General features: G+C 38.7%; 3 protein-coding genes across 5 annotated transcripts; 2 read left to right on the top strand and 1 right to left on the bottom strand.

The window, feature by feature from the left end:
- The first annotated feature begins 25760 nt into the window (after positions 1–25760).
- dlgap4b (discs, large (Drosophila) homolog-associated protein 4b) lies at positions 25761–47742 on the top strand. 3 transcript variants are annotated; one of them, XM_077726983.1, is made up of 12 exons: positions 25761–25811; positions 32141–33390; positions 33566–33780; positions 35105–35206; positions 35944–36094; positions 36862–37114; positions 41727–42148; positions 42677–42765; positions 43716–44200; positions 45433–45524; positions 46323–46493; positions 47429–47742. In XM_077726983.1, exons 2-12 carry the CDS (start codon positions 32194–32196, stop codon positions 47660–47662), a joined length of 3411 nt encoding a protein of 1136 aa, XP_077583109.1. In that variant the 5' UTR covers positions 25761–25811; positions 32141–32193; the 3' UTR covers positions 47663–47742. The 3 variants fall into 3 exon arrangements, with proteins under 3 accessions (XP_077583109.1, XP_077583111.1, XP_077583110.1); XM_077726985.1 differs by having other exon boundaries at positions 46323–46530; positions 47429–47633; XM_077726984.1 differs by lacking the exon at positions 35105–35206.
- Positions 47743–51812: 4070 nt separating this feature from the next.
- On the top strand, positions 51813–57068 carry tgif2 (TGFB-induced factor homeobox 2). The gene is made up of 3 exons (XM_077727218.1): positions 51813–52133; positions 53630–53871; positions 54092–57068. Exons 1-3 carry the CDS (start codon positions 52115–52117, stop codon positions 55502–55504), a joined length of 1674 nt encoding a protein of 557 aa, XP_077583344.1. The 5' UTR covers positions 51813–52114; the 3' UTR covers positions 55505–57068.
- Positions 57069–57152: 84 nt separating this feature from the next.
- On the bottom strand, positions 57153–61598 carry myl9b (myosin, light chain 9b, regulatory). Its single transcript, XM_077726730.1, has 4 exons — positions 61436–61598; positions 58403–58606; positions 58132–58293; positions 57153–58057 (listed from the first exon to the last, which is right to left on the bottom strand). The coding sequence occupies exons 2-4, from the start codon at positions 58584–58586 to the stop codon at positions 57882–57884; spliced, it is 522 nt and encodes a 173-aa protein (XP_077582856.1). The 5' UTR covers positions 58587–58606; positions 61436–61598; the 3' UTR covers positions 57153–57881.
- Between the last annotated feature and the right edge of the window lie 266 nt (positions 61599–61864).

The raw sequence follows: 61864 nt of genomic DNA, 5'->3' as shown, positions 1-61864 counted from the left end.
AATCAGCTGCTTCCAAAACACATTTTAATTCACCAAAAAATTACATTATGTACTACTACTGAGCATATAATAAATATTGGGAGAATATATTAAATTGTCTTGTGAAAACGGTAAAAGTTTATTACACTACTTCAACAATAGAATCAATTTCAATCAATCATTCAAATCCAAAGACTCTTTTAGACAGAATGAACATTCCGGTTTAAAAAAAAAAGATTATTGTTGCTACAGTGTTCACTATTCTACTCCTAAACTTCTTTATTCATTGTTGTTGCATTGTGCTGTGTAACCTTCATATTTAATGGCACTGACCTATTTTGCTTCTGCTTATAGTATATGTTGGCTTACAGGCATTTGATGAGCATCATGTAAATGTGGCCCACATATAGTATTTTAACAACATTTCAGGGAGGATTCAAATGAAATGTTACTATATATAATATGTATATATATAAAATATACCGCATTTTTTTTACAGGAGCTGGTCGTTAATATGACAACATACATTTATGGCCGTTTTGGTTGTACGAAACCAATCTTCTTTTAAATTATTTTTTTTTTTTACAGCATATCAGCCACAGACTGTAGTGTGTAGGTGGCCGGCAGGTGCTTGCATACGATATAAGAAATAGTGTGAAAACATGGTGAAAAAATGGAACGAGCCTCAGAAAATTAACATAATATAAATCACCCTCTTTCCACCATAGGCCTACTTTTGGTTTGGACTGTTTCTGTTTTTTCCCCAGGGGACTATAATATGAAAAACTGACATTTTAATTGCTTGTACACACATAATGGGGCTCTTGAGCGCCTCAACGACCATAAAGTGTGAAATTACCAAACCAAAAATGTGTGTCTTTGATTCACTGTGAAAATGAAAGGGCAACAATTGCTGCTTATTCTTTCTTCACATGTTTTAAGATCATGTATATTTAATAAAGAGGCTCACTTGATCTTATAAAAAGTACCAAATGAATATTGTCCCTTTAACCTGACCCTTTTCGACCAAGTACTTTATATCCTTTCCTGATTGATGGTTTTTGGAAAGTCACATGCATGTGATTTAGAGCAGTCCTTGACGTTCTAAAGTGACGGAACAAATCTAGGTCCTGAGTTTCTAATGCTTTAAAAAGGAGGCCAAATGACAACCTGCCTGCTTGCTATCGGACCAAATGAGGGTAGGGGGGACATGTTTTCTGGTTTAAAGAAAGTGGAAAAAGATCCAATTAATACAATGTAGGGATTTGATTAGGTGCAGAAAAGATGCAAATACATTATTTCTCAATATTGCCTGACATCACCTTAGTATTTATTACAATGCCTAACAGAAACATGTAATAGAGAATGTATTGAAAGAATCTTTCATGGTTTGGTACAGTTTGGTACTGTAGCAGTGATTCACAAGTGGTAGAGTCCTTTTTGTCCATTTGAAAGCTCGCCTTTGGAGCTTTTTGTCACACTTTGACAAACAGGTTAGCCTTTTAATGGGGATTATTTTAGACCAAATGTTTCCCTTAGAGCAGTCTAACTCTTTCACGGCAATTTTACAATGAAATGCAGCATGCAACAAGTGTTTTACGTTTTAGGCGGAGTTGGAATTTTGGAGATTTGTGGTTTGGAACTTGAATTTGAATTGAATTGAATGCTTTTATTGTCTTTCTACAAGTAAAATTTCATTTTTTTTCTGCAAGCACTTCTCTATGGGCAGGGGGGGGGGGGGTGAAGGGGGCTTTAACATATTTTGACCAAATTGTACCGTTGCATAGATGCTCGGATAGCAATAACTTGTTGAGCTCTATTATTAACCATCTACATTTTTTCAATCATTCTAAAGCTTGTGACCACCATTAAAGAGAAACAAATTGGAGAAAAGCTGATTCCATAACAACAGAAGTTGTTCTTAACTTCCCAGCGGGATATCAGCAACAGGATTAGTAAATTGCTGCGACGGGCTGACATTTGAACCCCAGGCTAGAGAAAGCTAGCAGGGTTAGGCCTCCAATAGTTGATCTTGATGGGACACTGACAGTGCCTTTTGGTGTTATTAGGAATGTCTGTGCTGCACCATCACCATCCCTGCAAGAGCTTGTGTCACTGTTTTTATGAGGAAGGCAGATTTAAGAGGGATTGGCGTTTAATCCTTCGGGGGTTGCCCATGCTGTGAGATAAGAGCTGACTTCAGTTATACAGCAATGATGTCCTACTATTGGAAAAAATCAACATGCTTATAAATACTAATCAAGTTTATACCCTTGAAGGAGTGAATGGGCCCACATGAATGGTTTTTTTTAAATAGATTTCTTCTGAATAACAAATATAGAGAACTATTTCCAGTTCTTGGAACAAGGAGGGAATATACCATTCACATATTTTAAAAGAAATCATCCTAATCTAGCGTGTCCATTAATTTGTAGGATTCTGTTCGAAAATTGAAGTATTAATGCCTGAGGATATTACAAGAGTTTGAGTGCTATACTTTAACCAAGCAAACTCTTGAATGGTTTAAGTGTAGAAGACAATACAAAACTAAATTTTTAATTTTGCAAATATTTTTAATTGAAATGAAGTATTCCTTCAAATTTTGCCTATATTGGCTATTTTGTACCAACCAATCTTTAACTCTTTTTTAATTTTTTTGACATTTTTACAAATTATAAAATGCATTCCGAATGCAAATTAAACTCAATAATCTTTGATTACCGGGTGTGTCCTTTTTTTTGTGACACACAGTCAAGTGAAAGTTGTCACTCACTGTGAAAATCCACCCGAGCTAATGCATATAAACATGGAAAGTGCTTTGCTCCAAGCTAAAACCTTAGTCCTTTAGTTGAGCCATGAGAAAATGATAAAAATGCAAAATGTGACTGTATGATGTTCAGTCCCAAATTCCTGCAGTCACTTTCATTTAAGGCTTAAAACCTGAATTTACATGGAACTCGAAGGCTCAATGCGAAATGATTTAGTTGAAGGTAGTGGCAGACAACTATGGAAAAGAATGGTGTTCTGTAATTACTTGCTTTGGTGAGGAGAACAGTTTTATTTAAACAGAGGTTGAAAGGAGCAAATACGTAACGACCTCTGCAGCCAGTTTGCGATTGTATTACCAGTCTTCAATTTATGTATAATGGAGTTTTGGTCTTACAGTGGTGACGCATTTATACTGAGTCAAAATCCACCCACATAAACATAGACTGGGAATTAATAAGTGATTATTCATGGGAAAATCACATGCATGATTGTTAGGGCATTGAAATGAATGCAAGTGAGATTTTCTGGGTATCCTTGAAAACATTTGGTTTCTCATCTAAGCAGATTTCATAAGTTGTTGCAACATGAAATAGTCAAGTAATTAAGTGATACCAACGGCCAATGTATAGAATATAATGCTTTGGCTTTTTAATCCAGAAAACTGCAATTTAGTCATTTGATTCTTATTTGTACATATTTCTCTTTGTTTCCTTTCCCGGTGGTTTGATCCCCTCAACCATTAAACGAGGGAGACTATGCAATAGATGGATGGATTATAAGTGAGTAATATATAATAAATACATAAAAAAAACTGTAAATACAGACCAATTTATACTTCATAAGTAGCTTATTTGCCCACTGCATTGCGTGATAAAGTTTTCACTTAGGCAGAACAATCAAAGGTTATATCTAAACATCTCATTTCTGGTTTCTTTGGATATTAGAATTGGGACTGGAACATTAGTATGATTTGACACAATGTGTCTCCGGAATTTGCACTTAGCTAGAATTATGCACATTAAAGAAGACAGATGCCTTAAAAACCAAGAGTGTATTTATGTTAGGCACACAATTACCATTTTCTGAAGTAAGCTTGGTGAATATACAGCAGAAAGAAATTGGACAAAGAACACACTGCCATATTTGTATGTCGCATGCAAATGTGTGCCAACCGTGTCATCTGACAAACTTCATGCTGCAACAAAACCACTTGAGTTTAGACTAGACTAGGTCATCATAGCTATTGGTATTTAAAATTCCACACTAGAAAACATACATGAATCAAATCCGTGGAAATAAAAGTATTCATGGCTTTGACTCTGGTTATTAATAATTATACTGATACATATACAACAAATCTGATGGCTGCCCAATGTAATTCGCTGGTATTATGAGTCTGTTCATTTTTTCTGACCTAATGGCGATGGTTTTGGAAAAGATGGTGAAGTTGTGTCCTTGAATGTATTCATGGGAGTTTTTGCATGTCAACCATAAACCTAAAGTTGCTCTTTGAGGTTCATGTAGTTCTCTGGCTTGTTCTGAATGTGTAGGGTGGGCTAATTGAGTGTAAAAGATGCAGCAGTTAATATCCAGATGCACTCTCTGCATGGTGGCATTTCGAGGCGCAAGCAGTGAGGCTCACTTACAAAGCTTTGTTCTTTATGCTGGAATGTTACACATCTACATACATTTTGACTCGACGCCCAGAGAAAGTTGCATGGCCCTAATTTTGACAGGCAGCTGTGATTATCTCCGCCTACGGCTGTGTGAGTGACGCATTGCAGGCCTGATTACATCTTCCCTCTTCAACGGCTCAAAGCCAGAAACATTTGCATGGGAAGAAACATTTCTTTGTCTGCTATTCTGAAAACTTATCTTCACGCCACAATTGCGTACAACATTCCATTGTCTCATTGAGCATCATAAATCCACCTACAAGTATTCATATCTTCTTTTAGTTGGTCTGCTCTTAACAAATATCAAGCAGTAAAAGTATTTTTTTTTAGATTTAAATGAAAATGAATAAATAAAATACAGAAAATCTGATAAATCACAAGCTAAGGACACAAGTCTGGTTATGCCTGGGGTATGTATGCATCATGTAAAACGCGTAGGCATTAGCATTAGCCTTTTTTAAGTCGATTCCCTAAGGGTTTTGGAAGTCTAAATATAACTGGAGTGTAGTTATTTATGTCTAGCACTAGTAGAAAGTACAAAGACAAAAGGAAAGAAACATTGAACCCGCCACTCAATCATTGTGTCCAAAAGCCCACCTTGACTGCAAAAGAGTTGTTTTTTTTATCCTTTGTCTGCCACTATTCTGTTTCTTTATGAAATACTGGTGTTCTGTGTGACACTGAAATGACTTTGCGACAGAAATTGTATTGTTTACATCTTGTGGGTGTAAAACAGCTCTTAATTAGTTTATGAGTTGGTAGATTGAATGGATTTAAACCAACCCTTGATGTGTGAGAGAAGAATAAATTAGAAAAATATTCAGTGAATGATTCTGACTCAGAATAGGTTGCAGCCAATCACAGGACACAAGGAGACGGACAATATTTGTGACTGGGACAGCTTATTGGGCTGAAGGTCCTTGAATGCAAAAATGGGAGTCAGACAACTTTACAAACCACAGAGTGTGAATATCCATTAAATCATTCGCCAGACATTATTTCACAGTTTCCAGGTCAAGGTATGGTATCATTGCAAAATTATTATTATTAAAAATACAAATTTATATATAGTTAAAGGAATATTAATGATAAAAGCTATTAGTGGAACTCAATACAACATTACATTTACATTGATTCCCAAATGTGCAATAATATTAATCAACAAGTTGGTTAAAGATAATTCTTTCAAAGACCAAAAGTATTTAGTTTTGTTTGTCAAGGTCACCTTCACATGAGAGTGCAATAGGTTATCTTCAAAAAAAATCTTACAAGCAATATTAGAACTTTGAGAAAATGAAAATTTTAAGATAGATGGTGGGGGCTGTTTGGAGCTTAGGAAAAGTGATGCCAAAGAGATGAAAGACGAGACTAGAAGGCAGAAGAGGGGCAGTAAGGCGCTAGGGAAAGTTCTCTAATAATCAGCATTGGCTAGATAAAGACGAGCTTAGTACATGTGAAGCTTAGAGGCTGCATCATTTGACTTCCATCTGACAAGCAAACTACATCCATCCGTCTCACTTAGTTCAAACTCTTGCTGGCAGCCGTCCCGTTTGGCCGCCACCCCCGTGGACCCCATGGAGTGTGTTGGCGTCCGTCTTCATCGGGCTACAATCAATATTTTAGCACTCTTACTCCTGTGGGGTACTTGGCTGCTCAGGGGGAGGGGCCTATGAAGAGGAGGATGAAGGAGAGCCACGTACAAACACTCACAAGGGAGAGAAGGATAGTTATTGCCCGTGAGGCGTTGAAATTTGGAAATGGAGGTGATGTTCAAACAGAAAATGGGACTAGAGGAACCATCACAAGGGTAAGTGCAAAATGAGTTAATGGAAAGAGACAATGTGGTGTTTTTGTATTTGGAGACTACTGCTAGGAGATTTATGATAAAGGAATAATAAGCATATTAATTTTGCATTAGTGGCAGAGACATTTTGTCCCTCTTGGTCCTCTCTTGTTCTCATTTTGGAGGAGATACGCTATCAAGCTGTTGCTACGGCTACGGCTGATGACACAGTTGGGGATTATTAGGGGTTGTCAGAGGCGGATCACAGAAAGCACGTGCCCTCTCTAACGATGCTGTTGACATTATCCATGGCTCTACTGATCAAACAAGAGTTGTGTATCAATTAAAACTTAAGGCTTCAAGTCCGAGACTATGAAAAATAGATTGTTTAGTGCTCATTTTGGAAAACTGTCTTCCCAGGGAAGACAAGGGGTGTAATTTTATTTTCATAAAAATGATCATAAAGTCACTTTGCAGAAAGTTTATACTCTAATCATAAAAATGGATATTACATTTCTGGAAATGGAAATTCACACTTAATAACTTGTGTATTTTCCATCTACAAACAAATGTTATGATCATGTAAGCTTCTTTATGTATACTGTATACTTGTTAGTACTTTGTCATTCCCTAGAACATTTGGATTCATGTTGGTCATGTTTAATATTCTTGGAGTTGTGGCCCCTTAAAGAAGGTTAAAACGTTTATTGTGTCAGAATTCAAACTTTTAGGGGTAAATAATTAGAGCATGAAATGAAGTGGCACAGTTTGCAGCTTTCAAATACAAGTGATACAAGTCTCTTCCTGTATTTCTCTGGAGTCAGTTGCCCGGAATAATGACATGGAAGATAATTAAACGTGATATGGATGTGCAATTATGCAATACTAATTCCGTCTTTTCTGTTATGTTCACTAGGTCCCGGACAGTGGATGTTGTTAATAATCATTCTGGAACATTATATATGTGCTGCCTACTAAAGAGATCTTGGTTTCTTTCATTTTTTTTTGTGAGTTTGTTTGTTTTTAATTGAACTGGATTGTTCTGTGGGGATTAGTAAATTAATTTTATGGTACAGTGGCTTTGAAAAGGAGTTTTGTTACAAAAGTGTTTGCATTTTCCATTTGAAAGACTCTTGTACAGTGAGGGCCTTGTTGAGATTGACTATTTTACATAACCTTTATGGTGTTTTGTAGTTCTTATTTGTATACATTCATGAAACCAAAGTAAAAGACCAAACTTTAAGATTGATGGGAGCTTTGTGATGTCTGGGTGCACTATGCGAGAAAACAGACCAAAAAATACCTATAATTTTATTACTTGAGAGAACAGCTCTGTTGGGTTCACTTTTAAGTAGCCCCAGATACATTGGATATTAAGTGAATTGCAGAACTCAGAGTTGTGCCCTTTTGAGGATCAATGTTGTATTGACAGTATTGAACCTCAGCTTTTAAACCACCAAGACATATTTTACAGATCAACTGAGTGCTTTGTTGTATTTAGCTTTTCATTTAAATGTTAAACGCAGTTGCATAATACAAGGTTTTAGTACACCCAGTGGGGTTTGAACTTTTGCATCCCACAAAACACAAGAACTTCTTGAGGCTGTTTCACACCGACAACACTGACCGTTAAAATTAATATGTGCAGCCACAGTTTTGTAATGAAATCCCGACTGCATCCAATAAGATGAATGAATACGTTGTGATTTATCTATTTTCAAACAGCAAGATAACTTGATGGAGTTTTATGGGTACAATAATTAAATGTGGTGTCACGGTCTCCTGAGCAATGATATACAACGTAAAATAAAATACCTTGACAAAGATGTCTTCATGGACACATAGCACATAGGTAGACTTAAACTCTGTCAAATACTGTTGTGCCATCAATTGATTTAGCTGTTGTTTATGTCTTCCTTCTTCCCATTATTATACTGGAAATAAAAAAAACTGAAAAATACACAGTTTTGGCCTATTTTACATTCAAAGCAATGGGAAAAGGCACCTGGCGCCAGTTAATCTTCAAATATGGGCAAGCTTGTGCTGATCTACAATCATCTCTTTGCTATTCTGCACCCATATATACGGTGTGTGCCATGCAAATCAAGTTGATTGAGAGTCACCTTCTTGGAGGGTGAACAAATCGATTAATCTCAATTATCATAGCCTAATTTGTATGGAGCATGGCAAAAGTTGTGAAAAATCCGGGGATTCGCTGCTACTGCACAATTCGTGAATGAACAGCTCAAGTTCATTCACATTCGGACAAATGTAGTGGATCAAATAAATGGATGATAATGAAAACCCAAATTTTTGGAGAGGTCAGGTTTCTCTGATCAAATGGAGGTTAGAGAATGGTAAGTCTGACCCCAAATCAGCTCGATTTACTGCCACATTATCAGGTATCATCACAGTATATCAAAATCCACTGGAATAGTTCAGGTCACCAGGCCATTTGCTGCAAGCTATTTCATTGAGTATTTTACTCCAAGTAAAAATAAGTCCAAGCCTTTTGGACAAACACTCGGTGTGAATGAATGAAGGTGTGACTGTCGATAGTCTGCTGAGATACCTGTAGGCTCTAGCACCTCCTGAAGATAATGCACATAAAATAGTGTTTGTTTGATTATTAAAACTGATTTTTTTTGTGTTGCAGGATTTTCTGTGTTTCAACTCTTCTCTGCCCCAGAGGGAAAAGTCGTAAGGTATACTATGTTTATCTTTTCTTTATACATTGACAATGAAACAATGCAAATGAGTGAGTGGGCCGCTATATGTATGCTGAATAAAGATATAGTAAGAATCGTCAAGGGTGATAAGCTGATTGGCCACATGTAAAGAGAGCGCCCTGACCTTGACATGTGTGGATTACAGTAGAATGATTCCTGAAGGCTTTTCCACTCATCACCAGGCAGAATTTGTATATAGTGCTGTGGCAGGGATAATTTGTCCTTTGTCAATGCCAGTAAAATCATCCGGGTGTATTTGTTTGCAGAGGCAAAAAAAAATGATCAGAAAGGAAATGTCAGCATATCTGATGTTAAATATTTTGAATATGAGACGAGTGTAGTACTTGGTATCGTACATATAAAATGGGCCCTTTTGGTTATGCAGGAGGCTTTGCACAATGTAGCCAGCAGCGGAGTGCGAACTGGCGGAACATGGCCGTAAACCCTTGGCGCCACAATTGTCCTTTATGTGTTCTGTCCTGGGGACCCACAGTAGTCATCATTTCACACCAGATTAATTTCACTCTGTAAGCATTAGTTGTCGGCCTGATCCATTGTGACTAGTTCGTCTCTCAATTTCCTTATTGATAAACATTAGTAGGTTAAATCTGTAAAATGTCTATAAAAGTGCAGATAGCAAGAATGCGCATCATTTAAGCATTGTGTCGCTTGACTTTTATGTCTACACACACAAAAAAAAACTACATCATAGATACATTTCCATCGTTTTTTGTTGAAATCGAACCACCCTCAAACAAATCACACATCCCTACAAGCTTCTTTGCAAAAACAACAAATGGTATGCTATACAATATACTTTTTAAACTTCCTCTAATATTTGAGTGATGTGTAATCTTGAATAGAATTTCTTTTATTTTATTGCAAACCCCAATTGCTGCCCTGAGAAGCTTTTTATCCAACTACACTCTTAATCCTATTGCCCCAACTAACTTTTGATTTTTGCCTCTGCTCTGGACAAATCAGGCATTTGTGAGGACCAATAATGGTTCTTCACATGGCTTATTTCTTTGACTCATTTTTTTTTCTCATCCTCTAACGCCTCTTTGTGTGTTTGTGTGTGAGAGACAGCCACGTCCACTTTGTGTTGGCATTGCATTTACATGCTTTTAATCCTCTGCATGGCTTATTGGACACAAATCCACTCCCAACCAAAAGCTTTTAAAGCTCCTGCTGTTTCATTTTTGTTGCTACCTTCACGTTCCAACTTAAGCCCTGTGTCATGTACATTGAATGTAACCCAATAGTTGTGTCAATTTTGTGTGTGTTGGATATATATATATATATATATGAATGTATATAACAGGTATATTGAATGACAATGCAGAAGAACAAACTTAAATTGCATTGGTTATCAAATACATTGCCAAAACACTTTTTACTATCCACACAAAGCTTAATATTCATTTAAGCAATGCCTGATCGAGCATAAGAATTGATCTTTATTCAAATTTATATCTTTAATCTCTATTAATTCACCACTGGCTGTGTCTGAAGGAGTCTCCCTTGTCAATTACAAAACAAGCCAGTGTTTGTTGTAACCCAATCTCCTTATTTCGTGATGATAAGTGTGAGGAATTGTGTGGAACCTCAGAAGGAAATGCGTGATTTACCAGGCACATTGTGTCTCTTTCTAATAGTTCACCACTAAGACCCACTTCACACAAACATCATCGCCCACGGACCAAACTCCAACGCACAATATCTCTCTCATTTATTTTTTTGAACAGAGTTAGGAATTGTCTCTGAACATGTGTAGAAATATAGTTTTGCACTTCTTACATGGTTATTCTCATTATTATAAATATCTGAACATGTTGAACACATTGCTCTGTTGAAATGATGGCAAATGACTCATTATTGGGTCTCATTATTTTAACAGAAACTAATTAAAACCCTAGCGAGTGATCACATTTCATACAGAGAAGCACTAACTATGTTTACATAAATATTGTTTGGATTTGGCAAGCTGTCCTAACATTTATATGGTACACTGCGGCCTTCACATATTTGAGCAGCCAACCAAACGTCCTGGGTAATAATTAGTTCCAAATGACCAGAGCAGAGCCAGTAATATTCATACCTGTTTTTTTATGCATGAATACATACAAAGATGAAGTACAAAGATGTGTGAAGGTGATTTGTATTCCACCAATTATTTATGAGATCTCTCCTATCTCCTCTTGGTGTCAACTTTTATGGATATTCCTACAATTTGACTACTGCTCTTCTTGTTATTTTTAGCTTCACTGAGCTTCTAATCATGAAAGACAAGTTGTATTTCACACTGAAATTTCGCCCAGACGTGGCCTCGGAAGCCATCTGACAAGTGCATTTCTTGCATGGTTTGACACTGATGCTAACTGGAGCAGTGCGTTATTTTTCCGTTTTTTTTTCTTCGTCATTCTAGTCTCCGTGTGTTGTTGCCATCATTTTCATAGATAGTCTTGATGCATAATTCATCATTGTGCAGCATGTAACGACAGCAGGTTGTGGGGGATGATGCTAAGATGATGTTTCTAGGAGCTGTTGGCTTCGATCACATCTCAGCAGGAAGTCGAACTCTAAATACTTCTCCCTTCAAATTGCGCACGGTCACCTTTTCATCGCCTTGAAAATCGATGAGTCCTTTAGCCCTTTTCTTTAGGCGCAATAGACAGGTCTGTAATTCGGCTCACAACGTATAAAGTAATCTAGCCCTGCTTTCTTAGTCTTGAGCATGCTATTTACACAACGTGTATACTATTTTAACAGAAACAAATGGTACTTTTTCTTCTTCTAATTTGTAGGACTTTCGAATGGGGCGAATCGGGTCACAATATTCTGAATGGGGTGTGTATATGATGCATTTTTATTCCATTCAGCCTGTTAATCTGAATAAATGTGTCCAAGAAAATATAGCTGTAGCGTGAATTCACACACAGAGTTAACACTTACCTCCTTTTATTGGGTGTTTACATGCTTAATTTTACTTAAGGACCCTCCAGACATGTTCTTCGTTCTCGATCACACATCTCACGCACACCCTTTCATCCTCGTCCTGCATTCTGCGCTTTCAGAAAACTAATTTATCATATGTGCTAATTAACGAGGTTGGCCTCAATTATAGCAGTAATAGGACTGGTGTGGAACACCCAAAATGTGACAAATCTCAGTTACTTCCAATGAGGGCATATTACTTAAATAAAGGGTTAGGGTGTGTGAATTTATTGCTGCTGTGTTGTGCTTTTTATTTTGGGCAGCATTAAGGTATTTGTAGATTTAATCAAACAGAGTACAGGAGAAAACATCAAATAAATTGGTGCCTTGACACACATTTTAACTGTATGCTGGATAGACTTTTATTTTAATTTCACTTCTTAATAAATATGTAGTCACTGATGATGTCTTGATACATTTTGGTAGAATTCAGTGCCAGTGTGAATTTGAAGAAGGAATATGTATCTAATTAAAATTATATGTATATGAATTCTAAATGTGATTAATAACCTGAAACCTTCATTTTTGGAGCATAACTATATTATATTACTTCAATAAAGTGCTCAAAATACACATTCATGAAGTATTAAATCCGTGAATAAAACAACCAAACAAATAAAAGATAAAAATTAAATTAAAATGATTAATACAACATTAAAAGATGAACAAATGCCACATCTTGATGCACTAAAGTGAAAATGAATTCCTCTTTTCCGGTGCACCTTTTATATAGTTTGAAAAATACAGTATTCTGGTCATACGTGGGTAATTATGTTGTTGAAAAGAAAATTATACTAGGAAGGATAAAACAACATGGAATGTTCCTGAATATTTGACCATTGGCAGTAAGATGTATTCTTAGAAAGAATATTTCCATCCTATCACGCTTGTATATTTCAGGTACTGTATTGTATATTTCTACGTATTTTCTTCTGAAAAAGGCAAATACTTTGGCATGAAATCTAAAGCATTTTCTTTCTGCCACGGGTTACAAATTTTTATTTGCATGGCATAAAGTACACATGGAAATGTGCATTTCCATGTTTGAAATGTTTTTGTAGCAAAAGATGAGAAATAGATGAATGACAAATACGAATCTATGAATATTTTCGCTCATTTGCTTCTCACAGTGACACACTGACGGGTGTCATTATGCTGAAAATTGTAAAAATCACATGGCCCAGCTACATTTTTAAAGGAATATTTTCCTTTTGAATAGGGTGGGCAGGAAGTAAGCAATTGTTAGACGAAGAGACGTCTTCAGTAAAGGTGCTGTGGAAGAAAGTACGATAAAGAGCGCTCCCTGGAGAAGGGGGAAAAAAACATGTTGAATAAAGTAACAGGAAGGTCCAATGTGCACCGCATACCAATTTCTTAGTACTATTCTAAAGGTGTGTGGTCATTGTTGATTGAACTTGACTTTCACTGTGGTACATACAGTTGAATCTGAAAAGGCCATATAGTGAATTGGTTTATGCCGCTACCTTTTAAGAAGTTATTTCAGTTGGATAGGTTAACATAATTTTTGGAGTATGTAAGTATAATGATGGTGCAGTGGTTCTTCCGCCTGACTTTGGTGCGGACAGTCTGGGTTTGATTCCCACTAGGCGGCAGTGTGAGTGGTTGTCGGTCTCTCTGTGTGTCATACTACTGACTGGCGACCAGTCTAGGGTGTAGTCTACCCTTGGCCTGAAGTCAGTTGGGTTAGGCTCCAGCAACCACCGCCACCCTTTTGGGGATTGGCGTTATGGAAAATGAATGAATAAGTATAATGCATCGTGCATATTCACACACTTAAAAGGCATGTTTTTCCCATTCGCTGTGCTAAAAATGTATTTGAGTATTTGTTCTTTCAAAGAACAACTGTCTTTTTTTCACTTTGTCTGCAGACAACATTTGTTGACATGTTCTTTCCATGAATGCTGCTTCTAATACCGCTCCCGTGATTAGGGACACTGTTAGATAATATGGGCAGGAAGGGTAATATACATTACATATCCTAACTTATTTTTACCTTGTCATCACCACTTGAAAAACTTGCTCATTTTAGCAACTTCCCCAAGTAATTTTGAGTTACTTTGAAATAGTTCTAATTAAATATTTTCTTATCGTGTCCATGTAGAGAATTAGCCACTTGTACAATATAGATTTCCATTACTCCTTAAGAAACTTAAGAGAGGGCTTGATCTATGAAAAATACCTTATCTGAGACACTTTTGTGCACCTTAAATCCTCCTTAAGGAGTAGAGAATTCAAAACGTGGGATGAATGTAATTTTCCTCCAGTTTTGCCATAAATGTTATCATTAGGTGTTCATTCACATCCAGGAAAAAGATAAAACACTCATTAGACATTTGCAGGTATTATATGCACAATATCACATCGTGTGTACTGTGGTACAATGCTATGAATTCCAATCAACCAAAAAGTGGAAACTAAACTTCTCAAACTGCACCTCAGGAGACCTCATTTGCATGAGCATGGAAAGATTTATCCAGCATTTGGCTCTTTTTTTTCTAACACATTGTTGAATTCGAAGACAGAAGTCTACCAGTGCAAAAACACACATTTCATTTATCCCCACACCATCTGATCTTAAACCACACCGCACAGATAAGAGCTTTTGTGTCCCAGAGATTAACATCTAGTGGTCCAAAACGTGTGAAAAAACAAAAACCATGCAAACAAATGTTGCTGGTAAGAAAGTTTCATTATCCAAAAAGCTCCCACATTCCAAAATTATGCATGGCATACTGTGAGCATGAATGGTAGTCCATCTTTTTGTGCTCTGCGATTGGCTGGCTACAAATTCACCTGCCTGAAGTCATCTAGAATAGGCTACAGCACCCCCTGCAATCCTTGTAAGGTTAAACGGTTCCAAAAATGAATTATTGACTGCTTATATAATGACCAACGTTACATTAGTAGAAAAAAAGGGGGAATTATACTGATATGGCAATCGATAGTTACTTCTAGCGTTGAATGCAGACTAAATTAAAGTTGAAGATGCTGCTGCTATTTTTGCTTTGTGTTCTGTAGTTGTGATTTCCAAAGGGCTAACGTGGTGGTCGTGATTTTTAAAGGGCTAACAGTTTTAAATGGTAAATAAACCCACAGGGGCAGATTAAGGCCACGTCATCTGGCCACAAGTACAGTTTTGGCATCATCAACACGTCACCACAGGATGTCAAGCCATGTGCAAAGCTTTTTCAAAGCACTCCAATTTTGGATATCCTTGCCTTAATGTTGCAAAGTTATTCATCCATGTCCTGGCACACCATTCGCACTAGCTCACCTAGGGTCATTGTGTCATATCCCAGTTTTATCCTGGTTCTTTTCTATCCTCCTGCTGTTGTCATCTCATCAAGCTGACCTTGTTCCACTTCCTTTCCTTTCCCAGCACCATTATACGTGTCTCATCCATCTGTGATGGCCTTTTTCTTTTTTTTTTCTCCCCCCCTCTATCGCCTCACATTCCATCCCTACTGTAAGTGCACCAGTTGATATGGAGGACCCATGTTGCACTTTAGCTTTTCTGGAAATGTGCTGGGTGACTGTGTCTGGCTAAGGATTTGAAACCACCTGTCGTCTACTCTTCATGTGGGAGTTTAAAGGCTGGAAATTGTGATGGCGTACTTAAGGATGAGAATGGGTGGTAGCATTTTGTTGCGTGCCTGTGAATGTGCCATTTTGTAAGTGCGGACATAGATTCCAGTGGCCTGTAGCGAGGGAGGGAATGGAGTAGCACATCTGGTGTTTGGGTGTTTGTGTGTTGGCCTGGCGTGATTGTGTGTTAGTTGAGTATCCCATCTGGCCCTTCAAATAGTAATAAATTAGCCAGAGGTACATGCGCATTTCCGAAATTAGATGTGTTTATGTTGGTGGGATTCACAAAAAAATATAGACAAATATTCTTTTTGTTTGATGGAGGATGCAGTTTTGGCTTAATCACAAATATTCTGACGTCAGGCAAGTATAGAATACCGCAGAATTTAATGGATTTGATCAATGTTGCCAATAGATATGGTTTTATATGCCATCGGCGGCTTTGAGAATGTGTCCATTGTTAACAGTGTAATCGTTTTCACTGAAAATCAGAACTCATTGTGACCCAATTTTGTGCTTTAATGCATTTGATGTGGGATTACAACTGCAAACCTGAATTTATTAAATAGATGTGGGAAGCATACAGTGCTGGCATGTTCCCAAAAATATTCTGTTCTTAATTCTCCCAGGTTTTACACAATGACTCAGAAAGACACAATTCTACGTCAACTTCTTTCTGAAGCTTGAAGTAATATCTTTGGCAGAGTTTCTAGAACCAAAGAGAGCCTCCTCATATTTTCTAGACACGTGGGGTTCTGCTCGCAAATAATACGACTGCATTAGTGTTATTTTCTGTGTTTAGCAGGTCATGTATTTTTATATGGTAGGGTGGAGGTGTAGAGCTGCAATAACAGTCGGATGCAGGAAACTGTCTCATCCTTACGCCCACACTGACAAGGTTCATGTACATCATTAGTGATTGCCTATGAATGACTAGTAGTTCAAAAAAGTCCCTCTGAATTACTTTAACGGAACATATTCAAGCAAGATGAGAAATGAGAAACTATAGAAGTAGTTCAAAATGTCTTGGCAACACATCCCAAAGACCTCACTTACCCTAGATGACGGTACAAAGAAGTTATACCATTACGTAGTCTTCGATTGTTATCAAGCTTCTACTTTATGTGGCTGATGACCAAAATAAAATGTCAGTACGGTAAATATTAGTCACCTTCATAAATCTCTTTTCACTGTCGAAGCAATAGTGATTCTTAACAATTATTCATCTCAGTGTACAGCTCAACAACTTATTTGAACTGTTAAGACTATGTACTAGTATAATCGTCGAATAAAATATCTAAACCAAAGTCTTTTCTGCATGAAAATTGCCCCTGACTGATTCCATCCAAGAGTGAACTAACATTTATTGTTTTCATATTGCTGTTATTGACAAAACAGTCTCAAAGTGGTTCACAAGCCCAGAGAAAACAATAACATGCAGGAATCTAAATCCCCCAATTGGGCCAGAAAAACTAAAAAAAAAAACTCGTAAAGAGAATGGAGGGACCAAACTGCAATCTAAGTTTCTTAGGCAATATTTATAACACAGTCGAATGGTGTTGTGTAGTGTTACTCTAACAGCATGAGAGCCAATTTAACTAATGAGTTTCAAGGTACCACTATAAGAATAGTAGTGTATGCAGGTTAGAAGAGAAACACAGTCCTAATCATTTTCTGAGGCTACTGTGACTCTGCCTTTGCCTTCAACATGCATTTGCTTTCCCTGCATTGAATCTCGATCTTTTCAAAACTCAAGCTGACAGTTCAGCTTTACCCAGTGTACTATGGCATATGGGCACTTGTAAGGGCACAACTTTTCATTTTCTGCAATCTAGGTCCACTATTCTTTGAAATTCTGGCTCCAGCATAACGTGTGATGGCACAAATGATTCAGTTAGTGCTTTAAGAGAAAAATGCCCATTACAGTTAAGTAAACACTGTAAAATATTAGTTCATTTTTTAATGATTTCACCCCAGGCCTGAAATAATTATACATTGGGTTGATCTAGATCTCCGAATGTTGAGGTGGATGTACTTACTAACCACTCTTCCAGCCTGCATAATCCCTGCCACCCTTGTGAGGATAAGCAGAATGTAAAATGACTGAATGTTTAAAAAATCTTCAATAACATAAACATATGTCTTAATTAATTCAAATGAGCATGCCATGGGTTGCAGTACCATTTTTGGCAACCAGACTTACTTGATGTTCCTTCAAAGTTTCACACATCAAAAAGACTTAAGAAAGCGTAGATTAAATGAAATACAAATTGCAATTTTTGAATCATAAATGATCATAAGCTGCTGCTTAAGCACTTGAGGAAATAAACTGCACTAATGCTTTACTGGTGCAAATTGACCTGACTGACTGATGTTTGGTCACCTCAATAGGCCAAGGCCTTCTTGCATCTTAGTAAAGCTACCATGGCGAAGATGTAAGCGTCTCAATTGGCTTGGGATTGCTTTGAGTGAGACATGCTTGTGTAATAATGTCAACGTGGTTAAGCCCCTAGGCATCTTTAAAGAGCTTTATGCAGCCGCACAGGCTGGAAGCGAGGATATAGCAAAGAGGCGAGAGTAGAAAGAACATCGCAGAAAGCACAGAGACCTGTTTTGGGTTGTTGTTTTGGCACATCAATGCAAAAAGCAAAGGAAACGCCTCATTAGGGTCAGGGCTTACAGGGGCACTGGCGAGTTAGGAGTGCTCTAAGGGGAGGAAAAGTGGGAGGCAGTGAGTCTTTTTTTCCCAAATGACAAGGATTTACTTTCATGGAGATAATTCTCCAAAGAAACATCCCACTGCTTCTGTGATTTACTTTAAAGAGGACTAATAGCGTTTATGTGGTTATGGTTGACATATTCAGTTCTGCTTAGCAATTTAAATGTGATGTGTTTAGGCTTGGTGAGTGGTGAAAGCGAACAATCCTGTCAAGCTCATGGCTGACGTGCTGCCTGCATTATGCTCGCACAAACCTGCAACACAACAAAACAGTATAGAGAACTGCCATTAAGATCATCTTGGATTTGATTGCCTGGAAATTAATCAAGTGTTTAAAAAAGTGTTATGGTGCTAGTGATACTTGCATGTTCCTCACCTGCATTACTAGCCCGTTGGAAGTGATCTGCTTTACGAAATACTAATCAGCCAGTGAGGTATTTTGTTTCCCTTTCAATCTATGAATTCACATAGAATCATACCTCCAGATTGAGGCTGTTTTTTTCTATGGGAGGGTGCAGCGTAATATTTTTGGTCCTATTTCCTCGTCCTGACTCAGGATGTGAAGTGGAAAATTAAAGGAAAGCCGAGGGCAGTTGCAGTCCTATTTTCTTCTTAAATCGCAGGAACAGAACTCTATTGCAGACATGTAAAAGTATTGCTATGTGAAAATATATTACATGATGTTTCTATATTATACTTTGGATTTCTGCAAGTTGAAAGCGGTTTCCTTTAATAGTTCGGATTGTTTATGCCAATCTTTGGTGTTGATACACAGAATGTGTAAAATTACAGCCTATTTGGGATCTACTTTGACATCAATCATTTCAGGCTTGTCCGTTTGTCTCATTCATATGAGCACAGCTTTTTGCTACCAGAACAGCCAGGAATGGAGGTAGGGCATTTCCATCTGAGTAGGTAAATAAATTATAGAATAGTTTTATCCTGTGACTAGCCATCTTGCATTGACTTCGCTCAACAGGGTTTATCGAAAAATAGATGTCTGTCCCATTAAGCTCACACAGCTGTTAAATTACAACTAAATCTTCACACATCTTCAACAGTAGTCTATCCCTTCTAATAAAATAAAAAAAAAACTGTGATCATTGTTATTTTCCAGCAAGAACTAGGTGTTTGTGTATTTTTGGAGAAATATTAGCACGCAATATTGTTGCCAGTGTGCTTGAGCAGATGTTAGTGCCAGTCGTTGAAGATAGTCCAGATGTGTATTTCATTTCATTTTAAGGCTGCACTAACACAGCAAGCAAAATGCAGGCCATGCGTGCAAAATTTATAGACTGGCTTTGGGTTAAAAGCATACTGAGCTCATTCTACACTATCCTTAGATTCTTATCCATGCCATTCGATCCCAATGTATTCTTTTATAGTGCTTAACTCCTGCAATGCATTTTGTAGATTTTATCTGCAAGAAAATAGGCATACAACTATAATTGGATTGTTGTGTTTATTGAATCATTGCATAGTACTTGCAGTGGAACAACCATGCTCTCTTTCTGAATCAAATGAGCATAAAAAGTCACTTCTGACACCACTTCTCTTTAGGGAATCCAGCCTGTGATGACCTTGAGGCTATTATGCTAATTGCATGGCACCGTAGGACATGTCAGATTATGTCTAAGGTGGTAAATATAGTGTATGCAATTTATGTCAAATGTCCTTGAAATGGCAGCAAATGACCTCTTTGTTAAGGCATTCGCAGAGGACAAAAGGATAATACTGGGTTTTTTCCATTGTGCATGGTTTGACATTTTATTTTTTATGAGAAAGCGTAGTACTAGTCTTTTCTTATTTATTTATATATTTATATTTCGCATTTATATATGTATATATACGTGTTTCAATATTTACCACAACATTTTTCAGCAACATGGCACAACAATGTAACAATGGGGGTCAATGGAAGTGTGAAGAATATATTAATATTCACAAGTTAGCAATATAACATGAGTAAAAAGATATTTTTGTAGTATTGTGGTATGCTAACAGAACAGGGTTAGACGGACTGCAGAAATTGTGTCATCTGAGAGGAACCCATGGGCATTCATAGGAGGCCACCTTGTTCTTGTTCCACTTTCCAATGTGTCCTGCCTTCCCGTCTGTTAAATGTGACAAGGTGGCCTTCATTCCAATCCGATCTCTAACAGAGTTGAGAGCCACACTGATGAGACAGTTAGCTATGCGGCCATTCGTCTTCTTTAGTTTCTGAAAAATCCAATTCCCTCCTCTAATGCAAGGGTCTCCAGCAACATCTATCCATCTTTTGTCACCAGTGCTTTGGGGCCATCTAGTCAGATGCTGGCGGCACACTATTTCTTTCAGTTAGTTTAATCTACCTTGCCCACTTTGCTTTGTATTCTCTTTTTTGGTGTTGTCAGTGCATGCTGGGGTTGTGTGCAAGTCTAACGAAATCACAACGGCAAAGAGGGAATGAAATTTGGGGTTTTGTTGCCGCCAGTGACTGTGTTAACATAATATGCACCATGTTAAATTGAGAATTACTGCCATAGCCAGGTTGTTGACAGTACCGTCGGCCATATTCCAGAGAGTGGTAATTACATCATTGTTAATGCTTTGCCTCTTAATGGGCCATTATTGAATGTAACTTCCTCAAATTTGTGCATGGATCTAATTCTCCCACTGAAGGCCTGCAAAATGTCTCCCGAGAGTCATAAACTGCTCTAAAGACTTCCATTTAGAATATCTTATTGAATGTTAACAGTTGCTCAGAGAATCACAAAGACATCACACATCTATTGCCAATTTCTACTCCATAATTTCAACGAACTTCAATATTGACGCTTTTTTATTAGAAATATATGTGTTCTAACAATAAATGCTCAAGCAGATGACCCAGTTACTGTAGGATACAATGATATAATATAACGGTTTGCCCTTTCACTTGGTGGCAAATCTATTTTCTATGTGATTTGTGTACTTGTATACTGTAGTTAGTCTTCATGATTTAATCAACTTCATGATTTAATGACCATTTTAGCCACATAGAATTTCAAACTAATATTGTCAGGGATCGCCACAGCCAAACAGTCAATTCGCATGATAGATTTGGAACAAATTTTCCTCCAAATGCCATTCTTAACACAACCCACACAAGTAGGAAACAATCATGGGCCACCACAAAACAAGCGAGGGCCCGCAGACCACTATTTCACCACTCGGGAAGTTCAAGTTAATATTGGGTGATTCTCTCATAGTGCTGTCAGGCCAGTTTAGACCCAAGCCATTGGGAAATGTTCAGGTTCCGGACAGTTCAGTACTTTACTCACTGCCCCCATTTTGCTGCAGGGAATGCCATTCTCCTCTGTATTTTTCCAACTGATGTAGTCATGTGAAATAACAGGCCACAGACACAGGCAAGTCCAATAAACCTAAGATGACCTAGTACTATGGAGTGGTAATGCAGTATTATAAATATAAATATGCTGTTTTAATCTAAAGTGATTATCCTTTAGGTTAAAGCGCACACTATTCACATTGATGGTTGTGGACAGGAAGCACGGTGTACTACACCACACTTCTGCAACCTTATAAGGGGGCAGATTGAGCAAATCACTCCGACCTGAACTCATCTTGTTGGGCTCGGCTGGCAGCTGTAACCTGTTGTTGCTCAGCTCCTTGCTGACAGCATTACATAAGAAGACACTGCTGGCCTAAAGCCACATAGCATCCATATGTGAGCAGCCCATACGTTAGCCAACCCAATAACTATACTTTACGGTATATTGAAACAGCTGGGTATTCGTTTTTCAGACATTCAAGGAGCTGAATCAGCTGTCTGGAATGCTCGTTTTACATGCCTCCTTCAATATAAGTGAATGTTTATACATGTAGATGAAGCCAAATTTACAAATCACAAGTTATTTTAATGTTTGTTGCCTTCCCCAGTATCGGTCATTGACAATACTATAATATCAACAACTCCATACTTCATCATAAATAGTTTTGCAGTTGTACTAGAAGTTAAAACCCACTAACCAGCAGCAAGATTAGGAAAGCCTGTTTTGAAAAGATGAGACTAGCCAATAACTGTATAAATTGATGAAACAAAGATTTTACCAAATATATGTGATAAAAGATAGTGTTTCTCAAACACACCTCATTTGTGCAACTCATTGGAGGTAAAAATGGCCCGGCTTCTTTTGGCAAAGGCTCATTTATCTTCACAAATGCAACACATCAGCAAGAAATTACCCCCTTAGTGTAAGGGGTTGAGTCATTTTCAGTGTTCTTGTGAGATACACAAAAGTGTCGAGAAAATTGTTACAAAAAAAGGAATTGTGATTAAGATGAATACCAGAGATATTATATAGTCCATAAAACACCCACACACCACAACCAGTTAAAGTATTCCAGAAGGGGGAAACAAATCACATTGTAAAGTAATTGATTTTACTAATCCACCCTCTATACTCGTGTTTTCCAAATCGCACTGTTGTTTTCCACGCGCATATCCTCTTGAGAGTGGCAACCATGAATGACAGGTGCTTCGACTTGCTTGGTGTGTAAATGAGTGAGCTTCATGAGTATTCATCCACGCATGAACATCATGCTTACTGTGTATGTGCTTGTGTCCGTCTACTTATTGGTCTCTCTGGAGCCAGGTCCTGCAGAGCAATCATGCTGTGGTCACTGTCGGCCTATATTTCAACAGCAGTCCCTATTTACTCCGTCTGCCACTAGGCTGTCCACAACCTAGATACGGTTAAGTAGATGAAAGCGGCATGGTAGCATATACTCTCGGCCTAGTGTATCTTGCATTAAAACTTTGAGGCAACTTTGAAGCTTTTAAGGCATAAACTGAGGGATCAATGACAGTCTGCCCTCTTACAATACCTTGTGTACGAAAACCGTCGTGTATACCGTATTGATTCGACTAATAGCTAGACAAGGGATTGATGTGGCTAATATATTCTCATTACATGTAATCGATTTCAATGATGAAAAGACAGTCAGAAACACACTAAACAATACAAACATCTCACAACAGCCTCTACTCCAGACGTATAAAATCTAATCTTTATTTCTCTGTCATTGAATGACTAACTGATCCATTTCTTAAAGATGGTCCTATCAAACATAATGTCAATTGGAAGAATATCCAGGAATACGCACTGATGTTTTATGATAAACTGAAAGTAAAACTCTTACACAACTTTGTTTCAAATTCAATAAAATACTTTTCTTGTTACGCAAAGGGTAAGTTATAAGATACATCTTTTAATAATTGACATATACACACACAGAGATCCAATTAGATCAAGATTGCTACATTTAATCCAGTCGTCACTATGGCACTTAGTCATGACTGCAATTAGAACAAGTTTAGAGTTTTTGGAATGGGCATGTATTTCCTTCTGAAAATGTCACGCTGCCTCAACTCGTAAGGTCGCACTCAAATCATTTCCCATCTGCTCAAAGAACACCACAAACTACTTAAAAGTAATGGCCTGAACATTATCACTCTCGGTTCTTGGGAGTAATTCTACTCTTGAATTAAAGACTGATTAGATGGATTCATTTACCAAGAATTAATAAACGATTATCAAGAATTTGTGATTTTGTCAAGTTGTATGCGTAATAGCCTGCCATCCATTGTTTGGCAATTCTTTGTTTAGTTTCTATGTATAGATTGTAAAGCTTTTGAGTATGACCTTCAGTTTTGTTAGCACAGCTTAGAGGTGTGGATGCTTTCTGTATGGGTTTCTTGACATTTTGTTTTTAAAGGTCAAATCACTCTCAAAAATCAAAGTGGAACGCTACAAAGGCAAAATGTTTCTACAATGTCTACAGTTGGCAATGGTGTATCAAGAATGTTTTGTCATCACCTCTCATTCAGCTACATAATAGACTGAGGCAATTGATAAAAGGCAAAGAGTTCTCCTTTTTGGGGTCAATTTTAGTTTGGAATGAGAATAAGAGTGCTCTTTATTGTCATTTCACAGCAAGTTGCAGAATTGGAAACATCTCCCTCTGTGTGTATGTAGGATTATAAAAATATAATACTAAAAACAGCTAAAGGTATATAGCAAATATAAAAATATATCATTAAAGTTCAAGTATAAATATGAGAATCATATGAATGAATAAGACTGCCTTTTACAGCAGCACAATTCTATTGCTCAGGAATTTTATTGCACATAACATGGCTACTTTTGTATTGCTTAGTGGCAATTATTTTACTGCTTTTTACTGTTTAGCACAATATTGAAAGAAGCTTTTCTTCGATCAATGTGGTCTGGTGAAAAAACTTAAACGTAAAAAGTAAAGCCCTAAAATAGAATCTCACGACAGCCCAACTCGACGCGCTTGTGTTGTTGCCTGCAAACCAAGGTCGGAAAGCAAAAACAGCAATGGTGACTAAGCAGGTCACTGATTTATGACTATGCTTGAAAGCCATTTTCTTTTTTGTTTACTTTCCAAATCATTTGATGAGCACACACACACATTTTTTTTTGGACTGATATGTGGGTGTTGTATACGATGAGAAAGCTGAGTAGCACTTTGTTGTAATATTTACGGTGCTTGTTGTTTGGCATAAATTGTGTGCATGAGATATCCATCAATAATTAGAATATTTGAAAGCCTTTTCTCCTCCTTTGATTGTTTACAAAATCATAGCACTCTAGCCACAATGGAACCACGTCTCCATTTGTGTTATATTATTTTACTTAGGGGTTTTGGAAGTCTTGGTTCCCTTCAAGTCCCTGAATGTGTTCATCTATGTTTTCTTGATATTTTTAGAGAGCAACTGATTCCCAGTATTAGTAGTAGGTTATAAAAAAAGATAGTTTCCTCGTATTTCGCTATGAGTGATATATACAATGTATGTGCTGTGAAAATAAATACATATGGCTGTATTCTCACATTAGCCGCCTGATAGTGTAGTGTTTCACTCAGGCGTTGACTCAATTCCTGCTGATGGCGGTATGATTGTATGTGCGAATGGTCGTCAGTCTCTGAGGGATCCCTACGCCTAACTGGCGACCAGTCTAGTGTGTAGTCTGCCTTTCGCACAAAGTCCGCTAGGCTTACTCACAAATACCGATGCAGTGGCAAAATATTTTCCCAGAAAGTCAATCGCCCTGAGTGTATAGTGGTGATAGATACATGGCACGTATTAAGAATGTTAGCTCAGGTATGGGGTTGATGGGAGTCCAAGTTAAACATTTTCATGGCATCTCAAACTCTGAAAGTTATATAAGTCAGCGGAATACATATAAGTAGGAGTTTGCTGAGATTAAAAAGTGCTATTGAGATGATAGGAAGAAAGTAATGTAAAAAGAAATTGTTCCTTCCCACAACCTAAACGTGCCTTGGCCTCAAGCGCTTGAGCCCACAATCTGATTGTTTCAAGCACAGTTAATAATATGCGTAAAAATGCTTCTTTATTCTCAGATGGGTTTATTTTTGTGGCAAGTCAGGCATGACAATGTGATGTAGCTTGTTAATATCACCTTTTCTTTTACAGGAAACCTGCACACGTTCACATCAAGACTTCATTTAAATGAACTGCCAATGTAAGTTGCTCATGTTTTTTTCTTAAATGAAACTTAAACAGGCAGCAATATTGATGGAATATCTTGATCTCGAACTGGCTACAATATTTGGATTCCTTTTATGTATTCCCCGCAAAGCCTGCTGACAAGACCTCAAAAAGGACTGGAGGAAGAGAAAGTCACATTCTTATTTCAAACACAATCTTCCTCTCAGTTTCCTGTTTTAGAAATATTTCATCCCTAGCACGAGGAGGGCTCGAGGCGATGTCAATAGCAGTGAGCCTTACCAGTACATTTTGGAGAACCTTCCCTTGCGTGACTTTCAAATATTATGACTGGATATGTATAAACCTTGAAGTTCAGTCTCTAATGTATAAGGCATGATGAAATTTGAAAGTAGTATTGGTTGAAGTCACTGTTGAAAGACCAACTGCAAACTCCTATCCTCCTAAAAAAAAAATTGAAATAGGAATAAACATTACTTCCTTGCGTAATGTGTTCCTCCATTATGTTTATGTATTAACCTCATTATACCTAACAACATGACATTATCATTCATTTTCCATGTCACTAATCACTCTTGTCTTAATAACTAAAGTGTTAAGACAGCTCTTTATTCTAAAGGTGTGCTTTATGTACAAGGTTAACATCATCAAAATCGGGAAATAGTTGTAATGTGTTCCTCCATTATGTTTATGTATAATATACCCTCATTATACCTAACAACATGTTCATTTGTGTACCCATTTTAAAGGGCCAGAATTTGGGCTTATAATTGTTCAAGAAAAGGCAAAACATTCTTCAAACTAGTTCCCCAAGGGCAGCGGTGGGTGCAGTTTTTTTGTTTCAACTGATCCAACACGCACAGTTAATAAACCAATGAAATATCTTCTGATAGTGGCACACAACTGCAATCAACTGATTATACTTCTAAAACAACTGAAGTGTTTATACAGTGGCATCACCACCTACTCCACTGGTATGTGTCAGATTATTCTGTTCTATTGTTACCATTCTGGAAATAAAGATTTTCATCATCGTGCAAAACTGCCTTCAACCAGTTGTGCAGAATTTTACAGATACATACGTATTGTATTGATGGCATGCATTCAAACATTTTGTAAGCCTGCAACATTTTTTGCTGTGCTTTGTACTCTCTCAGTAGTTGTCCTTCTTATTTTTCCCACCTTGAGCTCTCAAGGACCCCAGTCTATTCTATTTAAATATGACTGAAGACAAGTTTTACAAATCCAGCCATAAATAAATGCTACTCTCTCCAGAGGGTTTTGTTCCCTTTTTATTAGTCTTAAAGCTGAATCATTGGCTCTACGCGTCTTATAAATTGGGGATTATGCTTCGTAATGTATCCTCAATGTCAATAAATAAATCCCCTATAGTCAAGCCACGGTCATTCTTTCTCTGCTGCTCATCCTTCCTGTATCACACACAACAAATATGTCCTTGTCGTGTCCCTGAAAGACAGATAATTTGCATTAAAATACACTTGTTAATGGTCTCAAGTACACACATGAAGACTGAGGACATGTGCATATAGATTCGGAGTTTCATGTCAAAGTGAGGGTACTGCAGGCTGTGTAGCTGTTTTTATGTGATAACAAAATGCTCCAATCACAAAGCTCCTTTGCATCCCTTCAGTTAGGCTCCTGGGGTATGTCTCCCTGGATGGTGGATGAGCGGATGAAAGTAGAATCTCTTCTCACAATAGGCCCTTCTGTGGGAGTTAGAAATGGATCTGGAGGTTATATTTGACTCTGGCTTTTGTCTCAACACTACGTAATTAATCTCAATATCAATGAATCACACTATGTTCACTGTAGAAAATTCAAACGTCACTATTTAGGTGTGATATGCAACACTTGCCATGGGGAAGATCAGATTCGAATAAGGCAGAAAGTGTAGCTACACTATGATCAAAGTAGAACAACCTTAGCATGAAACTGCACTGAAAAGATTGAAGCAACTCCCCCGTATCAGAGGCTAAAACTTTGTTGCGTTTTATCAGTTGGTGTGTTATAAGTAATGGCGGCCGGTGGGCCGAGTGGTTAACCAGTCGGCCTCGCAGCTCTGGGGTCCTGGGTTCAAGTCCAGGTCGGGTCAGGCGTCCATTGAGGATGTTTTCTTGTGGTTGTTTGTTTTGTTTTGTTTTTTTTTAGTGATGGAGATGGTTATTTTGTTGCTTTGGATACCAATAATTTCTTATTCAAGACACATGCTTGTGTAATGAGATATTTCTATTGCACACTAACATTTAATGAAGCTACAATAAAGACTGTCTCTTTAGTTTGACAATATAGATTACAAATGGTTGTCCTGTGTATTAAGCCTCCACATGACTTTGGGGGATAAGCCAGATGACCTGAAGGTTTATAGATCACATCTCCTAAATGTCATATTAAATGGAAGTGTCTGCCATGTTGGCCAATCCTTTTGGCTTTATGACTGTTGTCATGGCAGCAGCTCCTGACAGGTTGGCGGGTTGACAGACGGCCATTACAGTATTATTGTGACGTCAGATCATGTGGGAATTGAAAGCCATGAATATGGAATTTGATCTTTTAGCTGCCCTTTGGTTTCTGCCACAAGCAGAAAGAGAACTCATTGTGTCACCACTTTCTCTGGGGTGAACTTTGCAAGATCTTTTGAGCTCAACTATGGCCTTGGAATGTCATTCCAAGGGCATTTTGAAATGGATTAGGTTTCAGGATTATACTGGTGGGATGAAGTGAAACCTTGGTGCTCATAACAGGCTAGGGATCGCGGTTCACACACATACATTTGAGCCCAGGCTTGGGGGGGAAAACTTTGCTCTGATGTTTGAATCCTCCAAGGGCCCCCGATGAAGAAACAGAGGTCCTACATTGTGTTGCGTGATGTGAAGGTCAAACTGATGTAGAGAAACAAGATAGAAACAAGATTTTATCAATCGCACTAATGGTTTCAGCAGCTTTTGCATATCAGCTAAAATACTAGATTCACACATGGTCATTTTATATTTACAAATAAAAAGGAGAAACCTTATGAGGATCTGCACTTCGCCATGGGAATTATTTGAATGTACAGTAATCTTTTGTACAATGAATTCTTCTCAATGACCACGCAAACTCTTAAAACAGGAACATTTCAGTCTGACTTTACATAGTATTTCAGACAGTAAAGATCACTGTGTTGATGTCTTTATTTTTTATTTGCATTGCATGAAACTTCTGCTTTCAAGTGTATCTCCACCCTGTTTAGTCTAAGCCTAAAGTTCTGAATGGCTTACATAGTTGTATGGGGGAAACTCGAGCATATTTTATTCATATATTCATTTATTTATTCGCCCTGTAGCTGACAGAAAACACTTTTAGAGTGCTCGCTTGCTCAGTAAAACTGGTTTATTAGGGCATGGAAACAACCCTTGGCTGCCAGCAGTGGCAGTGAGACTGTGCCACCAGGCTTTCATTGACTTCATTCCACCTAACGGTCTTTGGAGATAGGCTAAAATGAGTACGGGTTATCTCTCACAACAGAGGGGAGGGTGATAAATTTATAGCTGTGAAAATAGGCCAGAGCACAGCAATGATGGAACAGATGAGGTGTAATTAGGACAAGGTTAGACTACTATACTTGCGTGTCATTTATTTAAGATCACACATTGATCCATCCCATTTGCAGTAAACTTTTAAGATTAGGAAGTCTACCTTAATGTTTGGTCTGATGTTCCACACAGGGATTCATTCATTTATTGATTAAAATGTGTGTATCACAGTTGAGAATGTGAAAATGTTACAGAAGTTAAAAAATAAAAGTTTTTTAGGGGGCACAATCAGTGGACTTCTTCATTGAAACTCAGGTTACTATTACTTTTTTTTTTTTTTAAGTCAGAAGGCCTACAGACTGTCCCGATCTCAACCCTTTTATTGTTCCTCATCTCTGATCTTCCAACGCTGCTTTTCAATACTCCTCAGGCCCTCTGGATTGCTTTCATTTTTACTTCAAACTCGCGCCACAGCTTCATACCATTGCTTCTTCCTCAACACTAAGGTTGAATCCATTATAGTCAGCCCACACACATATGCACTAGCTGAAATTTCCCCATGTGTTCAAAGGTTCAAGGCCAGAAGAACAGATGAACTCAGTTCTAAATAATTAAGCCGCACACCAGTGCGCATATGATGAGGATGATATCTTTTACACAGGCTCACCTAGTGATCATATCTGACCTTATCCAATATGTTTTTATGCCTCGGAGATGCATTATTATGGACGATTTAGCATCAAACTTGCATAACTCATGCCCAAAACTAAGTATTTACATATTCATGACGACTCGGGAGGATTTTTCAAGGAGGAAATTTGTGACACTGTTTATCATAAGTACCCCTAATGCCATCTGTGAGACAAACCTGTCTTCATAACAAGAACATGCACATCAGTGTTCTCTGACATTCAGCTTTGTGCCAGAAAACCTCAATAAGACGTGAAATGTGACTTTTTATCCAGTGATATGTCTCTTCTCTGGCAAGGGAAAAGAGCTGGCCTAGTGCGGCTAAGGTCATAAATTGGACACTGCCAAAATGCTCCTCACCCCCCCTTGAAGGAACAGATTGCAGCATCCCAGTGCACACTACTGCCACCAGACGCTCCATGCAGGGTGTAAGATTACACACACACACACACCATGAATGCTCACACGCATATTCCCTGCATGTACGGAACATTTGTATTACTGAGTAGAGACGATTGACCTAGATCATTCCCTTTGTGATGGTTAAATGTCTCCTTTGAGCATCCTTAGTATCATGGGTTATTTACTTTAGATTTGATGTTATTCTGCATATTATAATTACAAGCATGAATTGTCACTTCCTGGGTTTAGTTCAGAAGCATTCAAGCTACTTTACCCTTATTCTTTTTATGCTTTCTCAAACCTGATTGCCTGACAATTGTAGCCATTTTGAAATGTTAAGATATGAACCACTGTCACCAATCTGGTTTGATGTCATCACACCACTGCCTCTATTTTTAACCCACCCAGAGATCGAAAAACGCCATCACCACCTCTTCTTTTGGAAGCTGAACGTGCTGACCACTGAGCTAAAAGCCGAGGTTGGCAGCTCAACTACTAACACAATCTATAGGTTGCCTATGGGGATTTTTGTCCTCATGTTCTACACACAGAACCCTCATTGGCATCCATTACACACCTACTAAAAATAGTTTAATATTTCAAATCAGATCTGGAAATATTGCACCTTTTACACAATATTCCTTCCTGTTTTTCGGTTCAATTAAAACATCTGTATTTAAATTTTCCATAATGAGTTATACAATTTATATCTAAATCTCCCATAATAGTCTACCAATCAGAAACATCTTTGGGAGCCATATTGGCTGACATATTGAAGAGTGTGTGTTAAGCTTATCTGAGTGACATGCCACTATGAGATCTGAGGCAGTTAGCTAATGTGGTGTAAAAGGATTTACAGGATTTGACCCTATCAGTAGAGAAGGCAATCAGGGAAGCTGTGTTAATGACACTTAATGAGTCTGTGCCCGCAGCATGCTAGTAATGGGGGCTTGACATCAAGGCCTATATTTTTCCTATTCATCTACCGAGGAAATATTGCACAGTTCATTTTGGTACATTAGAGGTCATGCAACACCTGCTGCCTAGGACATTCTTTTAAAAACCTAGTAATCACATAAATTATGAACAAAGCAACACCTCTAAAATAAAGGGTTTTTTTCCCTTCTCATGACTTAACAATCTAACAGTGTGCAAATATCTTTCTTTAATTCATGGATCAGTTTTAGGAACGGAGTTTACGGCAATTTAAGCAAATACGTCGCTTTACCTTGTCTGAATCGAAATAGCACATCATGATGACTGCATCCTTGCATAAGCTTGTTATATCTGCTGCATTTAGGTAGGCAAAGCACAGTAGGCTGCAACTCGACATTATTTGATCTCAAATGCCTTGAAGGTCCCCTATTACTTATTTTGACTTCTCTGAATCTTATTATAAGTTCTCCTTACAGAGGAGAATATTGATTGAATCTATTCATATTCCGTATTATTCTCTCCCACAATAGTGTAGAGGTCTCTTGTGTGAGATTGTGCCCACTTTGGCCTACAATCTGAAGATCATTGTTTCATTTTGTCTTGTTCTAGTTGTTCTAAGACAAATGTTCATTGTATGAGCCTTTGAATTGCTGGCATAGCTGCCAAACTAAATTATCTTCAACATTTTGTGTGTATGTGTGTGACCTGGCATGTAGGTAGTAACCAGATCTTGAATGCTTTGTATCTTTTCTAATTTGCTCCATTTTTTTTGTCTACGATCTAGGAGTCAAACTATAGGTCTGGCGGTCTACTAGAGGATTGGGCCTCCTCACCAATATGAAAGGGCTGGGGACCAGCCATACCAGACATCGGTCTGACTCCTGTGAACCTCCCTCTGGCCACTTTGAGGTCCTTTACCCTCAGAAGACCAGCAGTATACCCCGGAGTCCATACTTGCTGAACCCTAGAATGGACCAGTATGGCACAATGGACCCCAACCTTTACCCATCAGCAAATCCAGGTTCTCTTCCACCAGAATGCCTGCTGCCTCTCAATAACCAGCTGTCCAATAGCAGCACATTCCCCAGGATTCACTACAATTCTTACGACACTGCAGACTTCTCCCCACATGTGGAGGGCATTGGTGGAATAAGACCTGGGACATTGGGCGCTTCCATGTCTATGGGAATGGGATCAGGTATGGGCATGGCTGAGCTTAGTGGACGAACATCTATGATCACCAGCGGTTCAGCTACCATATCGCATCACATGACCAAGAGCCAGTCACCTCACAGTCTTCCTGAGTTTGATAAACAGCTGCCCGGTAGCCGAGATGGCTTCAGCACCTTACAGTTCCATAGAACATCTGCAGTTGCTGCAAGCAAACAGCGTACAGACAGTCCTGGTCGCATTCGTTATATGCTACACTCAGTGCAGAAGCTCTTTGCAAAATCCCAGTCACTGGAGAGCCATCACATGAAAGGAAACATCAATGGACGGTCCACGGGTAGCGGTGGTGGCTCTTCGGGCACTGACGACGGAGGCAAGCATAACCGCAGAGCCAAAAGTAAAGATCGGGGAACTAAATCAGAAACCACTACCAAGCGACGACCGCGTTCCAACATGTCAGGTTACTGGAGCTCCGATGATTTGGACAGCAGTGACATGAGCAGTTTCCATAACACCATGACAATGATGACTATTGGGCGTGCCACGGACCATGAGAATCATGGGGTACAGAATAGATACATTCATAGTGGCTACAACACCATCAGCTCATCTAAAAGCAGCAATGACATCAAATATCAGACACTTGCTGGACCTCCAAGTGGAGGAGGTAATGGACTTGGAGAACCAGATCATATGCTAATGAATGAAAATGATTACATGAAAGCGGGGTCCTGGTCCGCAATGACGATGGGAAGGCCAAGGCAAGTGATCCAAAAGGGCTCAGCCACTCTTGATAGGTCCCTGCTTAAGTCCAAGTCATGCCAACAGGAACTTACCTGCAACTACCTGCAGGTAGGGCGAAGGGTAAGTAAAGCCAAAACAATGTTTGAGCACTAGTTTGTATGAATAGAAAATTGAAAACAAAAAAATAAGGGTGACCTTTAAGGATGAAAGCAATCTACTGTAGAGTAACAAGAGTGTTGTGACAATACAGAGCCTATTTTGAGAGTAAATTTGGCCATTTTTTTGCTGCCGATAGGGTGATTGGAGCAGCTCATTAGGTCGCAGCGGGGGTGCCAATGAAATTCCATGTCGGCGGATGCGCAGTGGAAGCTACGTGAAGGCCATGGCAGACATGGAGGACAGCGAAGACTCGGAGGGGAGCCCTAAACCTTCGCCAAAGACCGCTGCTCGACGCCAGAGCTACCTCAGGGCCACACAGCATTCTCTGAGCGACCAACTACCCCCACGCAAGTAAGACCACCAAGTGAAACAGCAAATCTATTACAGTATAATCTGCAAACACATACTGTACATTTCATAATGATATTCCAATCAGTATACATCAAGTTAACGTTACATGAAGCAGGAGTGGACATTTAATAAACTCGTTTTTCTCAAGTTAGACATTTAAGAAGAAAGAAAAACTTTAACTTATTTAATATTATAACTGAGAGTTTCAAAGAGCATTTTAAAAGCTCCTATAATTAACATCTTAGGAACATAGTGACAACACTCAATACTCAAGGGCATGAAAAAAAAATCTATGAACATTTACAGAGCTAGTATGATTTGTATAATTTATGAAATAAGTTCCAGTAAATTAGATTTGAGATCTTTACATTGAAGTTTCCTAACAAGCTTCTTTTTTCTTGGCGTGGATTTATGTCTCCCTGATGTACATATTCACTTCATCAGTAAAGTGAGAAAACTATATACAACCATAAAAACAGCACAGTTAGACAGCTGCTTGTCTCAGCTGACATAAAAACCTCTAAAGATGCCAAATGCAACACTTATATGGAGCAGAATTATAATTTTCCAGGATCGTTTTTTTCTTTTATATAAGCTGCTATTTTATACATTCCAAACCTTCATTGCAAAAGGTATGAATCCTTATGCAATCGGCTTTCTAAACAGACGTGCTACAATATGTGTGATGAAGGCAGAGCAAGGCAATACTCAGTTAACGTCACATGAAATGTCTAAAGAGAACATGTTCTTTGTAGCAATCACAATATTGTCAAAACGGAAGACAGTGCTGTCATGTCTTTTAATGTTTGCATAGGAACCAAAACATTGTCCAGGGGACACATTCTAAGCCTCTGAAGTAGAAGCAGATTTTGCCTCTGGCTACAATTGCTGCAGTGCTTAAATATTCTCTTTATTTTTTTTTTTGTAGTCTAACCCTAACGCTTCATTTTTTTGTAGTCTAACACTGATTCAAATTAGAGTAATTTAATGCTGTGATTTCAAAAAAACAAACTACTTTTTTTTACTGCCAATCATATTGATAACAACACCTTTATGTGCATGTGTTCTCATTTGGTCATGTGAAGCACGTCTGTGTTGACCTTTAAACCTCGGTGATTGCTGTTGACAACAAGTGGCATGTACATAGGTTATCCATTATCATACAATAGATTATACTATTCAATTCATATTTAATTTTTTTTTCTAGCTCAATAGTTCAATTGCACAAAGCTTGTGCTTTGGTATTTTGACACCATATTTTGTAGAAATGTAAATGCATGAATGACTAACCAATGGCTCTCTTGTGGCCTGCTGGCAAGAGTAGCAGAGCACTGGATTATACCTTATTTCAAGGGGAGCTGGATGCCCTGTGGTCACCCTTCCACAGTGTGTCCTCCCACAACCAACTGGGCAGGTCAATGACCAGGTCAGTGATAGGCACAAATAAGTGTTTTTATTTATCTCAGAGGTACAAAATTGCTTCTTTTTTGGTGGCAAAACCATGCAATACTGCCACTCATAGCTGTCCACCATGAAGCTTGTAATTACTATCTGCCCAGCACTTTTTAGGAGAAAACTACAATAGTTTGGTTTCCCTTTTGGCGAAGAACTTGTGAACATGGCATGGCGTCCTTAAGTCACGCTGTGACCGTTGTCAATGCAATAATATTGACAAGAAGCTTTTCTTTGTGCTGAACATAACCATCTTCTTTTGCTTGTTTGGTCCTATTTTTACTCCGTGAGTAGACTATGCGTCATCTATCTTCACCAGCTTTGCATGGGATGTAGTTGCTCTGGCGAAATATGGTAGTGAGATAAAATCCCTTATATAAAAGTTAAAAGTGGCCCGAATGTATTTTAAGTGAATACAACAACCTACCTATAGTTTGTTTTCTTTTTTCTTAAGGTGTACTTATAATCAAAATGTGAAAATGCACCTAAAGTATATCCTTAAGTTTGCAACACACAAAAGGAAATATTTCATATATTATATATATAGTATTTCATTTCTCTTCCAGTTCCCACATTGATAATTTGGGCTTTTCTCTCCTGCTGCTTCTCCATCATCGCATAGCAACATCAACTGTTTTTCTTTCCGAAATATGAACTCCTGATATTGCTTGGTCTTTTTATTTGATGCCAACTGTTTGTTCTGCTCTGCAGCTGTCTTCCTTCACTCAGAGAGCTCGCCAATAATCGCAGCCTGGACAATCTTGACTGCATCGGAGGTACGGGGTCACCTGTGCCACACTGGGAGGATGATGACTTCAGACAAGCCTGCAGCACTTTAGGAAGACGGAGCTGCATGGGACAGGTCAGTGCTTCAATGTGATTGTTTGCTCTTCCATTTTCTGTGCTGTTAGTAACCCAAGTGAGTTCAAAAATTGCATACTTGGGGCAATTTATATTTCACCGCTTTGCGTCAAATACTTTTTTCCCCCTCACTTAATAAAATGTACTTGATGAATATTTCATGAAGTTATCTCCAAGCAGACTTTCCCACTCTAAATCAAGTAATGCGTAAAAAATTCCCCAAGATTGACTACTGCAGTGTCAATATATGATATATATAAATAATAATATAAATAAGGATTTCCCCATTTTGCACATTACAGTGATCTTTTCCTGAAGCGTGGTTTCTGTAATTTCTTTTATTTTGGACATTACAGAAGGTATATTTTCAGAATTTTGGAAGAAGCATGGTCAAAACACCCACATTTTAAGTTCCAATGCACTAAAAAGTGGTTAAATTTGCATTGTAGTGTACTTGCTGTAAGTTAGTTAAGTCAACATTAACAAAACATTAGCTATCCTGGAGCAAATTCATTTATTTTAATTCATACAAAGTCTAAACAGTCTACATCTCACCCATGGCAAGTATTGTTGTGAATAAGTGGAAGAAAGGCTGAACTAGGGGCTGATATTTGGACGAATACATAAAAAGCATTTTTAATCTTCCTCAGTGTTCGTCCAGTAGCTTGTGTTGACGCCACTGGCTTCAATGCAGTTTTAAACAGATGCCACAGTTAATACTGACTTCCTGTTTACGTGCAAGCATCTCTTTCATCTGTTCCCACGCAGCTTCGGGACCTGGACATGAGTCATCATTACGAGGACCGTAGCTCCGATTCCACATTTCGAGATTCCCGCTCTCATTCTCAGGACAACCCAGAGCCTCCAGACGTGACCATGCCCACTTGCTTCCGATCTCGCAGTCACAGTTACCTGAGAGCCATTCAGGCTGGCTGCTCTCAAGATGATGACGTGACCTCCATTGACTCAGGCTCGCTCCCACCATCTGAGAGCACTGTTCGCACCTATGGGAACAGCACTGGTGAGTAACTTACTGGATAAAAACATTACATGTGTTGAAAAGAAATACATCTTACCTGAAAATTGCAATTAGAAAACGGGAAGAAAGAGTATTCGAGCAATAATCACTGACTATCATTTTTAATTGATCTTAATCCCCCAACCACCTATGAAAAATCAATACACGCATGCCGGGATTTTAGTTTAAATGCAGCCTCTTTTGCCCAAAAAGACGGCCTTTCTACACATTGGAAGACATGGAAAGAACAGATTGCCTCTTACCTGATAGCCACCGGCTTGGACAAAGCCCCAAATGAGAAACAACGTGCAATTTATAATAATAGCCAGTTTTTTTTCAGAGGGTGGAACTGAATTAATTTGCATTTAGTTCATTTCTATAGGAAACGTTGATTTGAGATACGAGTAAATCAACATACAAGCTCGTTCCCAGTATGTATTAATCTCGTATCTCAAGGTATTACTGTATTTCCTTGCAATCTGAAGGAGAGAGAGATTCTTCCTCTTATGGATATAGTTATGGAACTATATTTGCAGCACCTACAAAGTATGTAGCAATTCTAAATGTTCTTTTATAGTTTTGTGTGAGGATGTAAAGGTTTATTGCCAGTTAGCACCTCTGTTTCATAGTTCAGGATTGAGGGATTAAAGCATCGGATAAAGACTTGCTGTATTGTAGGAAAGACTAAACTAAGGCTGCCGTGCTCCCTGGTTAAAATGTGAATTGTTGTTTGTTTACCTGTTCCCCATTGTTGGATGGGGCAGAGTCCAATGTGTACGCTGCTTTCTGTTCATTGCAACGTGAGATAAGCTTTATAGGCTTGTGACCCTTTTGCGGAAAAGCGATATCAATGGAACAATTGAAATATGACTACTACATCTTTTTCCATTTCAGCCTTTCCTGTGCATCCTCATCCGTAATCTCAACCAATTGCACTACGCCCATGTATCTTCTCCTAGATCAACCTCTAGGAATTAATTTTTTTTAAAAAAGATCCTAGTAGGAAAAATTGTATCCTGCAGTACTCCACACGAGATACAGTATTTAATGTGAAAGGGAATTCTTGAAGGATACAAAATTTTTAAAGTTAAATAAAGGGGTTCTATAACTGACTGTAAAAAAAATCCCAGGTAATATTTTCTGACTGCAGTGTTGACGTTACCACTAACGGCCACATAGTGGCGCTTGCCACCATACGTCAGACTAAAAATCACAGTCCAATTGTTGCTTTCAAAATCCCGGAATTTTTGGAACTCTGTCCATATCGTGAGAAACTATATTACTTATTGAATTTTTAAATTCAGAAATACTGCTGAAATTTTTTATTTCTATGAATCTCCAACTTTTTTTCTATAAAATATCTTCTTTAAATTGCGCTTCGTGGTTTTGTATTTTTTTAAAAACGCGGTGTTCTAAGTAAACGTAAACGCACCATTCCTTATGCCACCACGCCCCCACGCCCCCATACAAACTTGCAACAATAAAAGGCAAACTAAACTAGGCATCTTCTGTCACTTGATTTACATCATTCTGGAAGAAATTACAGTTTCATTCCTGAAACTATAGTCTTTTGCTTTTTGTGTGGTACTCCCAAAAAGGTAAGAAGAATTTTTTGAAAGATCATTTTTTAGAGGCTGGCAAATCCTGGTTAAAAATCACTGTAAATTATGTTAATGTGTAATATGACATTTTGCACTTCTCCAATTACCTGATGTATCAAAATGATTTAGGCACAATGCCACTATTTTGCTACTATTTAGTATTTTTGTGGGGTGGTTTAACAGATTTGTTTAACATTAAATAAATAAAAATTAATTATTGATAATAATAGTTGTTAAACATATGTATAGTTTTGAAGTAATTCAACTATGCACATTTTATTTTTGCCTGGTTGTGGATATTTAGATGCAATATTGTGGATTATGGTTTTAGCCTAAAAGGATGATCATGTTGATAACAATGGGGTTTGTCATATGTGCGGTTGTCATTGTTTTGTGGCTGTGATTAGATTAAACAATGCAAAAGTGCAGACTAGTCTGCAAGCAGTGCTTACACGGTTAAATAGAGCGCGACACAATTAACCTTTTGTTTATATCATTGTTCCTGCATCTTGTCTGACACCAACAAACATAAGGACATCACTATTGTCACATATCTGTCACTGACACTATTTTATGTAAATAGGACAATTATGTATTTGCCATATATGTTTTTTGGGGCAGACAGACAGTCACACTTTTGTGACACAAAAAAAATCCTAAATTTGGTAACATTGTTTTAGTAACATCTCCACTTAGTTATACCATTGTTTGGGATTCGTGTGAAATGATTGAAGACATTCCTTAAGGAAATAACCCATGATGTTTTTCCTGCTAATGGATTTTCAGCCTTGAATAGTCACATTTTCGACAAGATAACAACAACAACACTATACTGTCAGCTTGCCCAGTGCTCACTGAGAACATTTTGACACAAAGCACCTGCCTGTATGAATAGCTGGATTCTCATTTATTTAGACTTTAAGTCATTTGCCCTATATAGTCAATCTTCCCATGATTGTTTTTGTCTTGTGGTAATATTGCATAATATCACAAGGGTTGTCATCATCAAAACAAACATTTGTTTGCACAGGTTGGAGTTATGAAGAGATATGAGAAAATGTCTGAATTGGAGGCAACATTTTGGCTTTTCACATGCAATAGTTTATTTTATGTTCTCTCGCTGCAATTGATTTGCAATGCCATCTGTCTCGGCTCATTAGCTTCTTGGCTGATCTGTGGAGGAAGAAGGGAAAAAAAACAAGTGTGAGCCTTTTTAATAGTCATTTTTATCACAAACTGTATGTGTTTGTTGTTAGTACCTAAAACAAATGTGATCATTCCTTTGGAAGTGTGAAAAAGAGAGGGCAATTTCTGTGTATTTCATCTTAGGGATGTTCAAAATGATGATGGCATCATATGGTATGAGTTAAGCTGCAGGGCAGGTGTCCAGATGCATGACACACACGACGCTAATCCTTCTCAAACAGAATTCATCTGTCAGAGTGCATTCTGACATCACATTGTCTACATGGCAGCATGTTCAGTTAGTGACAAGTTTGATGTCACATAGAAAATCTCTGCCATACAAGATGCCAAGAGTTCAATGGTTTAGAAACATCTTTTTCGTAAGGGTCTTTAAATAATTTTCCTCCCCAAAAAAATGTCAGATAAGATGATTTTTACATCCACCAATGCATTTTTTATCCGCTTATCCTAGTCAAGGGTTGGAGTGGAGCCTTTTCCTACCAACACTTCAGCTATAGGCAAACTATTAGACTCTGTATTGCTTACTAAACAACTAAAATGCTATATTTGCCATTTCAAACAAACAAAATGACTCTGTCACAAGTAGGTTCATAAACATCCTTTCTTAAATAGTATCTTACATAACACTAGAACACTAACAATGTATTTTAATCACAAATTATTTTGCTTTTTCCATTAATCTTCCAATAAATCCCAAATGCACTGCCCTTGTTTTTACATTTTAACAGTAACTGCATCATTTAGTAGGAAAAATAACTTTTGATTTAAAAAAAATGCCTTCTAGATATGTAAATTAACTAATTAATGTAGTTTTAAAATGATTTGGGTGGTTTAAAATTCATAATATTGGTGGTGAATGGGTGATTAAGCATTTACTAAAAGAAATTCGAAGGCAAGCTATGCACTCGATTTTTGTGTAGAAAAAAAAAAGGATAAGCTATGAGATTTTGGCTACACCCACATTATGGCACAGTTCCTCTGGCCAATAGTAATCTGCTCAATATGATGCTGGATTGTAAACTACATTCCAAAACAGATTTATCCAATCATTATTAATGTTGTTTCACATCACATTTGTGTTTGTGTCTCTGTCTGACGTCTGTCAGATCTGCAAACAAATTCACATATTGCTACAAGGCCATGGATTGGATTAGAAGGCACAGCAACCTTTTTGTTCGGGTGTTCCCACAGCACCTCACATGTATTTGGATCCGTTTGCTAAATAGTCTTAAACCGTTCTACAGCTTCCACTAACTCCTTACACAGCCATAGCAAAGAGGATAGATTATATGGTTAAGTCTACACACACTTCTTAACCAATTAATTAATCAGGGATAAATACTTCCTTAAGGATTCACTTGGAAATATATTTTTGAAAAATACTGTAACGTTTTGAGTACAGTTTCAAGAAGACCCAGAGAGGAGATGGAATAATGGAGAAAAAGGGCCAAATATACACTGCCTAGCCATTAAAAACTTTTAAACTGCATGTTTATTTTTTCCTTTTGTAATAACTGCAATTGAAAATGTCAAACATCTCTCAAACGCAATATACATGAATTATAAATATCTTCTAATGAGGGACTTGGGGGAGAGTGGTTGGCGCGTCGGGTTCACAATTGTGAGATTGAGGGTTGAATCCCAGGTCTGGACATTCCTGTGTGGAGTCTGCATGGGTTTTCTCTGGGCACTCCGATTTTCTTCCACTAGTCTGCAGCACCCCTTGCGGCCCTTGTGAGGAAGTGGTATGGATAATGGATGATGAATATGTTGTAAGATATTTCCCCTTTACTTCCTTTCTCCTCCAGTCTCATGCATCACCACCTCTAAGAAGGCTGCTCCACCCCCCGTGCCACCACGCACCACCTCCAAACCCTACATTTCTGTGACTGTACAGAGTAGCACCGAGTCAGCCCAGGACAACTACCTGGAGCAAAGGTCAGAGGTCAACAGCCAGTCCAGCCACGCTCAGAGCAACTCTTCCGACAGCCTTGACAGCACTCGCGCCAACAGCCTGGCCCGGGGATTACCTCGCCCTCCGCACATCATCCCCACTCCCATCGCTACCCCCAGAGAGCCGCTTGTCCCCTCCACCGCCAACGCTTCCACGGAAACGAGCGACTCAAGCATCGTCCTGCACGACTCCAAGAAGTCGGAATTAAGTAATTCTGCGGAAGAAGCTCTCGTGATTCCAGTGCCAAGACGGAAACTCTCTTCAATTGGCATACAGGTAAAAGACATATTTGACTAACATTATAGAACGTCAGGCTTGTTAATATTCTTCTTCTGCACTCCAAATTGTCTGTGGGTATAAGTGTGTGTACGATTGGCTGGCAACCATTCAGGGTGTTTACTGCCGTTAAAATATATATTTAGGAATTGTGGTATTATAGTTTTTAGATACAGCTGAGATTTATATAAAAATGTTGTAGGCAAAAAAAATGTCTACAATTTTTGTGTCTGTTTCAATGGGATCGGTCTATAACCACTGCTAATAGTGAGTGGTCACCGTACATTATATCCAATTTTGTCTTTTCCTGTTGTGCCTCTGAAACAACAGTCCTTTCCTCCATTTTTCTGTGTTGGCACAGTACCAACACACATCCAGACTAACAATCTAATGGGACATTTTAAGGAAGAGCAATCACAACCCAATGCTTGGAAGTCAAGCCTAATGTATCATAATACAAGTGGTTTGTCGGATTGATCATACAATAATGAAAGAAATAATGCTTTTATGTCAATTTTTTTACTTGAGGTTGACTGCATACAAGAAGTTCCACGAGAGGAGAGCCCACCACTGGCCAAGTTTCAATCTATCGGAGTACAGGTGGAGGACGGGTGGCAGTAAGTCCTCTTCCTGTCCTTGTAACAACGTGAGGAATTCATATTATAGCCTGTCTTTATATTCTTGGCATACGTGTGGTTGTATGTGTTTGGTCTCAGCAGTAAGATAAAACAAATATCCATCTTAAATTGTCGGTCAACATTCTATTATATGGACTAAAGTTTGGAAACATCCAAATGCTACACAGCATAATAGGAAGCATTTTTTAACAGATCTTTTCATTGGAAAGGTATAACAATGACAAAAAACATTTATGACTGTAATTGTACACCAAGAGAGCATTTTTTTCAGTTTTTGCTCATTAGTCTGGGGCATAATTAAGTGATAATGACTACAACTATTGCCAGAATTTACAATTGTATTAATGGAACAGTTGCATATATTTGCAGGATGTATAGCCCTTAATATTGATAAGGAATTGTGTCTATAATCCTATCTTATTTCATTAGTATTGTCTCAAAACTGTGTCCATGTAGTGTTTCCAAAAGAAGGGATTTGCTCAATTATCCTGATAAGGCTAATTGAATCCCAGTCTGATATTCTATTCCTATTTAAATACTATCTATAATCAATAATGTGCTGCCATTACCTCCAGTAATTCCTTCCTCTCATCAGTTTTGTGGTGTTTTAATGTTTTAGGCATCTGCACACGTACTGTTCATTTGCTTTGTAATCGTTTTTTTGTGCTTTTGCCATTGAAAAAAAATCCTGGGTCATTTTTTAATTTTAATAATAACTATAATGGAGCAGTTTTCCTGAGGCTTTTGCAGTTGTTTTCATTGCTCTCACACTTTTTCTTTTATTTTTGTAATGTGACTGGATCATCACTAGAGAGACCCTTTTTTTCTGGTTAATCATATATTCATTCCACGCCTTTCTCGCTCAAAACACACCTGCCACAGAAAGTAATCAATTTCTGAATAATCTTTGTCGTTGTGTATTGTTCCAGGCCCGGTCAAGCTTCTAACATGGCCTCCAAACAAGACACAGACTCAGATAAACCGGAAGTCCCTATCATTCCCCACATTAGTCAGGCCAGTCCCACTGAAAAGAAAGTTATGGTCAGTAGTAGCAGCCAGTCTTTGAGCTCCCCTCCTGAACAGGATTCCTTAGACAACGGCGACACTACTGGTGACGCTTCCTCCCCTCCACCTCCCAGGCAGTTCCTCAATCGCTCCACCACACGAAGTAGTTCTTCCTCTTTCTCAGAAAGCCTTGACCCGGCGCTTGACCCTTCATCATTACCCCCTCCAGATCCCTGGCTAGAGAGCGGGAACGGCAACATTGCCCCACAGAGTATTAGTGGAGGAGGGACACTGTGTCGAAGAGATGGCCACTGGTTCCTGAAGCTCCTACAAGCTGAAGCAGGGCGCATGGAAGGCTGGTGCCAGCAGATGGATCAGGAGACCAAAGAAAATGTACTCTCAGAGGAAGGTATGGTTGCAATAATCAATCTCAGTGGTTTAATGTACAGCTCATCACCTTTGCTTGGTTTGGTTTTCAATTAAGTATTTTATTTTAAAACATAAATTACCATCATAGACACAATAACTAATGCAAAAAAACGTACACACCAAGATTTGGCTAAATCACAACATTATTGTCATACTCAAGCTCTCTTAATAGTGAAGAGCTTTGTCTTAATTTCTTGTAATAGAAAATTACTATATAAGACAACATTATTGATATATTTAACGATGGGCCGAGTGATGGTCAATTGCACTACTTTTCTGAAACTAATGGAGGCACTAGAAATGTATGCCCAACCATTTTGATTCTTGATGTACACTACTGGATGTTAAGATATTGGCAATTCCCTCTGATTCTTTCAAATCCACCAATGGTTTTGAAATAGCATTTATTAATAGCATACATCTTCCCATTGTATTTTTTTAAAGGAGGAAAATACTAATTAGAAGTCCCGTCATTGTCAAATTTCCCCAAAACGGGACATGAGTCCACCTTTAGGCTTTAGTAGGTTATAGAATACAAAAGCAAACGCCATTGACACCCTCGAAATGAACCTTTGAATCCTTTGCACAGCATTCAACCTCGTCACATGGATCAGAGCTCAATTCTTGGATTCTGCCTCAGACCATACAATCATGCTATCAGACACCCACAGCATGGAGGGGATGAAGCTGTAATACCTGGGGCTACCACACACAAGCATGTCTGTAATCCCCAGAATTACACAAATCTGCTCGGGAATTGATTAAACCCCCAGATTAAATTAGCGCGACAACATCAGCCTGAGAAAATGCAACAAAAAAGCAGTATTTTGATCCAGAATAAAATTCTGACATTTCTTGTCTTTGCAGAGACCAATTTCTGTCAGTACCGGTCATTAAACTATACATCCAAATGATCTCTTTTAACATAATGCTGCAATCCAGATTCAGTAATACATTAGATATACAATATATCTTTATATATCTCAGATTACTTCAGAGGATAAACATGGCCCAAATAGGATTATATTCTCCACACTCCAGGCACAATAAAGTCACTTGAGCAGGGCGTAACACTTACATAAACTACTATACACCTCCATGTGAAGAAACAAACCTTTAGGCAGTCTCTGTGTATATCAGGTACTGTTTAATTAATAAAACTTCTAATATATACAATTTTACATGTTTTTTTCCTTATGTTTAACTGTGTAGTATTGGGTAAAGTCCGCAGTGCAGTGGGAAGTGCCCAGCTCTTAATATCCCAGAAGTTCCAGCAGTTCCAAGGATTGTGTGAACAAAATCTGGTGAGTTTTGACATAACACCAACACCAACACCCACTTTGCATTGTGCTAACATGATCTTTGATCATTTATTTTTTGGTTAAATGCATAAATTGGTTCCATAATATGACAACAATGGAAATCTAACATTCTTTCTAAAACTATTTTGACCCAAGAATTTTCTTAATGTGAACACATGAGATATAATTCAATGCATGGTCTATTACTAGTATATACAGTGATCCCACTGTTGATGGATTTCACTTTGTGATGCGGTTATTGGTGGTCCATCATCAGAAAATAAAAGCAGATTACAATAAGCCATTAAGCCATTCTTTTCGACTGATGTGTAGTAGAAAAAAAGCCAACTGCAACACACGCTAGTTAACCCAAAAAGCATGATGAACATTTTATCACAGCAATCTGGTAAATTTGGGCTTATATGTGCACATTACATCTTCCAGCGGGTTGTATTGCACACCCCAAAAAGTACTACTTGACAGGGGACCACTGCATAGTGTGGTTGGATATACAATTAAATTTTGCAGTGAATATGACTCAATTGGCATCTTCAACCATAGTAAATTTGTCTTTGACCATTTTTTTCACCCTGCAAAAAGCAGCAGGCCATTTTTCAAACTACAGTGTGACTCCCTCTTGTGGTAATAGAGAAGTAGTACGTGTGAGTAGGAGTTGCTGGATTATAAGGGCACTAATTCTCCTCATGTGTATGTTTCTTCAATATTTCCGTCTATATTTACCCTAGTATCCTTTATATTTAAAAACAATGGATTTAATTTCCCTGTCTTGCTTATGAGCAGAATGTGAACGCCAATCCGCGGCCCACACCGCAAGACCTGGCTGGTTTTTGGGACCTGTTGCAGCTTTCCATCGAGGACATCAGCCTCAAGTTTGATGAGCTGTACCACCTCAAGTCCAATGACTGGAAGCCTGTGCCGTCAGCGGCAACCCAGTCGCCCCCTGAGCGGAAGGTACTTCCCACCCCTGCTGCCCAGTGCCCTGGCTGGGGTAGGAAAGCCGCCGAAACCGGCCTCTCTCCTCCCACCACCACTGCCATTATTCTCACATTCTTTTCGCTCCTCTTTGATTCCACATCCCTGTGTGGGATTTCAATATGTTCAACCAATAGAAAGGGGTGACAAAGGTCCCTTTTGACATGCATGAACAATTTCATCTCAAAGTGGGCAGTCGTTTGTGTGTTTTTGAAGCCCTGCTCTGAGCATGCATGTGTTTTGGTTGCTGTGGAGCCTGGCTAAGATGTACTGACTCGGAGTAAAGGAGTGCACTCTAGGTATAGCTCCTATCAAATGTGTGTACAGGATGTAAACTATTTGTGTAGTTACAGTCAGTGTGTGTGTTTATGTTAGGGATGGGCATCTATCTGTTTTAGCCTTGATTTCTAGACTAATTTAATGATTGAGGCTATTCATTTGGGAAATGCAATACAGCAAGTTTAAAATAAAGTATGAATGTTATCAAACATTAAAAGACAGTGTATGTGAGGTTCTGAAAAAAAAGAGTAATCGCTAATAATTTGAATACTATCTTGATCAAGTAAGGATATTTCCATGAGTGCCCATTCCTAATCTGTACATATATATTGTCTTTCCTATATGTTACCTTACAATGTGATGTGCATTGTTTTGTCTGTTTCGTGTCTCATCTTAAATCTCATGTCCATATCAGTTTCTATCAGCACTTAATGTATGTCCAACACGTCAATATTGCTGTCCTGTTTGCATTTTTTTTTCTACGTGCGTCAGTAAACCTACCTAATGTCTAAATTGTTAAATTGTCCTTTGCTCATGTCCTGTCTGTTAGTTCTGATGGAAGCCTCTATAAAGGCAGTTATTATTTTCATCTTTAGCCATTCCCCTTGCCCATCATGTGCTGTCTCTAATTCCAGGACGAGAAGAAGGCAGTCACTCCAGCGTCAAAGAAGGCTGCTAAAGGACGGCCTTTCCTGAGCCGCGAAAAGAGTGCCGATTCGTCCTCTTCGGCTTCAGCGGAGAAGCAGAGGCAAGAGGCCCGCCGGCGTCTGCTGGCCGCAAAGAAGGCCGCCTCTTTCCGCCAGAACTCTGCCACTGAGAGCGCAGACAGCATTGAAATCTACGTCCCCGAAGCTCAGACGCGACTTTGAGGGAGACAGTGAGCGAGAGGAATGTAAGGTCAGATCATATGACAGATAAGTATCGCTGAAAAATACCTGCAAATGGGTGAGTGGGGGGGGGGGGGGGGTGCAATGTAAATGACACGAGTGGGATAGAGTGGGGGTAGGAGAGGCCAAATGCCCCCTTGACTTGGATGGGGGGGTTGAATTGTTTGTAGGCTGGTCCTGAAGGCATCAAACACTTATATATTGAACTTTTGCATATGTCAGATATTATGGAAGCTGCCAATGAAAACCTGCAGATTAACTTTGTCATTATTTTTACTAATATTTACCATGAGGAAAAAAATAATGAACTAATGATGATAACCTTGTCACATTGTCAAAGTATATTTGGAGACAGTTTAAAATATTACTTAAAAATCTATTTAGAGGACACAGTTTTTACTATTGTGCTTTCCATTGTTGTTATTTGCTCCCCAGAATGGCCATTTTGTAGCTTTGCACAACACCACCTTGTGGCTACCCAACTTTCTAATGCCCGTCTTCCTTGTAGTTACTGGTTTGCTTACTTCATTTTTCATTTCATTTCTTCAAGAGAATAATACTGTAGCTTCCATTTGGAGTACTATTTTGGTTATGATATGACCACTTATGATTCTGTCCAGAAGCTTTATTTTTATTTTACTTTTTTGCCTTAAAGAAACGATAAGATTTTAAAGCAGTTAGTTTACAAACAGTTTTCAATCAACACAATATCTCCATGTAATGCAAATTTCAAAGCGGTACTGGCAGGTTCCAAACATCAGCAATAGATACTGGCCTCAGTTTGTTTTATTGAGTTGGTGGGATTATTATTATGTATTTTTAACCCTCTTTGTCTTTAATGCTTCTCTGTGTATCTTTAGGTTAGAAAAAAGCCAGGCTCAGTATGCAAGATAGTATTCTTTGAGTGGCAACACACACCACCTGTGTTTAACAGTGCTTTTTTAAAATTCTACGGGGATTTATTTTTTTTTGTTTCATTTTATTTATTTATTTTTTTGCTCAATCAAATCCATCGTAATTATGTGCAGTTTACCTGCACATTTTTATTTATTTATAGAAAGCTTATATAATTAAAGTATCAATTGTTTTAGCAGTTGTGTTGGCATCAATTTATTCCAAGTATACTGCATGCTTGCTAGGAGACCAAACCAACAAAAGATGAATTTGATGAATATATTTAATCTTATAACTTTAATTTAAGCAAAAGGTTGCCCTTGTCTCAGTAAACAACAACAGTAAACAACATTTTAATTTATTAAACTTGCAGTTGGTGACTGATGAATATAACTTGCATTTAAGACAAATGTAAAAGTAGATTTAAGAATTTGTTTAAAAGAAAAAAAAGTTTAAGACTTTTATTGGCATGTGAGGTTAAATAAAAACAGCAAACATACTCACACTTGTTTCTCTCTAAAAATCAAGACATCATGCCACTAATAGTACAAGAACAGTGAATAATCCTCAAGTCAACATGACCCCCTATAAACAAACTAGAGCTGTTTGCATGCCTTCCAATCCCGGTTTATCTCTGCCATTGGTCAACAAATTTCCCTGGCTAATGGATTCGGGCAATCCATTGCAGTCTCACTTCATGGATCTATTTTATTAAATGGCACCATCAACCCAAAACTGTAGCCCAAGGCTTTGAATTGGAAATGTCCCAATGAGAAGCTTTTTTTCTTCTTCACTAACTTGGTGAGTTTTCCATTGATGGGTTGCCTTTGTTTGTTGTTGAGTTTGCCTGCTGGGGATGAGCAGGTTTGAAGGCTTAGAGGTGTCAATTGCTTGTTCCTGAGTGAATGTCCCTTCCTTTTTACTGAGGCGAATTGTATCGTTAGCACCTCCCTGGTCTTTTGTCTGACCTGAAATCTCTGTCGTTGACTTGATTTGATTTTCAACTCGTAGGCAACAGTTGTCTGACAAGTTATTTGACTTGGAATAAGCAAATAAGTATCTTCCATTCATGCAGACCGGTTACAGTTTCCAGCTTGTTGTGCTCTGAACTGTATGGTGAAATATACTTGGAATGCATATAATGTTATTTGGTAAATAGGCTAACACGTAGGCAGTTTAAAATACAATGACAACTCATTACTGTCAGACTTTACCTAAAATCTATTTTAGTTTGGTTTTTTTCTACTTTCACAAAGACTCAAACACATCTGTCAAACTGTGTAAAAGTCAAAGAATCGACTGTAATACAAAATGGCTATGATATTGAGGAAAATGAATATTTTAAAGTAAAGGAATTCTGAGGTCGTATGTTTATATAATATCTGTTTGTGTCCTGACAGAAATGAAAAATTCCTAAAGATTTATTTCCTGTGTGGCTTCTATGCACACCATAATCACTACAACGTGATATATGCGGTCTTCCTTTAAAACCTTGTGATATTGGTTTATTAAAGGTCCTAAATAGGATTGATTTGGCCTGTAAGATTCCAGTGCTTGATCCAGCCCAACAGGAAACTCTAAAAACAAATCAAGTAAACCTAGTTGACCCTCAAACAGTTATAATATTGATGGCATTTTACCATGTTTGTCCATCAATTCAATGCTGGTGAAACAGAATTTCAAATCATATACACTTATGATTCTGTTTTATGTGTCCTTAAGACATTGACAACCATCTCCTTAAGTGTACGACCTGTTTGATGTTTTAACTGGAATCATTTGTTATCATTAGCAATTTAATAGTGCAGGAAAGTGTAAATTCGGTATCAAGAGTTCAGCACAACTACTATGCAGTGTTCCAAAGGCCTCCTGAATTGCAAGTTCATTAGCATCTTTGTGTTATCCTAGTGGGGAAGGACTGTAGACGGGTGAGGGGCAGAAACTCTGTTTCACCATAACAGATAATAGAGCAGAAACGTATTTCATGAATTAAGCACTTTTAAGAAAATTCACTATAAAATACGCGGTGTGTGAGAGTGTTGTTCCTTTGAATAGGATCAGGGTTGTTTAACCTGGTGACAGATTATATCCTCTTAAAGTACTGTATATGTGCAGATGTAAAATAATTTCATATGATCAATAACATCCCTTGTGCATCTTAAAATGCTACACTGATGTACATAATTTAGATGGATATTATTGTTTACATTGCTGTAGCTCTATTTATACAACTTCAACGTTGTTCAAATGATTTAAAGAAAGGCATCAGGTTCAATAAAGGGAAGAATGACTTTCTCAAAAGTCAATTATTGCTGTTGTTTTTTTTACAAATGTGTGAAAAGACGTGTCAATTGCCGGCATGTGAGATGTTATACATTTGTGCTGACATCATCTTAAACCCAGCATTTAAACAGGGAGGAGTTGCTGTGAATATTCATCTTTCAATTCCACTTTGACTGGCAGGAATTATTCACTATCAGCTTTTCTAAATAGAAATGGATTGGTCATCCAATGAGGTCAATGAGTCTAAATGACCCCCAAATGTAATGTCCACATATATGAATATACGTACTATTATAATTCATCATCATGGGTGTATTTTTATCTTCGTCTTCTATATTAGTTTTAAAAGTTATATCAAAAGTTAGATTTTTAATAAATGTAATTCAAAATGAATGAATGAAAAATAACAAAAATAACTTCTTATGACATCAAATACCACACTAAAAAATTCATAGTATTTATTTAATTGCCTGCCATTGACAACAATAAAAGTCCAATTCATTTAATTGTATGTTTGTTGTTGTCAATGTCAGGCAATGAGGTAATACTATGACCTACATGATCCAAAATGTGATGTTTTTTGGTTGTTTGTTTCATTTTAGCAAAATTAATCACTTGTCTTGATAAAAGATTAATAATGCAGAATGGCCCAGGCACTGTTTCGAATTTATATAACAAGAACATTTGACTGAGTGTTACGTAATGTGTCATCAAGAGGTAATGGTTGCCAAATTTGATGTTTATAAGTGAATTGCCTTCATAACTTTTAAATTCTTTGCACCTAAAAAAAAAGCCATCATTTCAATCTCATGTGTTTTATATTTTGAATGGAATGGTCTTTCCGTCAGTTAGGATGACACAGAGTTTGGCTGTTGTCCAGATGAGCGCCGTGATTGGCTGACAACTGTCAAAGTGGCAAAATGGAGCGTGACGATTGGTTCGGAGCCATCGATAAGGCGGGACTATCCCAGTGGCGACTGTCAAGATTGGCAAAGGGCTGCGGTTGCTGCGCGCAGGTAAAGAGCAAGCGACACCGAAAGAAAACATTCATCCGCGGAAGAAAGCAAACAGTGGGATGGGATCTGGCCGTCCGCCGAAAGCTCTTCTTGCGGAAATACCAGCAAAACCAGCCATTTAAGTTGGCGGAAGAAATCGGGGAGAAGAAATTGCTCTTGTGTCAACCGTCGTTTGTGTCTCGGACACGCTTCTCTCGTAGGCAACTTGGACAGCTGCGTGCTTGCCAGCCATCAACAAAGAATGAAAGCATTCAAACGAAGTAAGTCTTATTTGGTCCTTTTGCACGTGTCCTTTCTGTTTTTTTCTTTCTTGTTCGATTTGTATGTGCCTGAGCTGTTGCTTTAGCATGGAATGCGTTGTTTTTTCGGGGACTGAGCGCGTCGCCTGCCAGTGCAAGCGTGTCGTGTTTGATTGTGGAGGGTCGGTCAGCTAGCCAGCTAGTTATCTCCCGAGGTAGCCCAAAAAGGCATCGTGTCCATCTGGCCGAACGACGCACGGCGCATTCCAGACTCCCCATCTGCCCTCTTTGTGTCCTAAAAATCGGTCTAAACTATAAAAAAAAAACTGTCTGCCAATCGTGTGTTTGGGAAAAAACGTGCTCGGTTGGGAAAAAAAACTTGTTAGTTTCGGCTAACGGGCTCATGCGAAGCTGAGATTTCTTTTTTTTTTTGTTGATCAGTTTTAACCTGGACGCCAACTCTAAAACATGGCTTGGATGAGCGTGTGTGTGTTTTTAAAGAAGCGCAATAATAAGTTTTTGAAGACGCTCGCACATTCTAGTGGCGCTCAAACAAATGGAAGGAGCATGCGCTTGTAAACAAAAAAAAAGTTACTAGCTCTTTTGACAATGAGGTGCCACCAATGGCAGACTATGTCGCTTTGGCTGCTGCTGAGAGACGGACGCAAGGAGTTCACAACAACAGCAGGTAGCCATGGAGAGCATATCAAGTTGGAAATGTTATCTCCTGTCAAATGTACTAGAGTACTTTTAATCAAGTTATTTGAGGGATAACATGATCATTTAATTTTTAATGCCCACAAAGCCAGATCAAGTCCCAAAATATACTCTTAAGTAAACACCAGTCCTTTTTCTTTTTATTCCTTTTTTTAAGAAAGCTGCAAGCCAGAGAAATGCTCAATATTACCCAATAGGTTAGGTTAACTGCTGCTGTAAACATTTTTGAAGAGCACTGGCTTTCCAAATTAATGTTCTATATATTTAAATATATTTTTTTTTATTGTTTACTGTGGGTTTCGCTCTAGTCATTTGCATTGTAGCACTGTATGAGCATTGGTATGAGCTGAAAACAGCCTATTTCTTCTTCACATGGTCAATGGACTCCTGGGCCAGCAGCCACTGTGATGTTGATATGCACACAATCTCCTTTGTGAAGACAGGCGCTGCCCTGGGGGTCAGGTTTCACTCAGCCGCAGAGAGAGAGAGAGACATTTAGTGCATTTTGTGACCCACCCCATGGGATCAGGCATGTTCCACTCAGAAGGAGAGATTTACTCCATTGACTATCCAAAACTCCCAACAAGAAATGGAATTACCTCATTTGCAATTAAGTGGAGTTCTAATACCAGTTGAGGTTTCTGTGCTGGTTCCAAGTCATTGAAAAAAAAAAAAACATGAATATGCGTTAGTTAGTAGTGGCCTAATAGAGCATTATATTAACTACAATGTTTGGTGATAATGAATTCAGAGGTATGTATCCATCTGATCAATTGTTATATCTTCCCACGTTTGCCCAGATATAGAAGAAGAGCGTCACATGGAGCAGGAGCAGTCTTCTGCGTTGTCGGACAGTGATGACGGCTCTCCGCTCGACCTGTCAGGAAGGGGACTCTTTGGGAAGCGCCGTCGCCGTGGAAACCTCCCCAAAGAGGCGGTGCAAATTCTAAGGAGCTGGTTGTATGAGCACAGATTCAATGCCTATCCATCGGAACAGGAAAAAGTCAGTTTGTCCAGCCAGACAAACCTCTCTGTTCTGCAGGTAAGAAGCTTATTTCAAGTTGAAGAACTGCAATTACTAATTATACGTACATGTCCCCTGAGACTGTTTACTCTGCATCAGGGGTGCTCACACTTTCTCACTAAAGAAACAATCTAGCCAAAATAATCAATATATTTATCTATCTTTACAACTTGTATTGATGTAAGTTACATAAGACTATCTACAATTCAACTGTATTAAATCACCCTTCTCTTTTCAGATATGTAACTGGTTTATTAACGCACGCCGCCGCCTCTTGCCTGACCTGCTCCGAAAAGATGGCAAAGACCCCACCAAGTTCACTGTCTCTCGCAAGTTAAGCGGGAAAAGCGAGGGCCACTCGTCCACAGGAGGTGGCGCCAACTCCCCCGACATTCATTCTTCCACCAGCTCCACTCAGCAGCGCCCGTCTGTCATCCGCTCGGCCCCTACGTTGGACCTCAGCATCCTTGGGAACACGGCCACTGCTATCCTGACCGGTGAAAGCTATCCTGGAAAGGACAGCTCTGTTCAGGCCCTGATGAGGCTTGACACGCAAAGACTGCTGAAGGAGGTTGAGGAGCAAGGAGAAAACACAGCAACAGCAGCAGTGACTAGCCCTACGGGAGGGCTCTTCAACACGCCACCCCCGACACCCCCCGAACTGATCCCTTTTCATGATTTTAGTGATCTGAGGCTCCTTGTTGATGCAGCGCTGCAAAGGGCAGCGGAGCAGGAGAAGCTAAACAGGATCCAGGAGAGTCCAAATATTTCGAAAGTCACCGTAAAGACTGAGAAGGTGGAGTCACAGTGTGGCTCTTACTCGAGTGACATGGGGCCTACGCCTCCGCCTGATGACAGCCAGCAAGTATTGGATCCATGCAGGGTCCAAAGTCTCATGGAGAAGGCGATGGCGGTGTCAATCCCTGCCAGAGCTCCGTCAACTCCTTTGTCTACAGCTGCACCGGTTTCAGTCCTGGTGTCGACATCCAGTTTGTCCCCTGTACCCATGGCTAAAGTCATCTGGAATCCAATAGAGATGGACTCCAAGCAGTCACAGCTCATCCCGACCCACGTGCCGAATTTGCTTACAGTGCTTGGGCAGCCAAAGTTTGAGAAGCATTGCGACGATCCAGGTACGGATGCAGTTTCATACAGTCCTCCATCGCCTGTGATGAGTTCAGCTGCAGTGCAATCACCTATATCGCTCCAAGCTTCAGGCTCTACCTCTGCGACAAGTCAACCCTCACCAGCAGCAGTCACTCTTGTTCCAGCCACTCCTGCGGCAGCCATGGCCTCGTTCCCAGCCCCGCTTTACCTGCCCTTCCACAAATCCAACCTATTCCCTCTCGGTGTCCCCTCACCGATGTCCCCTCCCCTTCAGCCTTCCCCTGTCACGACCTCTGGCCAAGCTCCATCTCAAGCCCTCAAATCTTCAAGGTCATCAATCACGCCTCTCCTGGGTCTCTCTCCACACCTCATCACAGCCAATAACGATGGGGGAAGCGGGAGTAATTCACACAGGCACTCCACTGTGGTGCCCAGCGTCTGGAGCTTGGTCCACACTGACACCATGCAGGGCAGCCCCCTCCAAGTTGTGAAACCCATCACCAATTCGGTGTGGGGTCCCCAACACGCAGCCTGTACACAGTGAGTTGTAGGTGATTTGGCTAACTTTTTGGGGCAGTCAGAGTGCGATGGAATGTTTAAAGAAGAAGAAAAAGGGATGTATTATCACCACTCAATGAGTTGATGCATGAAATTTGTTTTAGATGTTTTTTTTTTTCTAGAGCTGCTGGTTCATTGTCATTTTTAAGTGCTCTAGAATCATGCAACTGCTCTTAACCACCCTCATTGAGCATTCCATTCAATACACGTGGACGCTCGGCAATGCCTCAATGAACGTTCTCGAATTATAGAAAAAGTATTCAAAAAGGTTTAATTCGTTTTTATGTCAAAAACATGGTCCTCGTTTTTAAAATTCCAATGTTTCACATTGGATTTTTGTTTCTAATGTAGTTTAACTGGAGTGAGTTGTGACTTTCTTCAGTTGTTAAGTCACGGTTTAATAGTATCTCTTGTTCCACAAATCCCATCCTCCCTAATCCCATTCCAATCCAACAGTATTGTCCTTCAGGGGCTCGTGGAATGAACGAGGGTCACATTGGCTCTGTTACCGAAGTCGATGGTGTCTGAGCCATAAAGTGTAGCAGCTTGATGACATCATACTCATCTTGCAGCTCAGTTACAACTGACTTGGCACCTTTATGTCTGAGTCTGATCTTCATGTGAGACACCGTTTTACTAATTGGCCAAAGGTGAAAGTCTTGTGAAAGATAAGTGTTTATTGAGGCATATTGTTCTTTTCTCTCTTTCTCTCTCTTGATCAGTGCTTTAGATATGCCCTATCATTCATTCAATCATAGTTTCCGTGAAACTGTCTTTAGAATTAACTGCAATATTTTTGTGCGACTGAATGTCGACATCATAGAGATACTGTAGCAAACTTATGGGGGTTCTGGGTGACCAGTGTCTTTGGCCCATTTGTACCGTTACGTACATTGCATGTACAATGAGATGGATGAAGTTGTTTTAGTCTCCAGTTCCTTCTAGCATTTTTTTTCAATATGAAATTCATTACTATCAGTCAAGTTCAGGTTTTGTTCATATTGTCAACAGTTCTTGTATACCTCATTTTACACAAGTCATGCTGGGATTAGGTCTTGCGTAGAGAGCTAAATATTAAATAACTTCTTTTTTTTTCCCCCCCACCCTTCATTATTTTTACTATTACTATTTACAAGGCTTGTGATTCCAGAGATGTCTGATTTAAAGAAGTACCAGTAGACAAAAGGTTTTAGATAGCATGATTTTGTACGTTTTAGATGCTTGACATTCCGATTGGCATGAAATTTATGTATGTAAATATTTCGAAGTTTCAAGGTGTTTTAGTTTGGTAATGACATATTGATCTCAAAGATTGTCATCTCTTCACTGCCAAACTCATTCAAAATTTTCCACAATGTTACTGACCGTTAGCAGTATGACGGGCTTCTGTGCCTTAAACCTTTTAGTGAGGGATTGATGATGTCTCCCTTCTGACTTTTTGTTTTGTTCTTTTTTTACATACATGAGCTAAATAGGTTGTGCAATATACGCCTTAAACTTCAAGTGTGTTTTGTATAAGCGTTTCAAAGAAATAAAAGCTCTGTTTTCAATTCTGTTTGGTATTGAAAATTATTTTAGGAAAAAACAAAGTTGTTGACTGCAAAATGATATTTCAGGGCGCAAAAGAAACACTGTATTGTAAATTCTTCTTTATTCACCTTAACAATTTACATCCTGTTGTTTCTCAATACAATTTCCTATTGGGGCCATATCCGTATCATAACAAAACATGCAAATATTTTTTTGTATATACTCATCCGATGTTTTTTTCAGTTCCTTCGAGATATTAGATTAGAACTTTAATTCATCCCGTATTTGGGAAATTCCCTTGGTTGGAGTAACTAGACAGTAGCAAGCACAGACACAGAAGATATTGTAGACCTATGTAAAAACTGGAACCACACACAGGAGGTCTGCAAGGTGGGGACCTTCTGCAGACTGAGAATGAGGTTAAATATGCAGAATTACTCTTAGGAATTGTGTCAGATTCGTTTTCAGGCCTTGTTAGGGTGGATGAGTTCTTGCCCCTGTCAGAAAGGAACACAACAGGAGCAATCTACTTCATTTACAAGTTCAGAGTTAAACCTATTTTGGGAAAGATTCTAGGGCTTTGTGCAAGCATGCTGGCTAAATAGCAGAAGGAGGTTAATACTTCAACTCTTGTGCATCAAATTGTCCAATTAGCTCGACATTGTGTGGTGGATGGGATGTCAACACTATCAGTCAATGAGATCCGGGACTTCATAATAAACTTCAAGATTGTTAGAAAATATTTTAAATTCAAATGAGACCAAAGCCAATGGTATGGTATATATTGCTTCGGACGGGTGACAACGTGAGTGGGAAAGCAGGTAGGTGCTTTTCTACTCGTCATCCTTGTCTTTTGCACCATGTTTGAGGATACGGGTGAACTCGGCGTAATTAAAATTGCCCTTCTTATCGATAGGTGCTTCGCGGAAGAGCTCGTCCACATCTTCATCAGTGAAACGGTCGCCCATGGTGGTAAGCAGTTCCCTCAGATGGTCCTCGTGGATGACACCTTTGAGTAAAAGTTCAATTGAGACACCTAACTTGCACTTTGACTTGAAGGAACTATATCTGATGACAACTCACCAGAACCTTCCTCATCGAAACAGGCGAAGGCATTGCGGATAACGTCTTCTGGGTCTGTGCCGTTGAGCCTTTCCCCAAACATGGTAAGAAACATGGTGAAGTTGATGGGTCCAGGTGCTTCACTCATCATGCCCTCCAGGTAATCATCAGATGGGTTTTTACCTGACGGCAGAAAGGTATGTACATGCATCTCTTGCAGGAATAATTCGGAGTAGAAGGAGACACAGGTAATTCGTAAAATGATGAAATCCAAAGAAAGGAAGGGAAATACCCAAAGAGGCCAACATATCGTGCAGATCCTCTTTGTCAATGAAGCCGTCCCTGTTCTGGTCAATCATGTTGAAGGCTTCTTTGAACTCTTGAATCTGAGACTGGTCAAACATGGCGAAAACGTTGGAAGTGGCCCTCTGGGGACGCTTCTTCGTCGTCTTCCCCTTGGCGCGCTTGCTCGACATGGTGGCAGCTCTTTTTGGGCCTGTGCAAAGATTGATTCAAAGGGACATTAATTGAGCAGTAAACCTCCATTTAGGATTTTGCTAGAATATATGGTACATGACAGTAAACTAAAAAATATATCTTGAATGGAGTGGAGGTTAACTTTGCACATTAAGCAAGTTGCATGTTTAAAAAAAAAAGCATACTTGGTACAGATGAAACAATGACCACCTCTAACAATTTGGGGGATTTAAAAAAAACATTTATTCTTTAACATTTACTATAGCGTTGAGCAGAGCATAGTCATTTGCGTTCGTTTTTTTTTCCATGGCAGTAAAAAAAAAACATAAATGCATGTGAAATGTACAAAATGAAAATTACTAAATAATAACCTTACTGACTACATATAGTGTGCATCAAAATGTAATCCTCACTATACCTTTGGTTCAAACAATGCACAATGCATCAATAGTGTCCATCATTCTAACATCTTCACACATTCTGTTCCCCCATAAGTGAGATGACACCTTTTCACAATAGCTAACATGACATGTACCTACAAATAGGCCTGTCATTCATTTTCAGTTCTGACATGTGTGTTATGAGATGTGATTCATTATTGCTGTTGACACCAAGGAAGCTCGTTCAGTTTGAAGCAATACATCAACTTTAATAGATGAGTCACACCAAAGTGACATCACACTCTTGGGTCTCTGTGCAACATGACTGTATATTCCATTTCAACCAGTTGCAAAATGAGATGCCTACCCCAACTTCCCACATCCTACCCTCAAGGGGAGATACAGACCATAGTGTGGTTTATCTGCATCTTAACTGCATCTTCAAAGATGAAGTCCCTTTACATTATTACTATTGCATTATACAGTTGTTTACTTGTTATATGAGAAATATTCATTCATTTCCCATACCTCTTATCCTCACTGGTGTGTTGTAGGGTGCTAGAGCCTATCACAGCCAATAATGGCCACAAGGCGGGGGGCAGCACACTGATTTGGTGGCCAGCCAATCACAGGTATGATAAATGTCATATAATATTTGATCATGGGGATAGTTTGAACATAGAACAATTAAATTGATGCAAAATTACTTCATATAGATTATCTATCAAGTCATAGAACAAGTTGCATTTGGTTGTATTGTGATAATTGTAATAACAGAAACATTGTTCTTGGGTGCAGTTGCACATAAGATAATACATTGACTCCTTTCTCCAATTTATTTCTTGGGCAAATGACCAATTAGAGCAAAATTTTCATTATTGCATTTTTTTATAGTGGTGCCAAACAATTAAATAGGCAGCTATGGCCCATTTTTGGCCACAACAAAAAAGTGCACGACTTCGGCACATATTTAAGGCCTGCGGCATCCCTTAAAAATAATAATAGACCTCAGCTGCTCTATATTCACAAATGCGTCGTCTCTACGAGTGTGTGTGAGATGGTTTTTCATTGTGTCTAATGTAGAAAAGCACATTACCCTCTATTGCCGATTGATTTATTGAAGGAAAAGCCTGGCCGTGATAAGCATTTCTAATTGTATCATTATCCACACATAGTACCATAAGCATGACCTTTTAATGACTATCTGAGTAATAGCATCAAGGCACATAGTAAAAAGGTTTAAATATATATTATATATATTTTTTTTTAACGGATATATAGTTTGGAATAAAAAAAAAGATGACTATTAACTGTTAACATTAATGGAGTGTTCAGAAATTAAAAATACTTTTTTTTTCTCCCTATCTCCTCATTGTCCGCAAGACCAAACTGGAAACTAACCAGAATCTTAATTCCAATTTATCCCATAAGTAACCATGAAATTTGCCATCAGATAAGGCTGGCTCAAATCCACATAGCTTTATATTACTCATCCGTGTGTGTGTTTTAAAAGTTGAACTAGTTCCAATGTTAACATTCAAATTTAAGGCGTTTAATTGAATTATCTGGTTGGCTGTGGTAGAACAATTGAGTACTGTTTTGCAGTCAGAGTATGATCGATGAGTAAAGTTCGGCCTTTGCGGGCCTCAGCTATGCAGAGTGCATGAGTCAACAAACAGAATATAGTAACTATTTTAAACTTCAGCAACAGATGTATCAGAGCACGGCTTAGGTTTGTTGTTGCATTTGTTCCCTAGATCAAAATTTCTTAGCTGCATATACTTTGGGACCCTGAAGAATTGAGGTGCTTCAGTATTACATTTGTGGTTCAAACATTATAATATTTTTTCTATTTTCAAAGGCTGTCTGAATAGTAATGGTCTAATTTTTCCTGTATATATACGAAGACATAGATACTATGCTGACAATAAATCCAGTTTTTTTTAATTAACAAAAAGAGGAAAAGAGGAACATTCAGTTTTAAGGACTTTACAAACATTGATGTATCAGTTACATATCTATATATTATACTGTGCAACTTTCGCTATTTTATATGCCATACCCATCCACACATTTCTGGTTCTGACCCATCAGTTGAGAATGACGACTTTTGACCTTTTCCTTTTTAATCCCAGAGTCACTCTTAACACAAAACAGACCTACATAGTCACTCACCAAAGTGATGTGACTAAACAGCCTTCCTGTCATCAGTTCACCTAACCATAGAGTTCAAAGGTCAGGAGTTCCAAAAACACAGAATGTGAAATTTAAGCGAGTAAGTGAAAGAGATCTAAATAGGTCAAAGAAATTCCTCTGTGTAATGGACCAAACAAACATACAGTATACAAACAAGCCATCTCTGCACCCAGTGTTAAAACCACATCTCTCCCGCAACACATTTCCATCCAATTTCCAACATTCCCCAAATCTTTTGCATAATCCATAAGAAAATAGGCCTTCTTTCTCACCTTGGTTTCAGGTAGATTTATATGGGACTCCCTCAAACGCCTTTTGTCCACTGTTCCAGACACAGCACTAAGTGGGAAGGGAAGCAGGCAGTCCCACGGAAAAGTTTGTTTAAAGAATCAGACCCTCCCCTTCCCGTGTTAGCCAATGGCAATGTTGTCCCGGCATGTACAAAGACATCTCAGGGCCAGGCCATTTCTCCATACAAGGCAAAAGAATGCACAGGCTGGAGCTTGCTACTGCCACACAGACACGAGCAAGGATGTTTGCAGGGGGAGTAGGCAGAAATGACAGGAACTTCGATAAGGCTGCCTTATTTAGAGAAATGATGTAAATATTTAGGAAGAGGAGGTGCAGGATGGTGCAGATGCAGAGACGCTATGCGAGCATCAGTGTTTGAAATAGAAGAGCAGTGGTTCCCTTAAATAGAC

Source organism: Stigmatopora nigra, chromosome 10 (assembly GCF_051989575.1).
Source record: "Stigmatopora nigra isolate UIUO_SnigA chromosome 10, RoL_Snig_1.1, whole genome shotgun sequence".
Lineage (NCBI taxonomy): Eukaryota > Metazoa > Chordata > Actinopteri > Syngnathiformes > Syngnathidae > Stigmatopora > Stigmatopora nigra.
Note: the sequence above shows the minus strand (reverse complement) of the source record. Positions and strands in the feature narration are given on the sequence as shown.

Coding starts and splice junctions, on each gene's coding strand:
- myl9b (XM_077726730.1), bottom strand. CDS start 58,586: ATGTCGAGCAAGCGCGCCAAGGGGAAGACGACGAAGAAGCGTCCCCAG. Junction 58,294..58,402: donor CGATATGTTGGCCTCTTTGG/GTATTTCCCTTC, acceptor TTCTGCCGTCAG/GTAAAAACCCATCTGATGAT. Junction 58,058..58,131: donor TTTCGATGAGGAAGGTTCTG/GTGAGTTGTCAT, acceptor TTTTACTCAAAG/GTGTCATCCACGAGGACCAT.
- tgif2 (XM_077727218.1), top strand. Junction 53,872..54,091: donor CAAACCTCTCTGTTCTGCAG/GTAAGAAGCTTA, acceptor TTCTCTTTTCAG/ATATGTAACTGGTTTATTAA.
- dlgap4b (XM_077726983.1), top strand. CDS start 32,194: ATGAAAGGGCTGGGGACCAGCCATACCAGACATCGGTCTGACTCCTGT. Junction 42,766..43,715: donor CAGGTGGAGGACGGGTGGCA/GTAAGTCCTCTT, acceptor GTATTGTTCCAG/GCCCGGTCAAGCTTCTAACA. Junction 44,201..45,432: donor AAATGTACTCTCAGAGGAAG/GTATGGTTGCAA, acceptor TTAACTGTGTAG/TATTGGGTAAAGTCCGCAGT.